General features: G+C 38.7%; 1 protein-coding gene across 1 annotated transcript; it reads right to left on the reverse strand.

Moving 5' to 3' along the window:
* Positions 1-301: 301 nt before the first annotated feature.
* Positions 302-32,331, reverse strand: LOC134534537 (homeobox protein engrailed-1a-like). Its single transcript, XM_063373020.1, has 7 exons — positions 32,280-32,331; positions 31,110-31,212; positions 30,714-30,810; positions 26,463-26,664; positions 22,492-22,617; positions 3,434-3,537; positions 302-2,120 (listed from the first exon to the last, which is right to left on the reverse strand). The coding sequence occupies exons 1-7, from the start codon at positions 32,329-32,331 to the stop codon at positions 1,854-1,856; spliced, it is 951 nt and encodes a 316-aa protein (XP_063229090.1). The 3' UTR covers positions 302-1,853.
* Positions 32,332-72,089: the final 39,758 nt, after the last annotated feature.

Consider the following 72,089-nt stretch of genomic DNA (forward strand, 5'->3'; position numbering starts at 1 on the left):
AATTATAGTAAGTTATGGAATTTACATCATTCCCAGAAACGTCCCTTACGAAAAATGCGAAGTTTATTTTCAAATTTATATTTGCTTTGTGACAAAAATTGCTTTATATAATATAGTTTTAGGTAAAGTATTATTATAAATTAGAACATTAATTAAAAATTTGCATATTTTACTGTTTAATCATAAATGATCTATGTCCAACATAATTCATGTTATTGTGGACTACTAAGAACAGCTAGTCGGCGCCCACTGTAATAGATGCTACGATACGTATACACAGGATAAAAAAGAAGACGTTCAGTTTGGTTTTCAGAAACCTTAAATTAAACGCACATTGTTGAGTACATTGACATTATTTACATACATTAGTCTACGCACGTATTTTCTTTACCACCATAAACTCAAGCGCAAGAACAATTCACTTCGCCAGAGTCTCACAAGGCCACTTCACTCTCGTAGGATGAGATCGTTTTCCCTGCAGTAGTTTTGCAGTCTTTCGCTGTCCAGTAACGCAAATCGAGATTAGGAACGGAGAAAGGGCGTACAAAAAAAGTTTTGCCAACATAGACCTCACAAAATTTTATTTGACGAAGTAACAACATCTGCTGATGTCGACAGCACGATTTTTTTCCAATGTTTGCAAACAATTTTTTTTCCGTAAATAAAAACACTGCAATACAAAAATGTGCCTAAATTATGTATGAACGTAGTAAGAAATTACTAATGGTGATGATATTTTTTTATGAATATGTGGTATCTAATCTTGTAGGTACTTGTTTAAAAAAAATATTATGTGTAAATTTGCGAGTTTATATAAAACATTTCCCAAAGAATGTTTAGGTTTATAACGTCTGATGTGAAATAATTTCATGGCAATATCCCATTCGTGGTTTACATTGGTTGTCACAGAAAACCTTTAGAAGGGAAAACAAAGATGAATATATGAACACACGAAGAACAAAACAATGTCAGCTTAGGTCAAATGTCACATGCCTAGACAGCTCAGATACCTCCGTGGAAGGAGTTTAGTAATAATAAATTTCAGTTCAGACGAACACTCTGGGCTGAAAACGACAATAAGACAGTTGCAAGAAGAGCAAAATAAAGAAAAAAAATCAGTCAATTGTGCCTGATGACGTGAGTTCTCGAATCATCATAATTGTTTTGTCGAATGAAGCCTGCTGTGTTCATCCGTGCTTTCATCGTTGTGTCTAGGCACGTACAATTTAATACAGGTGATATTTATTGGCTTTTTCTCCGTATGTTAATGTGTGTCCATTCATATCTAGTGCCCATTCTTGAGTTATATTCTATGACAACCAGCGTAAACCAACAACATCGTATGTACGCGAAATTATTTTTAGTCAATCTTCACAATTGTGCAGGAATAATTCAAAGGACTTATTAAATAACTACTAAAACTGTTTTAAAACGAGGTTGGGGACATATGTCATTGCTAGATTACACTGTATGTCATAAATAATCCTCAAGTAAGGTCAAAAATATTAACACACACACAAAGAAGATAAGCCAAAATCAGCTGATGTCAAAAGCTATATGCATAGACAGCACAGATAATTTAGTGGACGGAATTCTCCGTGCTGTCTATGTATTTAGCTTTCGACATCAGCTGATTTTGGCTTGCTCTCCGTTTGTTTGTGTAGTAATCTCTTTGTCCGTTCTCGAGATTTCTCCATGACCTACAGTGCGAACAAGCAAAGAACTGCCACTGTCTAGGAACATTACCGAGAGTGTCTTTAGAGAGCACAGTTATGCAGTCAGCAGTCAGTCCAGCGCGTCACTGCGGGAACGCGAAGCGAGGTCTAGGTTGGCACCGGAGAGCGCAGGTCGCTCTAGTTGTGGGCGGGCGACTCGGGGTGCGGGTAGGCGCAGGGCGAGTAGTACGGCGCGAACAGCGACGAGTACTGCTGCACCGAGGCGGCGGACAGGTAGTGCGGCGGCGCGAACAGGCCCTGGCGCTGCGCCATCTTGAGCCGCGACGCGAGCTGCTTCTTCCACTTGGTGCGGCGGTTCTGGAACCACGTCTTGATCTGCACCTCGGTGAGGCCGAGCGCCTTGGACAGCTCCATGCGCTTGCTCACGCTCAGGTACTTGTCCACCTGCGGCAAGGGTCAGCGAGCATGAGGTCGTACTCCTGACCAGTGGCGTAGCCAGGATTTGTGTATGGGGGGTGTTAATAAGCATGCCACCCCCTCCCCCCCCCCCGTATTAAAGCGGGTGTCCGGAGGTCCTCCCCGAGGAAAATTTTGGATTTTAAGGTGTAAAATAGTGCTATTTTAGCAGTTTTCGGTACTTAAATTTAAATATTCTAATGGTAAAAATTTTATTAATTTTAATATGAAATTTGTTTGAGTGATGAATAAGAAATTAATTAAAGATTTGGTGCTAAGGGGGGGGGGGGGTTGAACCCCTGGCTACGCCCCTGCTCCTGACGAAGTCAGTAGCGTCCTACACTTATCAATATGGCGGCCGTTTGTTTACAAATGTATCAGCTGCACCTGCATTGGAGGTTAAATTATAGAAAAATGTCAACTCGTACATTCTATGTTTTAACTCTGGCAAATAATTAGGTAGCGGCGGAACGTAGACACGATATTTCATAGAAAGGAAAAAAAAAATCACATGGGGTTATGTCAGGTGAACGTGGAGGCCAGCGAAAATGAGATATGTCGTCTCGACCAATTTCGACCAATCCAACGGTCAGGGACTGTCGCCGAATAAACTTTACAGGTTAAACCTCCACTAATTGGGGAAAGAGCTATATTCTTTCCCGCTGCAAGCGAGAAAACCACAAAGCCGTTTTTCGCGCACGCGCTTATGTAAAAACTGTTCGAGTTACTCTTAAATTGTGACCTTGAACCAAATCTACAACGCTTACAATTGATGCTATTAAATATTTAGACCGGGACATTCTTTTATGGAAATTCTGTACAATGTACGTAAGAAGTCGCGCAAATGTACGTTATTATTATCAATTGCTCGTCCATTATATTATATAGTTAGTATCTAATGAAAGTATTTGTGCCAGAACAATAGATGCAAGGGAGGTTTCATGTTAAAATTTCAGAAATAGACCTTTGGTAAAAATAATGACAAGAAAAAAAATCAAGATTACGCGAGGGACTGAGCTTTAAGCCTGTCAGAATAAGACTGCAAGACTCTTGATAGCCACTCGCTAACAAGTCAATGCGGATTCGATTTGCGGCGTCGTCAAAATCATATTTTTTTTTCCTCGCAAGTCGGAAGCGTGTCTGACTTTTCCACGAGCGGTTGGATTTTCTCGGTGTGGTTCCGTTTCCCTTGTCGTTTCAAACCGCCCGATACCCCACTCGCGTCGCGAGACGCATGAGCGCGAGCACGATCAACTGATTCGTCCCGAGGGTATGTCTGAACGTAAAGACGCAGGTACTACCTTGAACTCCGCTTCCAGACGCTCCAGCTGTTTGGCGCTGTAGGCTTGCCGCGGTTTCCTGTCGAGGCCGGGTTTCCGGGATCTCCGACCCACTGGTTTCGGAGCTGCAATCACGAGCGTTGTGGCGTTAGTTCAGGACGAACAGCAACCATGCAATGTCACTCCTGGAATGTACCAAGGAAACAGCTTAATCTATAAAAAAAAATCGGTTGTCTGTAAAGTCGGTTTACGGACGATAGTTTAACGTGACAACGTCATAACAAAACATTGATGAAATGATTGCATACTTATGAATAAAATTGAATCATTTTTATTCAGTTGTCACTATTTTGTATGGATACAAAGAAGGAGTGAAATTAAATCTACAATTTAATTGATAAATTTACTTTTATTTGCACTCATTAACTCAAATATGTTTATTACTTTAACGAAGAGATTATTTTAACTATAACTTTTATACATGTTTGCTATTTAACTTCTTCCAATCTGTGTTATTCTGTTAAGGATAGGACGATGATAGGAAAAGTAGGAAAAGTCAAATCGATGGTTGTTCCAATCGAGTGGACGAGAGAGATAGATGAGGCGCAAGCGTACAATAAACGTAACGGTACACATCGTAACGGGACATTGTGCGTAACGGGACACTTTTTCGTGCGTGCAGCCGGCGTTCATCGATTTATTAGACGTTGTCACGTCAAAAACATGTCAGCGAATCTTCCAGTGCCCGCCAGAGATGTGTAACATATAGCCTCGGTAACCAACAAATTCGTGTGCTCTCATGTTGCAAAAACACTTATAATGCAAAACTCCACCTCTTCCCCCCTCAGGTCTATTTATTCAGTAAATATTTTGGAAACTTATATAAACTCCTGGAACATTTTAAGGACTTAATATAGCCTACAAAAAACCCTATATGTTCGCCAATATTATTAAAAAAATATCGATTTAAAATTTTCTCATATTCTATGCAGCGAAAATATTTTGAAAGTTCTTAACTTAATGCATCCAGCATTGAAAGTCTTAACGAATTTCATATTATGCCTACTGAGGTAGTTTTACGAAATTATTTTTGACCTCAAAACACTATTATTCATCCCTTGCACTAATACATGGTCATATACATTTTTTGGATAAAGGTTTAAGATAATATTAAGATTGTTATTAATAAATTCCGAAAAATTTGATACTAATTTTTATTTATTTATTTTTCAGTTTCAACCTCTGTTTGAATGGTATAATTCTTTTCATTAAAAATTATTTCAGCCAAAGGTTTTAAATAAAGTTTAGGAGTTTTACAATAAATTATAATAAATTTGATAGTATCTTAAAAATAGTAATGACATGTCTTTCTAGACTTGTTATTTTCCCCCATTGCAGTAATGATGTGTGATGTATAATTAACTTTAGATAAAAGTTTTCAACAATATTAAAAAAGTTAAACAAAAATAAAAATAAATTCGATAGTACATTGCTTGGAATTTTTGTTTTTCTTATTTCAGCCCCAGGTTTTTTCAACCCCTTGCAGTAATGGTTTGTATTATCAAAAATGGTTTCAGACAAAAGTTTTAGGTAAACTATTTTAAGATTTACAAACAATTTGAATGGTTTAGAGATGGTGGCTATTAAGGAAGCTATGAAATTTGTTTTAATTCCACCCCTCATTTTTCAACCCCACGGATCAATGGTTCGTCTAATCAAAATTGTTTAAAACAAAAGTTTTAGATAAAATTTTTAATATTTACAAACAATTCGAACGAATTCGATGGTGTGCCTACGAAGGGAGTTATGATAGCTTTGTCCTTGTTTATACCACCCCTTGCAGTAATGGTTAGTCGTATAAATAATTATTTAAGACGAAAGTTGTAGATAGTTGATAATAATTTGAGGTTTTACAATAAAACAGAACGGATTTCCATAGTGTTCATGGTATGTAAATTATTACATTTTTGAAATTCAATCCTTTTATTTTTTCGACCCCCTGCAACAGTGGTTCGTCTTTTTAAAAATTGTTTCCGACTACAGTTTTGGAAAAATTTATAAGATTTACAAAAAAAATTCTAACGGATTTGATAGTGTACCTACATAGGGAGTTATGATAAATATTTTTTTTTAATTTCTACCCCTATTTATTCAATCCCATTGAAGCAATACTTCGTCTAATCAGAAATTGTTTCAGACAAAAGTTTAAGATAAAAATTATAAAATTAACTATTACTTTGTACGAATTCGATATTGTGCCTACGAAGTGAGTATTGATTTTTTTTCCCACCAACCCTGGTTATTTCAACTCCTTGCAGTCATGGTTGGTCGTATCAAAAACTTATTCACACAAAATATTTTGGTATTACTCAAACGATTTATAATACTTTCAAATGAATGTAATATTTTCCATATTATGGTAGGTACAGCTCTTCGGTTTTTTAAAAAATCTTCCCCATTTCTACATCTTTGGTCGGATACTGCCCATCAAAGAACTGTACCGAAATTTTCCACTACTAGATTTTATGTATCAGAGTGGAAGTGATATGTGAAAAATTGCAACAGTTATCGTGTCCACAAAATTGTGTGCACAAAAGTTTTCCGGAAGTCGTACCATGGTAACGGCTACAAAAGGTAGTATTTCTTTGAAATCTACCTAAAACGAAATGCGGAAACAGCACTACCATTCAGACCTTTACATATATTTAAATGTTTTTTTCATCAACGGTCACAATTCGCATAACTTGAGCAGTTTTTAAATTCCGTGAGTTCTTCTGAATCTTTGCACGCTCCAGTGTGCTCGGGTTGGCGAGTCCCTTCAGGCCGGGTCTCACATGTCATAGTGATTTTTTTAAATGTTCTCATCGTTACTTTTATTAAGGACTATTTCTAAAATTATAACTAGATACTGCCCTAGCATTTTCTTTTCTGTCACAAATATTTTGGACAGATATTTACTTAGTGCAATATCATGGGTGTAAAAGATCGCGCAAGTGATGATAATTACGAAAATTCACGCCTTTTTCCATACATGTTATCACACTAAGTGAATATCTGTTGAAAATATTTGTGGCAGAAAAGAAAATTCAAGGTCAGTAGCAAGAAAAATTTAAAAATAGCTCTTATGTCATAGTAATGTGAGCGAGTCTTTCAGTACTCGCCAGTGATGTGTAGTATCTAACCGAGGTAAGGAGCAAATTAATGTGTACTCAGGTTGCATACACACTTGTAACACGAAAATTGGACAGAAATTTAACGTAGAATTTTTTTAAAATAATACCGGGCGTGATAAATATACGCAAACTGTGGTTTCAACTACATTTCTGGACGCGAATCACACGTAGTTTTTGCTACCGCCGCTAGAATTCGCTGTCTAATCATTCCATTTACAGACCTAAATTTTAAACTATATAGGAGCGAAAAAGACTGAAGAAATAAAATACTTTTGAACCTGATTTTCGACAATGAATTTTATTAAAATACCGACCATCTTGTTAAAATTCATCAAACAGTTGATACTACAACGTTGGCATCATTTCCGTTCCCCTACTTCCGTCGCATTCGCAAAATGACTCGCGCCGAGAGCTGGCGTGTCGCGCATGTAAACGGGAAGCAAGTGAACTCGGTGGAGTCGTGAGCGTTCGGCAGGTTGGCCAGCCCTGCCCCGGCGCGACTGTCAGGGCCGGTGCAAGGTAAATTGGCGCCCTAGGCGAAAACCTTAATGCCCCCCCCCTCCCGGCCGGACACCCTAATTTTTTTTTTCCTTGCCTCAAAATACATCACGTAAGCCTAATATTTTGTCAACAATCAAATGTTAGCAGGCTTGTGTTTTTTTTTTACTTTTTTACTTATTACAAATCATAAACAGGTCACCGTTGACTTTAAATAATTACTTATATCAATATAAACATTCCGAACTGTTACAAAAATCAATTTTCATCTAGTTTCAATAATCGTTAAACATATTATATGAGCTGTTATGTGTCGTGCTGCGCACGCCCCCAGCTACTTGGTGCCCCAGGCGGTTGCCTAGCTCGCCTGTACGGACGCGCCGGCCCCGGCGACTGTCGCGCGCACGTGTCAGCCCGTGGCTGACGGTCAAGGCGGAAGAGGGCTGTTGGCGGGAGCGGTTAGCGCCCCGACACCCTCCGGCAGCGCGCATGCGTGGGCTCTTGGGCCCGCGGCCCGGAGTGTCCACAACGGCCCGGCCATAGCAGTGAGCTGCCGGCCCGCCCCGCACCCCCATGTTCCCACAACAACACGACCCAAGGGCGAAAACCTGTAGAATTACCGAGGGGTGCCCCCACGCTGTCACAAATTTTTATCCAAAATCACCAAGAGCGCTGGTTACAAATTATCCAGTGATATTGGTAAATTTGCGGCTACTTTCGTGAATTTACGGACACCGATCTCTTTAACTTAAAAAACTACAAAATAGTGTTCGCAGTGACACTGGGTTCGTATTCCAACCCGGACATTCATACTTTGTGTTGTCCCAGTACCTCCAATAGTTAAAGTTTTTCCTGAATAGCTTTCTATTATTAACTACGCACATTAATAAGCATAATAAAACAAAACAAATGGTTAAATGGCTGAACATTCGATTATATTTTACATGGTTTTAAAAAAATTATACTTGATGAAACATCAATTAAATTTATAAAATTATACGCCAATTTGCGTAAGAAATACACAGTATTGTCTGGAAAAAATGGTTTCACTATATATGGGAAAATAACCAAAGTTACATATATATTTCTTGTAGTATTACAAACTATTTCTTGGCGACTGTTTTCCCAGAGGAATCTTTAGTAAGAGTACATAACTATTATTTACTGCGCGCGAGCCACGTGACTGCGGGTGCGTGTTGACGCCGTGTACCCGCAGACAGCTCGGCAGTTGGCGGACAGCGGCCGCACAATGGGCCGAGAACACGAAAGCGACACACGGACAACAATACAAATTTTTTTTATGGACTGAAAAGCGGGCTGTTCGCATTGGCAGCAGTTCGCGACGCCCGTGTTTGTCGAGCGTGTGTGAGCGTGTGAGAGCGTGTGAGAGCGTGTGTGAGCGGGGCAAACACGGCCGGCCGAGTTAGCGGCGGCCGGTCGTGTCGGGGACCAGATTGACGTCAATCGCACCTGCACACAGCGCGGAGAAGAGGAGACCCTCTCGGCGAATGGGAAAGTAACGCGCGTTTAGCGTCTCGGCGACACTCGCGATAAACCCGCCGGCCTTTGTCCCGGCCTAAGTACCGGACAAAGATCCGCGGCCGTTACGAGTGTTAGGGAGCCTCTCGGAAGCGGAACAGCTCGCACTCTCGCCGCTGTCGCCAGTAGGTTATTGGGGCGGTGGCTAGCAATCTAGGTTGAGCTGCGTCCACTTAACAACGGCGTGGGTTAGTTATGGACCAGAGTGTGTTAAAGGCGGCGAAAAATCCAATTCGGAACGAAGAGCATCCAGGCACAAAAAATAATTACATAACTTCACTAACACTACATCTTACAAGGGGACCACCAAGTATGGTACAAACGGATTTTAATATACATTATATATATGTTGTGGAGGAAAGCCCCCAGAGTACTAAGCTAAAAGGGTTTTGTCCAATGCGCCTTAGTTTTCGCGAAAATGGCGGTTAAAGTTTTATACGAACGTTTTACACCGGTACATTTTCCATCGCGCCAGGCGAGCCAGGCTAGCCTAGTTGGTAAGCTCTTGCCTAGCAACCAGTCGGTCAGGGTTCGCTTCCTGCTCATAGAGATTTATTTTTTGATTATTTTATAATTTTTTAATAATTATTATTTTAACGCTGAAATAAATAGTCAAAAAATATTTTATTTTTGCGTGATGTATTTTTTTCAATCATATTTGGGCAGCGATTGCTACCTGATTTTGCCGTTCCCAACCTTTCTTTTGATAATCGCTCTTATGCTGTAGTTACGGTAGGCGAGTCCTAATGGGATTCTTGTCTTTTAAAGGGGAAATAAATGGTCAGGAAGTAATGAACTATAACACATCATTCACTCATTGTTACATTTAATGCTATTCAATGTGATTTTAATACACTTCTAGTACGAATTAAATACATCGTCGCTAGCGTTAAAATAAGAATTATTATAAAATTATAAAATAATCAAAAAATAAAACTTCTATGAGCAGGAAGCGAACCCTGGCCGGCCGTCTGTTAGGCAAGATTTTGTTTTAGATTTATATTGATTTTATTCAACACATAAATACACATTACAAACGAACATAACAGCAAGAGCCTTACCAACTAGGCTAGGCTGGCTCGCTTGGCGCGACGGAAAATGTACCGGTGTAATACGTTCGTATAAAACTTTACCCACCATTTTCGCGAAAACAACTTGCCTACAAGGTACATCGTTTACATTTCTACCAGTTATTGGTTTGTGCCACTTGGTAGGTATTTTTACGCACACTGTTAAGATATGTTTGGAAACGCCTCTAAAAATGCAATGAAAGTAATCAAAATATACAATTGTGTGGGAACTTTGACATCCAATACTAGAAATCACTGTGAATTTACGTACTTTTTATATAATAATACACCTCGGATAAAAATGGTTCTTCATAATTATTGTAGGTAGGTAGATCTTCGTGCAAAATACTTCGGATTCCAAATTCTCGGTTCTGTATTATTTTGTAAACAAGGATAGCATGCAAGAGAAAGAAAATAATTTTTTTCTTCATAGATCTAACACATTTCTAAATACTTTGTTTATATTCCGAGACATGGGCGACTCATTAACCAGTTTATAATGACTAATGTATAGCTCAGATTATGGCCACTGAATAGGAAACAATAGACTGGTTCTCTTTTAACTCATATTAGGACATAACCATAATCAGTGGTATTGTCAGTATCTACTTCTCTTAAGTTACACAATTTACTTAAGAATTTCAGAATTGTAAAAACGCTCTTAAGTGTCCTCAGAAAAAAAATACAACTCTTAAACCATGTACGAGTCTTCCTCGCAAGCCAAGTTCGACGAGCTGGACTTAAAATAGCCCATACACGCACGAATCTGACTTTACAAGAAGAAAATAGTTAAGAAAGGTTCAATTCGGTTCAGCGCTGTAGATTTTACGTAATAACGTCCGATAAAAATCATAACAAGTGTTTCGTATGAATATCTAATTTAATCATCAATCGTAACTATCACGTATGCACCTACACTGGTACGACGACACCACGGGAAAAACAAGTATTGCGTGACAAACACGTAAAAACATGATTTATCCGTTGTGTGTTCAACCATTGTTAAAGCATTTTGAGTCCTGTAGTTATTAGTGATTCAAATCTGGCGATATTTTGTCACACAATAAGGTCTGACCGACAATCACTCTAACGCGCAAATAGAAGTTTTCATGTCAAAATATTTCTGTTTCAAGCAATACAGTACCGGTCAAAATTTAAGACCACGGTGTAAAATAATAAAATAGCACATAGAACCTAAAGTTTGGCCGAGAAATATATTAAATGTTTTTGAAATATTATTTTACATATAAGTAAATAATACTTACAGCTGCGACGATAGGCTATGTTTAGTTTAGGTGTTATTAATTTTTAAATATTTTCTTGTAACTACAAAATTACCCCATTTTGCGACATACAAATATTTTTGTGTCCTATACTGTTTAAGTTATATCTACGTGGAATTTTTTGTTTTCATAGAAAAGTGTGGTTGTCAGTTTGGTTAAATAAAAAAAATCCGAAAAAATATCCAAAGAAAAGCCGGGCACATTTATTGAAAAAAAAAATTAAAAAAAGAGCACTCTTTTACATGATTTTTAAAAATTCATAACTTAACTATCGAGTAAGCTACAGAAGCCTGCTTTCTTCCTGCTCGTAGTTCATCTTCTGCTCAATATTTGAACCTAAATAAATTCACGTAAAATTACACATATTTTGTAAATATGTACATTTACATTAAGACAAATGCACCACTGCCAAGTAGTGCTCGCAGTAATACTGGGTTTGGGTTCTTACTCGTTCATTTATGCTTCGTGTCGTCCCAGTTCCTCCAATAGTTCAAATTTATTTGTAAAACCGTTCCCTGAATAGCTTCCCAGAATCAACTGCGTACAAAAGTAAAGTCCAAGTCGTGGTTTGAAATATTATGCTTGAATGATACATCGATTAAAATATAAAATAACGCGGCAATTTTCGTAAGTAATACTCGGAATTATCTCAAAAACATACTTCATATATGCAAAAAATAACCATAGCCAAGTGTTGTACAAAGCTACAATATCTTTCTTGTGGTATTAGAAACGGTTTGTTGGCAACTGGTTTGCGAAGGAATCTTCTGTGAAATAGCAGGGGAGCTCAGTAGGGGATTTTGGGTTTTACTCGAGCGCGGCAGATGAACATAAGGGAGGACACCTTGCTTTTTGTTGAGTACCTCCATCATATATAAGCCCTTTTATACAGGAACGTGCGGCTAGGGCAGCCGATCAGAATAGTAAAAAAAAATCGATCGTCAGAAATACTCAAGCTAGTCAGATTAAGGTAAGGTGGGTTAATTACTAGCTGAAAAGTATGCATTTAAAAAAATCGGACGATTTGAGCGTAACGTAAGGAAGTGGTAGGGTCATAAACTTGCACAAAAAAAAGTCGTCTTGACATTCTCGAGCGTGGTTGATTTTTTTTTTATTTTGAAGGAAATAATGCAAAAATAAACGGGAAAAATATAATCTGTCGATTTCCACAAGCCGAAGTAACAAAAATCGTCCAAATATTTTAGTACGTGCAGCTGGGGTAAAGCTTGTATTCCCCACTCCAATTTTCTACCCTTCTGGATGGCCGCCCCCACCACGCAAGCCGGCAGATTAGTATATTTTTTGATATCATTGATACGTTGGGGCACCTAAACTATCAATATCTGACACGCTCAAGTATTTCTATGTGATGGTTTATTTTGACATTTACGAAAAACCTGTAGACGCTTCCCCCACCGCTGAAAGAGTAAACATTATATAACCTTGTATTCTTCTTATCATCTAATGTTCAAGATCCAAGAGGTCCCCACGCCGGTCGAGCCTCGTGGGCTCCCCTGCTGAAAGCGCAGGACATGTTTCCCTCGCCGGAGCGGGGGACGCACCACAACGCCGAACGTACAATAACGCCGAACGTACAATAACGCCGAAAACCATAACGCCGAATGCCAAATTGACTACAACGCCGACAGCTAGAAAACTGCTGTGTACCACAACGCCGAATTACCACTACGCCGAAATATGTACATTAACGCCGAAAAATGTCATTGCATGACTGCTTAAGATACATTTAAGAAACACACACAAATTCATTCAGTTGTTTTTTTAATTTTGCTCCTGTGCTTCCCCCCCCCCCCTTCCCCGCTTCCCCACCCCTCCCCGCAGCAACATTTTTCGGCGTTACTGTATTTCGGCGTTGTGGTACACAGCAGTTTTGTAGCTGTCGGCGTTGCGGTCAAATTGTCATTCGGCGTTATTGTACTTTCGGCGTTGTGGTAACGACTCCCGGAGCGCCGCAGAGTTCGCGAGCGCCGGAGAGCCGACGCGACGGCCCGCGATGCAGGTAGGCGCAGGGGAGTGGTCCCCCGGATTCATCAGGTTTGCCCCGTCAATTACCGCCGTGTTTGAGGTGCCAAGCTAACGTGTCCCTCGCTCCAAGAGGCTTGGTTCGTTCCAGAGAGGGGGGGGGGGAGGGTGGAGGTTTGTTCCGAGAAGAAGCCGGGAGGAGACAATTTATAGCTTGACACTACGCTAAACACTTCCTTAAGCCAACCTATTTACGATCGTCGGCCCTGCCTGCCGAGCAAACAACTCCTCTTCGTAGCCGTCGTCGTCGTCGTCGTCTCCACCGCGAGAGAGAGAGAGAGAGAGAGAGAGAGAGAGAGTCGCTGACAGCGTCGCAGTGGGAACACACACGGCGCATTCCAGCTGGCTCTGGCCCTTCCCTTGGGCTCTGGCCCTTCCCCTGGGCTCACCGGCCGACCCCCATCCCCCCTTCTGCTAGCGGGCTTCCCAGCTTAGGGGGCCGCATGACCGAGCTGTTTCGGATGGTAGTACTCAGTACCTCCCACTCAAACGGGTAGGCCTAATAGCCTTTAATAGCTAATCAAACGTATTTCTGATGACTTTGAAAAAAAAAACATAAGGCCTATCAGAATTATAGTTTTATTTGATTATCATACACACACAATAAAAAAATAAATAATTTTCTAAAAAAATAAATAAATAATTGTGAGCGAGACTTTCAGTACCCGCTAGTGATGTGCAGACATCTAACCTACGGTAACAAGCAAATTCATGCACAAAATTACGATTGTCAACTTTTTTTAGTTCCCAGGTGGTGAACTTCCATGCAGAGGGTGTTAAAAAACTGGTTTAGCGTTGCGAAAAGTGCTTGGAACTTAATGGCGACTATGTCAAAATGTGATATATATATGTAGTAAACTAAAACTGTCAATAAAATGTTTTTGACGTGACAACGTCTAATAAATCGATGAACGCCGGCTGCACGCAAGAAAAAGTGTCCCGTTACGCACATTGTTCCGTTACGCTGTGTTCCGTTACGCTCATTGTACGCTTGCGCCGCATCTATCTCTCTTCCACTCGACTGTTTATAAAGTGAAGTGAAAAGTTAATGTGGTTTTCATTGCTTATTACAACAACAATTTCGGCAATAAAGGTTAATTATTCTTGCATTTTAAATTCTGATTACTAGTATAATTTCAAGTATTTATTATTTTGTTATTAAAATAAAAATGATTCAATTTTATTCATCAAGTATGCAATCATTTCATCAATGTTTTGTTGTGACGTCACATTAAACTATCGTCCGTAAACCGACTTTACAGACAACCAATTATTTTTTGAGTATTTTTTCAATGACCAAACGGTACTTAACTTTCCGGACACGCTTCGTACAATACCAAATTCTTACAAATTATGATAGACATGGTTTTACAGCACACATTTTGTAAGTCTTACAGAAATAATTTAGAAAACATATTAAGTTTTTGTCTGTTGCACATTTGAAACGTACAAAATGTGTTTACAGTGCAATTGGTATTAGTCTTGCTAGCAGCCTACTTGGTCCCCGCATAGAAAAACATTTTCTGTAATTTTACAGAAGACTCCTTTAGAAACCATATGCCAAGAAATAGTTTGTAATACTACAAGAAAGATATTGTAACTTTGTACAACACATTGCTATGGGTGTACCTTTTTCGATATAATACTGAGTATTTCTTACGAAAATTGTCGCCTAGTTTTATATTTTAATTTATGCTTCAATCAAGCATATTTTGTTTGAGTAAAGGAAAAGATAATCGAATATTCAATAATCGGGCATTATTTAGTTTTTATTATGATTATTATGTGCGCAGTTAAAACTGGAAAGCTATTCAGGGAACGGTTTAAAAATAGCTTAAACTATTGGAGGTACTGGGACAACATGGAGCATATATAGCCGGGTAAGAATCCGAACTCAGTATTACTGCAAACACTATTTTTTAAAGTAAAAGTACAAATTTACAAATGTTTGTAATTTTACATTAACTATTTCTGTTTTATTTACAAAAAAAAATACAGTACGAACGTATAATCTTTATACTGTAAGCTATCAATTGAGATCTAACTGTACTCTTAAATTTTTACGAACTGGGTGCCAAAGTGTGGAAAGAGATAGTTTTGTCCCGTTTATAAGTTGTACTGGAGTGTGGATTACTGAGAAAATTTGTCTGCCAAATGTTGTCATGAATTTAAAAAAAAATTGTTACCTTTTTTATTATGTGCTATTCATAATCGTGAAGAACGTGCCTTCGAAGCAAATGGAACAGAGACACATTTGGTCAGGCAAGAATTCTCTCGTCGTGTGTTTTTTTCATAAGCACATATTACTGAAGAACCCGAGGGCCGTTGGTTGCAGTTCAAACAACCTTCAATAGGTTTCTCCACGCTATTCTCACTTTGTGTTTGCATTGCTTGTTTAAACCTCCAACGACATGTTACCGCTCTGTGTTGACTCTATTCCGAGTTCTCGAAAGTGCGGAATTTTTCTTTAAACTATTAATAATTCCCCAGCTCCTAAAGTGGTATCGCCATAGAAAACCGCGCGATGTAGAAGACCTAACTTTGAAGCCTTTTTTCTATGCCTATGCTGATTTTATCTAGGCACACCTTAACTCTCATAAAACTAGAGCAAAGGTTGCCGCTTTGGCTGCCTAATTACACCCTTTTAAAAAAAAGACAAAAAACACAACTGCATGCGCCTTCCTGCATAGTTGAAACCCAGCCTGATTAGGCGTATTGCTTTCGGCCTAAAACTCGCGTAAGTTCTTCCACAACCCTAATGTTTTCTAAAGATATAACACTTTGATTAAGTTAGGCTATGGTAAAAAAAAATGTGAACTAATATTTCAATACTCTCCAGTGATGTGTAAACTTCTAACCTCAGTAACGAGTAAACCATTTTAATATAATTTTAAACCTTGGTACAAAGACAAATTTTATACGGCCATGTATTAGTGCAAGGGATGAAAAATAGTTTTTGGAGGTCAAAACATTTGCGTAACTACCTTATTGCTTAAAGTTATTCTAAGTTATTCAGTGCTGGATGCATTGAGTTAAAATCATTCGAAATATTTTCGCTACATGGGATGTGAGAAAATGTTTAATCGGTCATTTCGTGTTATTGAACATATATGATGTAATGTACATACATTAAGTTCTTAAAATGTTTCAGAATTTTTTTAGTGGTTTTCAGAACATTGCCGGAAGAAATAGTCAACTCGGAATCTACCTACGCCCGTAGGCTGTACCGTAAGGAATTTTTTCCCAACATCTGTTACACGATAAAAATAATTTTGAATATTAGGCTAACAGTTTTTAATACAATTGGAGATATGATTACGCTTCACTAGCTTGGCGTCGCAAAGCGAAAGTCGTGCACCGGTGCTGGGGACACACACATAAGACGCCCTTCACTCCTCGTTGTTCTGGCTACGATTACTTGGCAGATTCTTTTAGACAGGGTAGAGTCAAGATACCTATACAATGCCACTAGTACAGAATGATCATTGGCCGCTGCGATGGTCAAAGAACTCTAATTGCAGAGACTGAGATCTAGGTTTTTGAAGTAGTTCTGGGCCCACACGCCAGATATTAGTTTTCATAAAATGTTACTAACATAACTACATCGATTGTGCGAAGTAATGCTTCATCTATTATAACGCAAACGGACAAGTGAAAAATAATTAACTTTATTTTGATAGTCACATATTTTGTGGTGTGGCAATTCAGATACACTGCATCTCCTATTAATTTATATAGAACATGGCCTTTTATTACAAAACAGTACAGTGATAAAATTTTCACCATCAATTTACGATGAACGATGGTTACAAATCATCCATGGATCTTCGCAAATTGACGGCAATCTTCGTAAATTTAAGGACACTTTGAATCCAAAAGAATATTTTTGGTATATTAACAAAACATTTAAGAACATGTTCAGTACAACGCCCTTCTTTTGTCCATTCGTGTGTTTAACTTTATTTAAAACTAAATATACAATAGGGAAGTCAAAATACGGAGATTCAGTTATTTGAAGTTACGAAGAACACTTCGTTTATTTGAGTTGAATTCTTTGTTGGAAAGTCCGTAAATTTACTGTAATTTATAACAGCGTATAAAGTTTTTTTTACAGTTTACTAAGCAATAAGTAGGGGCATGCAGATTTCGCGAAAAGATTTCAAAACTAGATAAAAGTTAAAATACTGTAGCACCGTCTGTGTTTCATGATTGGGTGAGTTTCTCTCAGGTACATATCGATTGTAACAACACCAATCACAGTGATTCAGTGCGGAAGAAAACGCGTCCTGAGTGGCTCGGTCAAATAAGGCAACGATTTCTCTCGCAGAAGTCCGCCAATCACAAGGAAGAAACCACAGGTGCGGGTATACCTTTTTGCAGTCTAATAAGTGTTCAGATATTTTCGCGAAAAATGCCTGCCCCTAGCAATAAGTCATGGAGTACGAGTTAAATTATCATTATAAAGTTAACTTTGAACCTTCGGTCCGAGTTTTCTTTTGCTAGTAGTCATGGGTTCACCCAACAGATAGCATCACATGTCGCGTAAAACATGGTCTCAGTTTCCTCTGTAAGAGTCGCACTTTCTATATCTCCCTCCTTGTTCTATGATCATAAGCCTCCCGCCATTTAAACGGGGTTGTACATGATCGAATCACTCAACTATCTGTCTGTTACTGGATAGGGGTATAGTCTAGGATGTGTCGGAATAGCTGCGGGGCAATCATAAAATATGCATATTATATGCCTCGAGTCTACTTCTCTGCCCAATGAAAAAGCAATACACTCTGAAGTTGTATAGTGATAGTTTTGTGTCCATTGCATAATATTTTATAAATATTGGCATCGCCTGATATCTTGTGGTATCAACAAAATAACTTTGTGAGAAAATAATTCTTCTGTCACTAACAAGCCACTTCATTGACACTAAAAATGTATTAAATTGTCACTGCAAAATATTTGGTGTGGTCTAAATATAAATAGTTGGATTTGCAATGACTCAGTGAATTTCGACTGAGAATTTGTTGCATATTCTCCATTTTAATACATAAGGTGATTCCTATAGCTAATTTATGAAAGTAAAGCACACTGATTTGTCAGCAGATTTCACTAATTAATAAGTGAATATTACTTCCTTCACCAAAATTTGGGGCGTTATCATTCCATTGATACAAATTACTTAAGACCACTTGGATCTAGAGTGTAGTGTACTAACTGTACTGAATTAGTACCACCCACTAGCAGCCATTTTTCTAGTAACCACATGGGACTACCATAGTGTGTGTTCCTAAGTCATCCGTAGATTTTTTAGTCGCCTAAGTTACAATAAATTTGAAACTTCATATGAGCCACATAAGGTACGGGTATAGTCTGTTCCATGAACGAGTGCGTATTGTTTCAACAGATTCATGTGAGAAATTTTGTGTTATTTAACACAAATTATTCTATTAAATAAAATAAAGTACTTTGATTTCCAAGGAAACTGGGATTTTTTTTTTAATTTTGAAATTATGGAAGGCTATTCAGCATTTGAACTTAAAGCCCTAATGAACAAACACTGGCAAAAAAGCACGTCAGACGGACAGCAGGGATCAAAACCCACACTCCTGCTACCGAATATTTACAGTAATACATTTAGAACACAAATAGTGCGCGTTTAAGCCCCCGAGTGCTATCCCACTAAAAAAAAAAAAAAAACTAAAATGAACATTTCATAAACTGTTCGTTTTACAGCAACACGTCATTAGTAGAGGTAGTGAATATTCTGTCACCTGGGACTCTTCTCATTCCCGCTGTCCGATTCTCGGCAAGATAAGCAGATAACGTGAACCGCTAACCGTCCTGATGACGACACAGTTTGCGGCACACCCTGCTGCGGTGTTGTCTAAATGAGAGACTGATCCGAGGACTAAAAACCTTGATGTAGTTACCAGTCAGAAAAGTGAACTCTTTCGTGGAATATAGGTACTGTACCTAGGAATTGTAATTTACTGAATGTCATGCTTCAATGTCTGCAAGAAAGTATTACCTCACTGGCTATGTCCGGCGGAAGGAGCTTGCGTGGCTCTTGGATGAGCCAATGAGAACGCAGCTGTTTGCATCGAGCCTTGTTCCCGCTGCGCGTGGCTTCGCGGATCTGTGCACTGGTCGTACTGAGGCTTCAAGTCCGTCGAACCACAAGTTTTCTAGTATTTACAGGCATTTCAAGGGAAAAGTCGAACCACCTCAAACAGTAAGAAGCATGAATTTTGATATTATGGTGTTCGGTTGAAAATAAACAGTTTAGGGTCTGAGCGTTATTGAAAAAGGAAAATAATATACTATTTTTTTAATATAATTCTTACACCTACATTTTGTTCACATTCTGCTAATATGTAGTTTAGAACCTAATTATCTCTGGAAGGTCGAGTGAGAAAGGATATTAAACTTTTCACGGAATGAATATATTCTTTTTGGAATGCAAGCGCGAAAAAAAAAAAAACTTTTACCGCCGTCTTTTGTTTTCGCTTGTCATTGGTGTTATATACGGTGACTTAAGGCAAACGCTTCCATTTATACATCGCTCAACACCAGTTGATGAATTGAATGCCTGTTTGAAATATTAAAATTTTTGAAGCACAGTCAGAAAAATGCATTTAACATCAAATATGAGAGTTTAGCTTCAAACGGATCCAACAGCTGACATATTTTCAAGGCAATTTTACTCAAGGTCGGTAACGGCACTGTACCTACAAATCCAGAAACAGGAAAGATCACGTTCCCATCTAATTTTTCAATATTGAAAACTCAAAAGAAGAATTAGTAGACAAGGTTTTCCTAAGCATCGAAACAAATGATCTAAATCACGCATGGTTAAGGGGAAGAGCCACTCTAGCGGCTAAAAATGTCGATGTATACGATGTAAACAACATCAATCCAAACAGAATCGCAGGCGAAACAGTGACATAAACAAAAGTGAATAGCGAATTTTCCAACGGAATTTCTTAATCCACTCGATGTAACCCGCTTACCATCACACATTCAGAATTTGAAAACTGAAGTGCCAATTATTTTACTCCGAAACTTCAGTAGTTAAAAAAGCCCTTTCGGCACAGCCTACAGTCGTAGGTAGATTTAGAAGTATCTATTTCTTCTGGAAATATTTTTGAAACTTCTATAAACTCCTGGGACATTTAAAAAACTTAATGTAGCCTAAATACCACCCTATATGTTCTCCAATATTTAAAAAAAATTAACATATTCTCATATTTCATGTAGCGAAATAGTTTGAATGTTTTTAACTTAATGCATCCAGCATTGAATGTCTTGACGAATTTCGTATTGTGTCTACTAAGGTAGTTATGTAATTATTTTTTATCTTCAAACACTATTTATCATCCCTTGCACTAATATGTGGTCGTATAAAGTTTTTTTGGACATAGGTTTAAGGTAACATTAATATGGTTATCTATGGATTATATACTATATCTATTTAAAATTAATGACTTTTTTCTTTATTACCCTTATTATTTTCACCCCTTGCAATTATTGTTTGTAATATAAAAAAATGGTCAGACAAAATATTTAGGTAAAAATGATAAAGATTTACAAACAATCTAATCGGATTTGATAGTGTTCGTTCTAAGGGAGTTATGATTATTTTTTTTTAATTTTACCTCTCAACTATTCAACCCCTTGCAGTAATGGTTCATCTAATCAAAAATTGTTTCAACAAAAGTTTTGGATAAATATTATAAGATTAATAAAAAATTCGTACAACATCGATGTTGTGCCTACGAAGGAAGTTTAGAATTTTTTGTCCTCCAAACCTTGTTTATACTACCCCTTGCAGTAATGGTTGGTCGTATTAAAAATTATTTCCGACGAAAGTTGTAGATGATAATTAAAGATTTTACAATAAAACCGAACGGATTTAACAGTGTACATAGTAGGTATATTTATATATATATTTTTTTTCAATTCTACCCCATAACTTTTTCAACCCCTTGCAGCAGTGGTTCGTCCAATAAAAAATTGTTTCAGACACAAGTTTTACATGAAAATTATAATATTAATAAATAATTTGTACGAATTCGATGTTGTACCTACGAAAGGAGTTATGATTTTTTTTCTTCCAACCCTTGTGGTTTTTTTCCCTTTGCATTTTGTTTGGTCGTATAAAAAACTAAATCAGACAAAAGATTTTGGTATGACTCCTAAAAGTGATAATACGTTCAAACGGATGTGATATTTTTCATATTATGGAAGTTTCAGTGATTTTTCTGTTTTCAATAAACCTTCCCCATTTCTAACCCTTTTGTCGGATATTGTTCATTAACAAACTCGACCCAGAGTTTCAAAATTATGATAAACACACACATATATATGTGTGTGTATTATATATATGTATATATACACACACTTTTGAGTTGATGATGGTTTTGGGGTCTATGGACCATGAAACGAAAACTATGTAAAATTTTCCTAAAGTCGCACCATGGTAACAGGTACAATAGGTAGAATTTATTTTAAATTTACCTAAAAAAGATGAAGAACCTAACTGAAGCAACAATAATTATGATTGGACTTCATAAAGTTGAAGACGTACTACTTTCACGAATACCACTCATTACGACCGACACAGCGTTCGAGTTCAAACGGCTTCAATTTCCAATACGCCTTGCGTTCGCTATGACCTTCAACAAAGCGCAAGGGCAATCTTTGCAAGTGTGCGGTTTGAATTTAAAAAAACGAACGCTTCTCTCGCGGGCAATTAATTAAACGTCGCATGCTCAAGAGTCGGTGAACCATAAGATATTTATGTTTGTGCAGAAAACGAACAAACAAGCTTTAAAATAAAAAATAAATTTAAAAAAACTATTTTATGTTAATTTTTTTTTTTTCATTTTTGTTCACTCCACAGCAAAGAAAATAAGGGTATAAACTGATGTTTTTCCTCTGTGAATCTATGTTCTCTAGAATACTTTGATTTACTTTCCTATTAATTTCGTATATTAGACTGAGCCACAGCGAAGCGTGGCCGGGTTTAGCTAGTATATTGTATATATATTGTCTGTCTGTTTGTTTGTCATGCATAGAGACCCGACAAATTAGCGGGTTCAATGACCTCCAGGATATATTCCAATATCCTCTACACACTCGGGCAAACGCCAACTGTTCATTGGCTCCTGACTTGTGAGTCGTCTCGACTGGGTGGCCTGTGATTCAACACTTCTATGAGTGAGGGTCTCTAATTGGCCCTCGGCCCTCCAGATTAACAGTGAACCAATGGCAGAAGCAGCACTAAGGTATAATTATTTGAATTGTAGCATAACACGAAATGAAACCGCGAATTTTACGGGTCTCTAGCTCATGCAGTTGTGAGCTGCGCTCTGGGCTATGGAAGTTAGTCTAGAAATTGGGCCGGACAGTTAAACAGACGGACAGACAACGTGGCAAGAAAGGGCCGCGGCGCGTGCAGCCGGGAGGGAGGCTACCTTGCAGGCCGAAGAGCTGCGTGTGGTGCTTGCCGGAGGCGGCGGCGAGCCAGCCGCCGTACAGCAGCGCGGAGGCGGGGCCGTAGGCAGGCGGGGGCGGCGCCGTCAGCAGGTTCAGCATCGCGCCTGCGGGCAACAGCGACGCTCGTCAAATAACACTTTCTTTTCCGTACTTACGAACGGAAATCCTTTGGAAACTCAAGTTGCCAACGACGTCACTTCAACACTATACAGGCAGAGCTTTTTGTGCCAGATTACAAATGATAACTCTTGTATTTCGATGTTGTTTCTCTGGCGAGTGTCGGCGGCCATCTTGAATTTGCTTCGTCTTCCGTCTCGACTGCCATATTTTAAAAATATGTCAAAAATTATTGGTAAAAAAAAAATCGTGACAATGTGTTGGATTCAAGCCGGGGGGGGGGGGGGGGTGGGTTGAAATATAGAGACCTTGACCATTTTTTTTTTTTTTTCTTCCAATGAGATAGTCTTGCTGGCAAGTTTGACAGTCGCCAGTGAGCCAGCCAACCCTTCTCAAGTTGTATAATTTATAGTAGTACCCCGAGTAACTGTGTAATTGTGGTTGTTGGTGTATTGGTAAGCATGCAGGAGACCATTAGGACAACACAAATGACATTCATTTATTAGCCGGGATCCGAACTCATAGCTCCCGCGCCCAAAAAGTGTTGCATTGCCGACTACGCTACGGAGGCTGGCTTGCGCCACTTTAAAAAAAAAAAAAGATGGGTGGCACACTGGTAAGTTTGACAGTCACCAGTGAGCCATCCCCCCCTCCCCCAACGTGTTGTATTTATTATGTAACCCCGAGTCGTTTTGAAATTGTTGTTATAGTTGTTGGTGTATGGGTAAGCGTCAAGTAGACGATTTGGACAACACAAATTACATCCATGTCTTGCCCGGGATTCGAACCAAGAGCCCCCACACCGTAGCCGGTGAGATAAATATAATTTAAAAAAAAAATGTATTTTTTTTTTCGTGTAATCTCTGGTAGAATTGAATGCAACTAGGCTAAACGATTAGATAACGACGAAGGATAAAAATAAGAAATACATAGTTTCAAAGCATGCCATAAGCCTCTGGGGACGCTATAGTTACATTTTTCGTGATTCAGTGATTGGGCCATAGTTTATCTGAAGAACTCTGGGCCAGTGAAAAACCTTCCACAAAAGAAGTATCGAATCACGAGCATCCCAGTTAACAGGTGTCACGAGTCAGTAAGTAGCCAATGAGCAGATGTAATTTGCCGAGTGCGTAGAACATCATGGGGTAGGGGAAAGTCGCGTAAATTGGACCGGCGCCTAAATTAGACCACAGGTCTATCTAGCACGTTTGTGGAATGAGGTGGCATCTACCGGCGTCAACATCAACTACTTTCCCAAGCGAGCCCTTCGTTCCTTTGTGAGCGCTGAAATGGACGCGGGTTCTAGTGTGTGACGTTAAACGTGTTTTCTGTGCAACGAAAGTAAAATTTTATGAGTGTTCCTAAGAGAAAACTACCAACTAAGGTAAGAAATTAATATGATTTTTATACATATTCGTAATGGTCACATATTTTCAATTCAATTCGATGCCTAGTATATAAAAATATTATGCATTCATTTAATTCAGTGATAAAACTTGTAAAAATGGCCGAGTTTCCTAATTTGGACTGCTTCAAGTTTCCTAATTTGGACCGGTTCAATTAAAGAAACTTTTAAAACAAAATCATTCTTATTTTGAAACAACCTTGCTGACATTCATAGAACAGTTTTTTTAATTACTCTGGGAAAATATATACTTATTAGTCTAAATGAGTTCCTTTCATAGCAAGAATTTAGAAGCCTTACTACTCGCTCGAAGCAATGGTGTTATACTTTTACAGCTTCCTGCTCATACTACACATCGACTACAACCACTTGACGTAGCCTTCTTCAAGTCCCTACAAACCTACTATGATCAAGCTGTGCAGAAATGGTTGAGAACCCATCCTGGGCTCACTGTCACCATGCCCCATTTTGCTGGGCTGTTGGGAGAAGCGTACGAACGAGCTGCGGTTATTTCAACAGCTTCAAATGGTTTCAGAAAATCAGGAGTATGGCCAGTAGACCGCACAGTATTTAGTGACCAACATTTTACGGCATCAGGTATTTTAAACCAAAGCAATGGACCAGATTCAGTTCCCTCTACTTCGTCTACAGATAGGCCTATCATTGCTCCAGTAGAAAATACGGCTGCACTTAGTGACAAGCACCTGACCCCAGAGAGAACAGCTGTTTTAAAAGTTACGCTGAGTGACATATCGCCTGACCCAGTGGTTGAATGAAAGAAGGGGAGGGCGAGAAGTGCAGGAATAGCAGGTGAGCTAACAGCAAGCCCGTACAAAAACAGCCTCATCAGTACCAATGAGAAGCGAGTGCGCCCATCAAAAAGGTTGCGCTCTTCTACCCAGTTACAGGAAGTAAAACAGAAAAGAAAAAGCCAGGGTGAAAGTACATGGTTCTGCAATTTTTATGAAGAGGTAAGCATTGAAGACATGATCCAGTGTATGATATGTAAATCATAGGTACATTCAAAATGTGCTGGTGCCAAGAAAGAAGTGAAGAAGTATTTTTGTGGTCAGTGTAAGGACATAATATAATTTAATACATTCTAGTGTCTTTAACAGAAATTGAGAAATAACTTTAAGGGTGTTTTGAAGATAACGTGAAAATAAACAATTTGAGTATTTTAATATCTATCTAACATGAAGAGTATCACTTGAAAAAGTATTTTGTGAACATTTTCAGAATTGAAAACAATTTAGTTCAATTTAATATCTCTTACAGACATAAATAATATGATTGTATGTGTGGTCCAATTAGAGATACCAGTGGTCCAATTTAAGAAACCGGTTGCCTTAATTGAACCAATTGCAGGGTCTTGGAAAAATACTTTTTCCCACAAAATGTATAAATGTTTTTTAACTCTATCTTTATATCATGTTGTAGAAATGTATACTAAATAATAACCAAGTATTATTTTCTTGAAAACATATGTCTGATTCAACAAAATTACAACATTATGGAAACTGGTCCAATATAGGAGACTTTCCCCTATATCCTATGGGTTACTGATATGCGAATTTTCCCGGTCTTCAGTGATTGGCTAGGAAATGAATTTATCCACGATGCACCCGTCACAATATTGTGATTCCAGCATCAGGGAGTGTTTTAATAAAAAAAAATTATGGACACTCGCTATTACTAGTTTTCACTCTATTTCATAGAGAAACCTCAAAAAACGGACAAAAAAGATGAATTCACAAACACAGAGGAAAACAAGCCAAAATCAGCTGATGTAAATTATTAAATTAATAGACAGCACAGATAATACCCTGGAAGGAATTAGTCAGGAAAAAATATATATATCACGGCACACACAAACACGATGGGCTGACGACGAGACAGTCGTAACAGGAACAGGAAATAAATAACAACCTTGGACAACTCGGTGACAAACAGATGGAGGGGCGCAAATCTGTAGGATTGGCAAGGGAGGCCCGCGGAAATTCCTCTGTTGGGGAGGGGGGGGGGGGAAGGGCAGATTTGTGCGCTTAGCGTTAACTGACACAAGTAATCTCTGAACGGAGTGTTGGCGTGTCGTACACTACCCATATTTTTTTGCCTATACACGTTCAATAAACAGAAAACCTTTATAAGATACAAGAAAGTTTCCCCGTGAAACAATCTATTTTTGACGTTTTCAAGCGCAAGCGGGACACCTCAGTGCGGGGCTTCTTGATTCCTTGAGGAGGGGAGGGGAGGGGTGTAACGAACTCCCTGCCTCTTCCCCCTCCGGGATCCATGCCCGTGAACAGACGAGCCGAACGACTGATACACAACAGACTGACGTACTTGGACTCCCTAGTCCGAAACAGTTGCGACGTTTCCGGGGCCCCATGAGGCACGTGCAGTGGAAGACCCGCCACGACGTACCTGCGGTCTGCGAGGCGGCGGCGGCGGCGGCGGCGGGGTAGAGGGCGGCGGCCGGCACGGGGGTGGGCCGCACGAAGCAGCCGTCGGGCGAGCGCGGCCTGGCGCCCAGGATGCTGTCTATGGAGAAGGCGGTGGACCCGCGCGGCTCCTCGTCCTCCTCGTCGTCGCTGCCGCAGTCCGCGCGGCGCGCGTCGCCCATGCCCTGCCGGGACCACGCGCTCCACACTCACCCCCGGCGCTCTCTTCCAGTGATTCGTTCAGTTACATTTTTTTTCCTAACCTAACTAATTACTAAGTGTGTTTTGGAGGGGTCTGGGTTAGGGAGAGACTCTAAGTGCGTCTCAGGCCGAAGCCTATACGCTCTAAGCATGCAGGTTATGAACCATGCAGGAGAGGGAGCATGCATCATGTGCTAGCCATGACTAACTCCCCTCACTGAGTATTCTAAATTAAAACTAGATAAGTTGGGCCCAGGTAAAACCTGCATAGACACAGGGAAAAAAACCCTGGGCACTTACATGCGGGATGCAAAAGTTCATGCATTATTGGCAAGCAGGTTGATTACGGGAAACAGAAGGATGGTTCCGGAAGAAGAGTTGGACAGAGTAACTTGTTATTTTTTTTTTCCTAACCTAACTAATTACTAAGTGTATTTGGGAGGGGTATGGCTAAAAGGACAGAGAATAGGTTGCGGACGGTGCAGAGAACTTGTTAGGCCGCGGGCTCCACGTGGCGGCTTGCTGATTGGGTTGAACCCCGCCATGCTGCAGGGATAGGCGGGTGGCGGCGGTAGGGACCCGCCTGCGCCTGACGCCACCCCGACTTGGGCAGAGGGCAAAACAACGGGGTTTGAGCTTATTTTGAAGTTAGTATTTTTTTATATTTATGTTTATTTTCTTCTCTCTCTCTCTCTCTCTCTCTCTCTCTCTCTCTCTCTCTCTCTCTCTGACTTTTTACCCCTTACGATATACTTACGAGTCGAGATTGGATTTGCCGAAGTTTCATTTCTATCACTTATACCGAGTTACACGCGCTCTTTATTTATTTATTTTTTTTTTTGGATACGCCATTGCAGTTTTGACCCCTCAAGCCGGTAATCGCACCCTAATCACCTTGGAGGGAGGCGAGGGATCCGACCATTCGACCACAGAGGTCCGTTCCCGCGTGCAGTGCCGCGGAATCACAATAAAACGCGAGATAACAGCAAAATATCGCATTATTTTGCAAATGCTGTTTTTTTCCCCCTCCGCAAACAAGTGAGCGAGTCGTTCAGTACTCGCCAGTGATGTGTAACATTTGACCTCGGTAACCTGTGGTCTCATGTAGCAAATACAATTAGGCCTATAATACGGAATTCGGGCACAGAATTCAACTTAAATTTATTAAAAATAATGCAGAAGATGAAAAATATAAGAAAATAGTGTTTGAAACTACGTTCCTGGACGCAAATCACACAGCGATGGCGTATGTCCTAAAAAATTCTATTAAATAAAACTCACTTCACAGCAGGGGGTGGACACTCTATACTGTACACTTTTTTATGTGAATGGAAAATTACAGATATTTATAAAATTTTACATTGACATGAAAATAACTGTATCACTAACAAATAGTTGTTCGCAGTAATACCAGGTTAGGAATCTTAACCGGGCATTTATGCTTTGTGTTGTCCCATTACCGCCAATAGTTAAAGTTGTAAATAGTTCCGTGATTAGTTTTCCAGTATTAACTGCGCACATAATAAGCATGATGAAGCAAAATAAAGGCAAATTGTTGAGTATTCGATTATTTTTTTCCTGGTAAAAAAGATTATGCTTGAATGAAACATCAATTAAAATGTAAAATTTTACACCAACTTACGTAAGAAATTCTCAGGATTATCTCGAAAAATGTGTTTCATATAGGTATGCAAAAACAACCATAGTAAAAATGTACAATATCTTTCTCGTGGTATTAAAAAGAAATATTTTGCAAAATATAGAATTTTTTTTCTGTGAAGGGAACAGCAAGCCAGTATTTATAACACCTCGAAGCTAAATCTAACATTAAAAACATAAATTTAAGATATCAAGTAATTTGTTTTGAAATGTATGAAACCCTAAAATTTTAATGCTTTTAATACATAATTTTTTTTCTCACTAGTTTCACGTGTTGAATCTTGCCAAACCGAAGACGACAACATGACGTGGTGACAGTGACTATGTGCTTACTGCAAGGAATCTATTATAAATCTATTATCTATTATAAATTACAGTCAACTTACGGACTTTTCAACGAAGAATTTAACTCAAGTAAACTTAGAGATAGTTATTTTAAATAACTGAATCTTCGTAGAAAATACGCAGTATTTTGACTTCCTAGCTTTATGTTTCGTTATAAACAAAGATAAACACACACAGACCAAATAAGAGCGTTATTGTTGTAGATTTAACAAGTGTTTGAATATATATTTAGTACACCAAAAATATTCTTTTGGATTCATGTCCAAAGTAAGAGATATCAAGAGTCCGTAAATTCACGTAGATGAAGGTAAATTTACGAAGATCTCCGTGTAATTTGTAACCAGCGTTTTTCGTAAATTGAAGGTGAAAATTTTTGAACAGTGTAATATGTGTGCTATACTATAACGGCAGGTAGCATTTACGGATAGTTACAAAAAATATATCCAAGATGCGCCTTCAATTAAAGTTTCGGTAACTCTGCTGCACTGTTAGAAAATAAAGTAAATTTACGGACTTTTTAACGAAGCATTTACCTGAAATAAATTATGAGTTCTCCATAACTTTAGATAACTGAATCTTTTTAACATCTACGCCGTATTCCGACTTCCTAGTTCCTTGCTCCGCCGTAGACAGGGAAAACAGACAGGTGTTAGGAAGAAGTTTACTTTACAAGTTTTAAAATGTTTTTGTGTTGTGCCAAGATTACTCTGGTGGGTTCGTGATTAAAGTGAGTGAAATCATTACTCGTTAAATTACGAAGATAATCGTAAATTAACACATATCCCTGGATAATTTATAACCAGCGTTCTTCGTAAAATTAGGGTGAAATTTTTTAACAGCGTAAAAGTCTACACTCAACTCATTGCGCAGACTTCCGTTGCAAGTGAAAATTATCACCACCGGGGCCCTAGATTTTTGTGTGTGAGCTTGTGTTATTTATTCACTTGAAGCTGTAGAAAATTTTCAGATACCATAATTAAAAGCTCTGCAATTTATCTTATTTTAATTTTCATGAAGCAATAGGTAGCTATGTCAATAAGGCGTTCACAAGAAAATAATTTGCCTAAATAACAATAAAAACAATTGGTGTAGATTAAGTGTAATTTAAATTGATGTATTCTCATTATCGGACAATTATTTTCAAAGCGTTTATTTCGATTTTTTTAATAATAAAAAAACAATTGAGCCTTGTTAGTATTAGATTTTTTTTAAATTCAAAAATGGTTGGAGGCCAATACATAAAACTACGCACTGCTCCAGATTATAGGCTAAGATGTATTTTCTTAATAAAAATAAAATACACACACACACACACACACACATATATATATATATATATATATATATATATATATATATATATATATATATATATATATAGGAAAGCAAAAGTAAACTGATTTTGCGCCCAAAAGATTAAGGCCCTGCGTTGTAGAAACTTTCTGGCTTGAACAGCTTTTCTTCTGCACAGTCTTTTGTTTTGTATTTTCCAAATGATGCATGTCTTACTGCATCCCGCACGTCTGTGCCCAGGGTTATCGCTGTGTCAAAGTAGGTTTAGTCTGAGCACAACTTAACTAGTTTTAGTCTAGGTCTATGATAGCGGAGTTAGTCATGGCTATAGTTGATGCCATGGCTGGCCAGTCCCTCCCCCAACCCCCCCCCCCCCCCCGCCCCGCATGACTAATCCCTGGGGACTGGAAATATTCGTGGTTTAGATTACCTTTAGGATATACTACACGCAGTCCTCTGTACATTCGGGCAAATAGCGCCACTGGTTTGTCAGTGATTCGATAATGTTTTGGTTGAGGATTTCTTATTGGCCCAGAGTCGTCCAGATTAACAGTGAGCCAATAGCAAAAGCAGCCTAAACTAAACCGCGAATTTTTTTTCCCCCGGCTCTACAGTAATCCTCGGCATGACTAGGCGTAATAGAGTGTAGCCTGAAACGCATTTAATGGTCCCCTAAGTGGTATCTCTTCAACAATTACACTTAGTTTAAGATGGGTTATAACAAATTGTAACGTACGCGTGTTCGTTGAGCCGCTGAAGACTTGGGCCGGCCAGTTGGGGGCGAGCGACGCAGAAGACCTCGTGCCGACACCCGGGTGCTGCACGCGAGCTGCCTGCACCACGCGGCTCCCAGGTGGCCGTCGACGAACTGTCCACCCCGCCGCACGTAGCCCCGTGGGGGGGGGGGGGGGGGGTTAGCGACCACGAGCCTCGTCACTTTTAACACCTCGCCCCCCATCCCACGGAGCTCTCTTCTCTTCCTCCTCCTGAACCTCCGCTTTACCGCCCATCCTCCAGATCGGTATTTCGCGTGACGCGGCCGCCTCCAACATCCATCTTCACACCTGTTCGGTTCCCCTACTCTCCCGCGATCCCTTCCCTCCCCGCCACACACACGCGCGCAGCCTCTTACGGCGCTTCGGATCTCTTCAGGGCGGCCGTCGGCGGCAGAACCGCCCAAGAGCCCGCGACCGCCGCGGGAACACTGTCTCCCAAGACGAGGTTCCTTCGCTCTTCTGCGACACAAGGCGGTACTCGCCAGTCATGTGTAAACATATCTGTGCTTGTTGCGTAAAATGGGTTAAGTCAAAAATCATAGTTTTGAGAAAATCGCGATTGAAAATTATCAGGTTTCCTTGAAGTCAATTTTTTTAGCTTTATTAACTGCTTTAGAACTTCGGAAACTCATTAATTGTTAAAAAATAATGTCTCTAATCTCCCTTCTCATGGTGCAAATACACTTATAGTACGTAATTCGGACACGAAATATAACGTAGAATTCTTTAAAATAATACCAAGTGTGATAAATATATCAAAAATGGGTTTTAAACTACATTTATTCACGCAAGTCACGCGTAGTTACCGCACCCGCCGCTAGAATTCGCTGACGGAGCAGCTACGTCAACAATCGAATCATTCCATTTTCAGAGCGAAAGGTTAAATTATAAAATGAAACGTGAAAAAGGCTTGAAAAAATGTTGAACACTGGTTTTTGACCTAATTTTCGATAAGGAATTTTATTAAAATACTTCCCATCTTCTTAAAATTCATTACACAGTTAATACTACAAAGTTGTGGTTTTGATTTTGAAATTTGGTTCGCACCATCCGCCACAGATGGCAGCACTGTGGTTACACATTTCCGTTCCATGCGACTTACATTCCATTCACGAAAGTACTTCTACCAAATGCCGTATACCGAGAGCTAAGATGTTTACACATCAAAAAACATCTACACAGAAATAATCATAAAATTAAAACACCACATTTTGGCTTTCACAACATTATTACTTGTTTGTTTACCATGGCTTTGCTTCGCACGGTTATACGCAGAGGTTTAAGGCGATAGGACCTCTACCATGTTTTAAGTTCTTTGAATAATTCTTGAAATGGGCAAGATTAACTAATCAAATTAATATATTCTTGGAAATATGCATTTGGTGGTTTACACTATATATAGTATAGAAACCTCAATAACACCCTTTTTACAATGACACGTAAACGGAGAAGGATCACGTAAACGGAGACGTATCTAACGGAATATATTTTCTACAATAGCACGCATGCTGATCTCTCCCGTTTACGTTGCTCCGTGTGACAAATAGAAGACGAGTGCTTGGCTGCGGTGGTAGCCATGTTTGTTTATGTTCTAAATACGTTAACAATTGTTTCAAGAAGTACAAAAACATCTAGTGTTCTATTACATCTTTGTCGTCTATTTTTATTACATACGTTAATTCTGCCTGTGCTCTGATCACGAAGCATAATATATCATATAATTAAAGTGATGTTTCGTAACCTTGAAATGCAATCTCATTGGTTGACATTTGTTACTTTTCCGTGCCTTGTGGGAGCAGCAGACGCGATAGTAAAATGTCACGGGATATATGTCTCCGTTTCTGTGCCGTTGTAAAACGGGGCTTACTGACAAAAAGCACACACAGAAAACCAGCCAAAAATAGGTACTGTACTTCCACTGAATTATCTGTGCCGTCTATGCAGTCTAACCTTTTTGGCTCTATTTATGTGCGCTATTGAATTCATCTTTTTTTCTGTCAGTTACTGAGGTTTCTTTGTGACATACAGTGCAAACCTGCAATTGATTTTATATCTCTATGACTAGTGGCAGTGACGTAGCCAGGCGGAGGTCCGAGCGGACCCGACCCCTCCCTACCCAGATTTAAAAAAAAAACATTCGAAGATATAATACAATTACAGTCACTTACATACATAAGATTGCAGATATATAATTGTGGAAGGATTGTTGTAATCCTCAGCGGGCTACAATAATGTATTTCCTCCCCATTGCAGCCCGACATGCCTCATACGCAGAAGCGGCAGGAATAGTTTTTTCAAGTAGTCTATACTTAACGACGGTTTACACACGTGATGCCATTGTAAAGTATTTAAACAATTAAATAAAAGCCACAGTATCAAATATTCAATATTCTTTTCTCAAGCAAAAATTTTTCTTAAATTTCTACGAGCACGCCTTGGAGTTCAAAAGTCTACTACTATTCGGGGAGATATTTTAGTGCGACAATCAGGTTTCTTTTAAAATTCAGTTATAAATAATGGAATAATCTTATCAAATTAGTGTACTGTCATCGGTCCTCGATAAATCTACAAAGTTTGAATGAAATCTGGCCGTTTAAAGTGGGTCAAAATCACACCCAAAGGAGTCGGTTACAAACAAACAAACAAACAAACAGGTGAAGCTAATATAAAGCGTGTAAAAAAAACTTGCTCCTAAAAACTGAGGTAATGGTCATCTGGCCCCCTCCTTCACAGTCTGGCTGCGGCGCTGGCAGCGGGCGCCGAACCACGTGGCCGTCGACTCGGTGCTCTTGCACCTGAGCCACGCCAGGCCGCTGAGACCCACGTGGGCTGGCACATTCTGAAAAGGCGCTGTGCCACGTAGATTATCGGAGAGAAACAATACAAGTTGCTTAAGAAAGTTTTTCGATGGGTTACGTCTCAGCTCTCGGTATACGGCATTTGGTGGGAGTAATTTCGTGACTACGACGGAAGTCGCATGGAACGGAAATGTGCAACCACGGATACTTAATAGTATTAACTGTCTAATGAATTTTAACAATATAGTCAGTATTTTAATCAATCAGACCCAAAGCCGGGGTTTAGTATTTTTTGAAGTCTTTTTTTCGCATTCATCGGAGCCGTTTCATTACATCGTATATTTAGGTCTGCTAATCAAATGATTCAAGAGTAGAAGTAGTTACTCCAGCAGCGAATTCTAGCAGTGGGCGCGGAAACTATGAGTGATTCGCGTTCAGAAATGTAGTTGAAAACACAATTTGCGTATATTTATCACGCTCGGGCATTATTTTAAAGAATTCTACATACAATTTTGTGTCCGATGTTCGTATTGTTAAGTTTATTTGCAACACGAGAACACATGATTTGATCGTTACCGAGATTAGATGTTAACACATCACTGGCGAGTACTGAAAGGCTCGCTCACATTTTTTTTCTTTGATAGTTTCTGGAAGTTTGGATGCAACGTGCAAAAGTTGAGTTCGGAAACGATTTTAAAATCAAACTGTTTATTTCCCCACTCGCTGAGATGTAGGTATCTGAAGTGATTCGACGTAGGCTAAGACTGCTTACATCGGACCACAGCTTTTACACGGGCGTAAGTACAGTGGTGTGCGTTTAATTTGTAGGCCAAGTATAGAAGCCAATCAGGGAAGCAAATGTGCACCGAGCAAGCGACGCAATACTAGTGTGTTTCTTGCAGCAGAATACGTCTCTTTGTTTACTAAGCAATCTGTTTTTAGCTTATTAAACACTGGATTTTAAAAATTTGGCACTGCTTAAACGGTGAGTTATACCAAATATGTTAAATGTTTACTTCTTTTTGAATAATTTAGTACAGGTCACACTGGATTTTTATAAAAGTGTTTCGTATTAAAAATTTTAACATTTGAGCTATTGTACATTGTTTTGATTTATACCAGTAGTGTTTTTTTTTTTTTAATGTTGTAACATTGGTCTTTTACAAGCAAGCTAAATTAATGCTGGTGAAACGGTACTATAACTTTCTCGCTTCACACATAGATAGCTTACATCTATGCTTCAGATTGAAGATACATCATTGGCGATAGTGAGAGCATTTTCTAGGGAACCAGTGCACTGTTAGAAATCACAGTAAATTTATGGACTTTTCAACGAAGAATTTAACTCAAACAAAGAGTTATTCGTAATTCCAAATAACTTAATCTTCGTAGAAACTACGCCGTTTTTCGACTTACGGGTTGTATGATTCGTTCTAAACAAAGAAGAATGTTCTCATTGTCGACTTAATCGTTTTTTTTAATGTTTTGTTAATATAACAAGAATATTCTTTTGAAATCATGTTCAAAGAATTTACGAGGATAGCCGTAAATATTCCAAGATCCCTGGATAATTTGTAACAAGCGTTATTCGTAAATTGAAGGTGAAAAAATTTAGCAGTGTGAACATTTTGTGGTACTACAATATTCAGTATCACTGAAAATTATGTATAAACAACTAATAAATCACATAAAAGCTATCTTAGTGTCAAAAAGAATAAGAAATAAAAAGCATTACTAAATGGGTGGAATTTGTTGCATGAGTATTGCTGTTACTTTTTAAAATGATTTAAAAATCAACTGATTCGTGTTTCTTATTGCCGGGTGTAAGTTTAAATGCATGAAAAATGGATGGGTAACTACAGACACTTTATTATATGACTTAAGCCCTTTATTGTAACACGTCCTACGCCAAAATTAAAATTTTTTCTCTGTCTTGAAAGATATTTGAACACAACACATGGATATGGTTATTTTTGCATATATGAAATACGTTTTTCGAGATAATACTGAGTGTTTATTACGACAACTGGCTATTAATTTAATATTTTAATTGATGTTTTATTCAAGTATAATTTTATTTTAAACCACGGAAAATAAAATTTAAAATTCAACAAATTGACTTTATTTCAAATAGCTTCAACTTACGGAGGTAGGTACTGGGACAACACAAAATATTTCCCGGGTAAGAATCCGAACCCAATATTATTGCGAACACTATGTATTTTGTAGTGATATAGTTTATTTTCATACAAATTTGAATATTTACAAATATCTGTAATTTTACATAAATATTTCTGTACCATTTACGAAAAACAATTACAGTGTAGCTATTAGTCTCTTTTAACCACTTTCTGTCTGTGTGTTAGCAATCAAGTATCTAACAAATGATTCAAATATCATCCGAGGAAAATCAAGTCCGTGAAATATTTTGAGTCCTTATCAAAAAATACCAACATATTATCTGATATTTAAACTCAGTCAGTTTAATGTAATATCTTCCAAGATGGTGATTTCGTGAATGATTTTAAACACTTAAAAGCGATGGTTTGGATAATATTCAGCCTGGGCTAAGCCTATCTTTTATCACTGGTAAGCGATAAACATTTCCTTTCGATGTCATTGAAGTTCAGAAAGCTGCCGAATTACCATATCTCCCACCGCAATGCAAGTCTATAAATATCTACGAGTAGAAGCTTTCGGTTGAGGCGGAATTCACAAGTTTACCTTAAACGGAAACGATTCACGTACGGAAACAGGTGGGCCTTAATGTTCCAGAGACAAAGTAATTTTTAAAACCATCGTCAGAAGGGTTTTTTTCTGTAAAGTTTTTGATTCAGTCATCATATAAGAAAAGATTCGGTGAGAGTGGTAGAGGAAATGAGTTCATAATGAATGCACTTAACTCATCAGAGAACTACATGTAGGTATATTTAGTTTTTTGTTCTCTCCATTATTTCTATTTTTGATACATGATTAAATACAAGTGGCCCAATGTAAGCGATCTTACTCAAATCGTTGAACAAAACATCGACTTAAGAGTACCAAAACTACTAACACAGATTTTTTAGCCACGAGAGGAAAGCTTAAACTAACGATGTACTCTGGTTAAATAATATCCAGGGATATATTTTTTTAGCATCTTCATAAATTTACAGATGCTGATTATACTTGCTTCAAAGATAAACTCACTAGAATAAAATTGAAGCATGTTTTTTTTTTATCAAAACCTTGTTAAGCTCTCAGTAAAGAACCTCTTATTCCCCTCACGAGCAGGATCACCCTGCTTCCAAAGGAAGACAGAACTAAGGAAGACTTAACAATGTCCTAGTGTCTAGATCCAGTTTCATGGAACTTGGAAGAATTTTCGTTAGTTTGAAAGATTGAAAAGTCCTTAATGTTACTGTGATTTCCAACAGTTTACGATTACATTTCTTTAAGGTAACGATAAAAAATAATTAGAGACCAGGAAATTTCTTGAATTTGTTGGCATCAGGCTAAAAATCAAAAGCATTATGTTTACTCTGCCAACGTTTGCTTTTCCATTGGCTGATTTCTAAGTGTGAACCCCTCTCCTAGCTAGGCGTCGTTGGCTCACGGTCGCAGAGGGGCGTGTCCAAATAACTGCGTTCTAATCATGAATGCAGTGCGGAGAGTACGAAAATTTGCATTCTAGCTTGCAACAAAATTAATCCGCGAAATATCCTTATCTTTAGAAATAATTTATATCTACTGAATTCTGTAGTTGGGAAAAAAAAAATTATATTTCTCCTCAAATCACAGACATGTTATTAATGTTGTGAAGTCCAACAAGACACTGTCGGGTTAGGTAGCTGGTAGTTTACAAACCAATGTATTGCACTGAAGGGTGCACCTGTATTGCCGACCGAGGTGCGACATGGCCGGTTTTTGCCCGCGGCGACGGAACGAGGTGCTGATGGACTTAAATATAACACTTCTCCGCGGCGCCAGAGGATAAACCGCCTCTCCCCCCCTCCTTCCGACCGGCGCTCCTAAGTGCCATAACCGGCCATTTATTACGGCACAATGGCGAATAAGGAGCGCGGGCGCCGGCGCGCATGTTCCCGCCCGCCGCCCAATGAGACGTCACGACTCTCGGCGAGCCGCGGGGAAGGGGCGGAGGAGAGGCACTTGTGGGAAGGGAGGGGGTAGTGGCTCTCCACCGAGCACCGACGCTTTGGCGCGCTGGCGGGACAGGGGGGGTGGGGGGGCGCAGAAGACTGCCATATCGGAAATATACCATAATTACAGTATTCCGCCTGGCCTCTTCGAAAAAGGCGGAAAAGTACCATAACGGAAATCTGCCATAAGTTCAAAGGACGAGGCGGGATTCTACCATATTTCCTTATACACTCCATGGAATGAGTACAACTGCTTTGCTCTCGAAGTAGTGTATAGAATACGTGGCTAGGTAACACTGTTAACCCCCTAGCTGTTTCTTAAGTTAACTTAAAAGGCTACAGATAGCGCTTCTGACGGTTACTTTCTGTAGTTACAGTCATACATTATCCCAACAGATCGCGCACTAATAGAAACAAATGTTACCAAAAATGGGTTATAGGAAGCAGCACTGTATATTTATAGACGCAATCTGTAATATATATATATATATATATATATATATATATATATATATATATATATATATATGGTACTTTTCCTCCTGTTTTTATGGGGGAGGTGGGGCGACGGAAGACTGCCATACTGGAAGACTGCCATACTGGAAGACTGCCATAATCTAAGAATTCCGTCTGGGTGTGACGGAAAACTACCATAAGTTAAAAATCGACCATACAGTCCTAATACTCCAACGACATGAGTTAATTATATCTATTATCTTAAAAAGAATTTGAATAAATAAGCAGCATACAAAGTCTTGTGATTATAGTTAATGTTTTAACTCCAGGTCACTAGTAGAAATTAAATGCAATCTAGGCCGACAATTACAATTCCCGGACAACCGATGGTTAAGTAAGCATAATATTGCATTTTATATATATATATATATATATATATATATATATATAAGAGATCCACCTATGTACTGACTCATCACGATATCTTTGGAACCATAAGCCTAGAGACTTGAAATTTCGTAGGGATATTCCTTTCGCCGAGTAGAGGTCAGCTAAGAACGGATTTTACGAAATTCCACCCGCAAGGGGGGTTGCGGGGGCGTTAATTAAAAAAAATCCACATTTTCAAACTTTAGCTCTTATAGGTATAAAACTTGGCCAGTTTATTCTTTTTGGCATGTTAAAATTTACCAAGAACGACTTTTATGAAATTACACCCACAAAGGGCCGTGCGGGGGCGTTAAAAAATTAATTTTTAATCTATAGCTCCTACAGATTTTAAATTTGGCGAAATTATTATTTTTGTCATCTTGAGTTCAACTGAAAACGAATTTTACGAAATTCCATTCAAAGAAGGGGTTTGCGGGGGCGTTATAATGAAAGTAAAAAAATATTAAATAAAGTTCGGGCTATAATGAATAATAAGATTAATATGTAGAATTCTCTACGGGTTCAATTTAGATTGCTGATGTCGACAGAAATATTCTTTTGTTATAGAAATTGAATAAGCGTTGTAAAAAAACATAACTACAATTCTTTGTTTGTCAATAAACTCATCAGCATTTGTTTTCAATCAGCGTCTTAAGTATTTGAAAAAATGAAGATTTTAGCTAACCAAGTATTAATTTTTATTATTGTCACGACATTATAAATGAAAAGTTATATCTTATCTAATATTTATTTTCCTTATTCATAGCTTTTCATGCTGAGAATACAACAATTGAACTGCGCGTAGATGATGATGACATTTATTTTCTCTCCTTTTCAATTCTAGATTTTCGATTTATTACGTTCTTTGACTATTATTTAACCTCTGAAATTGCAAATCTCCAGTTCGAAAGATTAAAATCAGAAGAAAAAGAATAAATTGTCCTAATTAATTAGAATTAATTTAATAAATTGTATTTCATTTAATTTATAGAGGTCATTATGTTTTGTCTCCATTTATTATTAATTGTTTAAAATCAATTATTTATAAAATATTGGCCAAATTTTTTTCAATTATTTGGTTTACATATATTTGGTTATTTTATTTAACATGAAATGTATTTTTTTAATTAGTTAATTTTGTAATTTGTAAATATATTTATTTTAATTTCAGTTATTAAAGTGAAATAGGTTATTTATTTGTAAATAATTTAAATAAGATTTTATTGTAATTTGTATTATATATCTTGATTATGTTCATAGAATTGAAGCTATCTTAAATACAAATGACATTCATTATAATACTTTTTTTAGTTGTGTCAAAATAAAAATAAAACCAGACAGCTGTCAGGATAAATATTTTCAAAAAACTGATCATATTGATTTAATTAAATCAAGTAGACCTGATTTAAGTGAGCTTAATTAAGTGAGATTAATTATTAATCTATAATTGTTCTTATAATTCTCTTTGTTTTGGTGATTTTTTTTATCTGAGTAGAATGTTAGTTAATGTGTAGTTGATAATAATTTAGTTAATTTTTACTCAATTCAGAAGTGATTTTATTGATATTTAAAGTGAGTGAAATCCAACTTAGTGAACTCAACCAATAAGAAGTTATTCTTCATATTCTTGAAGTTTTGGTGAGTTTTTATGTAATTGGTTTTTCCGTAACGTATATAATTATAATATACTCTACTATATTCCCCATGTAATTTATCACCATAGTTTTAAATAATTAAACTTATGAAGTAATAACTGAAATATTAATTACATCTCCATTTAATAGTAATTACAAGATTCTAAATTAAATTTAAAAAATCTGTTCATTATTTTATAAAGTTTATTAAACATAATTTTTTAAAATTTGATTTGTTAAGTTATTGATAATCAATACATTTAATGACATCTTATTTATGATTATAATGATATTTTAATTTTTTTAACAATTTTTTAAATTAAATTTTATTACAATACTTACCCACTTTAATTTCCTATCAATTTCATTTAATACTGATCCACGGCGAAGCGTGTACGGGTTTATCTAATTTATATCATACGTGTAAAATGCCACGACAGCTATCACCATCAGGTGTATAGTCATCTATACTACTGAGGTGGTAATTCAATTGAGTTTATTTAATGTAATTTCTATCAAAAAAACAATAAAATTAACTTAAGCGTTAATTATGTCCCAAAAAAATATTTTTTACGTTACTACATTGTTAATAATACCCACATTATGTTTCTGATGGGCTGTTGGGGTTCACTTTTCGTAGGCTGACTTCACTACTACCTTACTTCTTAATGGCTGTGATGGTGTTTTTGTCATGTTGGAGATGTTACAGGGTATTGTGATTCCAGCAATATGTTTTTAGCCTGTGCTGTGAAAACCATTGGAAGAGTATTTTAACATATAAATGTACAGGGAAAAAAAAACTATTGCCATTACGAATAGATAAAAACAATCACAGCATTTCCAACCTGTGAACTGCGAATACGGAATATTTGTTATACTTTACTTGAGAACGATTTACGTTTGCTGTTTAAGTTGTGAAATTAGACCTATATATTATAACTGACTCAATGACTAAGAAATAATTTAGAAATACTGTAATGAGCTGGTTAAGTGAAAACATTTCAGAATATTAATTTATGAAAGCCTAGAAATCATTTTTATGTACGTTTACCTATTTACGATATCATTTTTCTTCTTGTTCTGAAATAATTGCCTGTCCATAAAAAGATTAATAGAAGGCAAAACACAACGCCACAGTAGAACGACAATGCCAAATGAATTAGCCAGTAAGGAACCATCCTACCAATTTTATATTTAAAAAAATCGGTGGGGCTGTATCGAGACTCACGGCCGTTGGTTTAACGTGAAACTTCTATGTTAGCGAGTCGCTTTTAGTGTAATGGTTTAAAATAAAAACAATAAAAACAAGATATTGACTACGTACTAAAAATTTTAATTCAAAATAGACACTAAATGGTAGCTTACGATGAAAATTCTGTTTAACATTGTCCTGTTATATGATAAATGAGATACCGAAGGCATAATATCAAAATTAATGTTTTTTGGTGAACGTACAATCTGAATTGCTTAGTGTTGTCAGTTCTCTATACACAATCACACGAATCACAGCGCTATCACATCTGAGTCGTGAGCTTCACTGAACACAAATTTTTTCCGAACCTAAATTAAAACTAAGTGTATTTGGGAGGTCTAGATAAGGAAGACTTAAAGTGCGTCTCAGGTCGAAGCCTATATAGTTAGAAAAATGTTAAAGCAAGACGATACACACCTTTTCGTCAGACTTTTTCTGGTACCCATATGTTTCGCTGTGATTTTTTAGACGTTTCATGTCAAAATGATATGACAATTACCAGTCGAGATTTTAACCTATGATCTCTGGAATACGAATATAGTGTCTTACGACTCGGTCCATAAACTTCGATAGTGTATCTTTTCTCATCATCATATTGCCTTGTAGTGATTCCTTATGCTACAGGCGTGAGTGTACAATTATTGCATAACAGTACAAATACATAGTTTCAGACTATAGTAGTCCATGTCTTAAAAAATTATTGACATCTAATATTACAACTATAAAATATTACGGTCTCCTAAATTTTAATTCACGTCTTTTGAGTATATCCTGTACTAGTGCGTGTAACTACGTGTGATTTTTTTTACACATTTACCATGGTTGTAGAGAGTATTTGTGGAAGGGGAGGACGGAAGCCAGTTACTCCTCCGGAAACTCTTTTACAAGCATAATGCTTGAAAATACATTTTTAGGCTTTTTGAAGATCCCTTAAGTGCTTTTGAAACTACTGACATTGTAATTTTTGTAAAATAAAATTCTTTGTATAAATAAATCTGGCAACCTTACTTCCCCCTCCCCCCTTCCTTGACACTTATTGTTACAGAAACAGGTTACTCTTTTGAATAAGCTTCTCTGCACTAATAACTGTGCCTGATTAACAGAGGTGTAAACAAATATACACATAAAACAAACAAAACACAAATCTGTTTAAAGAAAGTCAGTATATATGTGAATATCAACAAATTCAGTATAGTTCATTAAATAAAATTTCCACTGACTAACAACATTTTAAATAATAGGTAAATTAATTCAATATGTAGTTTCGGACAAACGCTATTACTAATTAAACTGTATGTCATGTCAAACATCAGTCTATTTGTGCCTTAAGATCTCTTTCCCGAAACGTCGCAACTGTTCTCTTAGGAATCATATACTGTGTTAGTATGCGCTATCATCGTTGTAGTTTTCAAAATATCTGTTTTTTCGCTCAACTATTGCTTACGGTGTTTGTCTGTGCTGTCGTCACTGTTTCTTAACATAGCTGGGTTCACCTGTGCATCTCTGTATAGCCATTGTTTTTTTTTTTTTTTTTTAATTTTTGTCTGTTAAGTTTTATCGTTGTTTAATTCTGTTTACCGTTGTGCACCGTAAATTTTCTTTGTAAATGGAACAGAAATATTCATGTACCTTAACTACTTGTTAATTTGTTCATTTAAATGAAAATAACTGTATCACTACAAAATAGTGTTACCATTTATGCTTCGTGTTGCCCCAGTACCTCCAATATTTAGTTATTTGCAAACAGTTGTTTGAATAGCTTTCCAGAGATTAGCTGTGCATGTTAAGCACGGTAAAACAAAAGAAAGCCAAAAGTGATATAAAAAGTTAACTTTTCTGTGGATTTAAAACCAAATAAATAAAATTTTATACAATAACTTCATGCTTGTAAGCACACCAATATTTTAACTAAACACACTCTTTTAATATCTAACAATTGTTTAAAAATAACTTTACCGTCGACAGTGAAAGCTATTTACATATTTTTTACTAGTCTATAGTTTTATATAATTATTGTACCGCGGGATAGTAAGTTTGTGTGCAGAAAATCAACTAAAAAAATTTCCAGACTATTTATACTGTTAAGAAATTACATAATTCATGCTGAACGAACAACATAAGAACACATAAATTTGTTCGTTACCGAGGTTAGATGTTAATGACTGCACATGTTAACGACACACGAAACTACAGTAAACTCGTGGAATAACATCATGTCAGTGTTTAGAAGACTGCAAGTATCCGCTCTACCACTCTGGTTCTGGGGTAGAGCGCCTGCCTTGTGACTTGTAGGACCCGGGTTCGCGCCCCAGCTCCTCCAAGGCGGATTACCCAGACAAAATGATGGCATTTTCTCTGGTAGGAATACAATCCCTTGTAACAAGTCAGGCTACCAAAGAAACGGTGGGTGGAACAGAAAAAAAAAACCTTCCAGGTGGCTTCCAAATGGGGAGCCCGTTTCTTTTCTTGGGCTCCCCATGCGGTGGCCATTCCGGGGGTTTCTCCGGGGGAACGGAGTTTTGCAATATATATATATATATATATATATATATATATATATATATATATATATATACCTATATATATACCTATATATATACCTATATATACCTATATATATATACCTATATATATATTTAGTTTTGTAGCGTTTAAGTTTTTAGTAACTGTAGCATTATCATTCCAACATGTTATAAATAAACGTCAAACAAACATTTAAAACATTAAAAAAAATTGCTTTTGTACAAAAATATTTTAATTAAATGTGTGAGTGTGAGTTATTATTGACGGTTAAATTCTAGTCACAAACCTTTGTTTTTTGTATTTTTGTATTGACGAAAAAATATTTATAGGCACATGAATTTTATCCCTAAAAATATAATTTCTGTAAAACCACATAGTTTTCAATCAGGAATATCGTCTTTAACACACGCTTATATATATATGTGTGTGTGTGTGTGTGTGTGTGAACCAGTATAAATCCAGATGTAAATAAAATATTCTATTTATTTCAACATGAGCAAAGCCTTTGAAACTTTCCGCAAAGTAGTAGTTTATCTCAACTACCTACTCTTTAAAATTTAATAAATGATATTCCAACTGTAATCAGAATTGATCAAGAAAAGATGCTCATGGAAAAAAATATAAGTGGGAAATACGTTTGTGAAACTATTCAGCAAGATATTTCAGCTGTCCGGATCTGATTTTCAAGTTAACAAACGTTTCTGAATTCCGATAGCATTTATTGTATAACCTTTAGTCAAAAAACCTAATATAATTAATCAGAATTATCACGTAGTAAGTAATGACATTAAACTTGGTGTCCTCATTTAAGACCTTCGAGTTATATCGGATGCAAAGCTTTTTTTCACCAACATGTAGATAATATTATTAGCAACACATGATGATATTTAGGTCTTATTAAATTTAAAACTTTCTCTGCATCTAAAAATTTTAATTAGAAAAGAATTGGAAGTATGCAGAAAAAGTTCCTAAATTAATATTTAAAAATTTCAGTTATTTAAATTATTTTGAATATGCAACATTCCTATATAACCTTTTTGCATTTTCTATTTATTAGACGTTTGATCAGTGATGCACTTTTTATTATAAACATTTTATTACCATTTTTGTTTGGTTCAGACATAATGACTCGGTTTGGATTAAGAATTCCAACTTTCAATTACAGAATTAGTGACACTTTTAAAACCATTAGTAACTATAAAATGTGTAAAAAATTATAACGCCTTTTGAATAATCTACAAATATTCATTGGTAAAACTTTTGTAATCTACATATTTATTTTGTATACACCATTTTAGTTTCGGTTTAAGATTTTTGTGTAAACCAAAGTAACCAATCTTTATCTATCTGTGTGTTGTGTTGTTTCGTGTTTTGTCGCATTGATGTGTATCAGTGTATGTTGTTATTTTATGTCATAATTCGTTTATAGGTGCTGTAAGGCACAAAAACTCAATTCCAATTAGATCTAACAGTTTTAATGAAGCAGGATAATATACTACGCATAGTCATATTTTTTATTTTCTTATATAAAAAATACTTAAATTCCAGCTTTTATATATATATATATATATATATATATATCATACACGGTGGGGAAAATGAGAAACTGAGAACAACTTTCAAAATGGATTTATGTACGAAGTATTTGCAACAAAATTTTGTGATAACCGTCAAATTTTCGAGTCGAACGTAGTGTTAAGAAGAACGTATAACAAGCAACGTCGAGGCAAGTCGCTTAAAGTTTGAACGAAGTTCGTGACCTGCCGCAGTTATGGCTGCTACAAGCCGAGAAATATATGATAAATGGTCCTAGGAGCTGTACCCATAACTCATCAAGACTGTGAAGACTCTATCTCACACACGTAATAGTTATCTCTTTTTATTGTAATTCCTATTACTTAATGGATATTCCTAGATTTATCACGGTAGCTCTTTTGTGTTTGTTGTTTGGTTGCAAATTCGACGACAAGGAATTTACCAAACGTTATTTGTGTTTTTAAAACTTCACGCAAGTGACAATCTACAATAATGTCAAGCGTAGATTGTCACTTGCGTGACATTATCAATATATATAAAAAATGTAAATGTTCGTTCAATCAAATTCTTTATTCTCTGAACTTCGCCGGTTGCTTTGGAATTTTGACGAAATTTTGCATTCGGATACGCGCTTTTTTTTTAATATACATATGTCACACCTGTAACAGATAAAAAAATCGATAGTAAAAAATATATATTTTTAATATTTTCATTGCTATAGAGTTACACACACATATATATCTATATAGGTATATATAATCTCATAATTAATACTTGGTCTTACGCGCCATGTTTTTTTTATTTCGTCGTAATTTCTGTTATTCAAGCGCTATTCTTGTAAACGTATCTCTTACATTTTTCTTATAGTCAGAAACAGAAATCTCTTATAGTATGCCCGGCATGCGTTGCAATGCCCCAATGAATATATTTTTTTCGTATTTTTTTTAAGTAGGCACACATATACCAACAAAGCATATCTCTACCTCTCTGTCTCTCTGTGAATATCTCTATGCCTCTTTATATCTCTCTATCTACACATACATCTACCTCTCTATCTCTCTATATATCTCCCTCTATATCGCTCTATCCCTCTCCTATATATATGTGTGTGTGTGTGTGTGTAACTCTATAGTGTGTGTGTAACATCTTACTTCGGTACCAAGCAAATTAATTCATGTGTTCTCATGTTGAAAATACACTTATAAAACGAAACGTGGACACGGAATTTAACTTAAGATTCTTTAAAACAATGTCGACCGTGATAAATATACGCAAGTTGTGTTTTCAACTACATACATCGCCAATCACAAGCAGTTTCCGCACCCGCCGCTAGAATTCGCTGCCGGAGCAGATTCGTTGACGATCGAACCATTTGACTTGCAGACCGAGATTTTAAATTAGGACATAATGAAACGGCTCCGATAAAAGCGAAAAATACTTTTAAAAAATTACTGAACCCCGCTTTTGGGCCTGATTTTCGACAAGGAACTTCATTAAAATACTGTCCATCTTGTTGAAATTCAATAAACAGTTTGTATTATAAAGTTTCCCTTTGTATTTTTGTTCACGTCCTCCGGTACAAGGTGGCAGCAGGGTAGTTACACGTTTCCGTTTCCATGCGACTTCCGTTTCATTCACGAAGTTACTCCTACCAAATGCCGCGTGGTGCCGGGAGCTAAGATGTTACACATGAAAAAACAAATAAATAACGCGTCGGCGACTACGGTGACCGAGGATCCCTGCTTGCGGTCGGAAGACCCTCGCGCGACACTAGCGCCCTGCGGAGGGCCGGACGCGGCGCAAGTCAGCAGGATTGATCACCGCCGCCGGTGACGCTGGTCGCGACGGCTCTCAGCGGCGCGCGAAGTGGTCTCATCGCGAGCCCCCGTCATTAATAACGAGGCTGTCCCGGCGCCGCATTGTGTGGCGGCACCTTACCCCCTCCTCCCCTCTACCACCGCTATGCTCGCCCCGTTACTCTGCGCTCTGCAGGCAGAGGCCTCTGCCTCGCCGTCAAGTTGAAACAGTAGACCTCCTGCGAAATGCGCCTCAACAGGCTCTTCCGCCGATCAGAGTTGTGAGCGGCTATGAACCTCATACACTAGAGAAGGTCTGTGCCCAGAGACCTGGAGATTTCACGGAGTCTTTTGGTCACCGGTTAGACTGCAAATGACTGTACCTTAGCATTCATTTGGCGATAGGTTCAAAATTGTACGGACACTCCCCTCTACAACTGTGGGATAGTCAACTACCAGCTAACTATAGAGAGATTAAATCACAAAATAAGGGGAGGTTCTACATAAAACAAATAGCCAATACGGAAGCATATCAGAGTTTTATATATATATATGCCTGTGAATTACAGCCTGGCACCAAATTAATGCGGAAAATTTTTGAGACTCTACCTATGAAATGTACTTAAATCGATGACGCTATTAAAAAAATATATTTTTTATATTAATTTTAGTTCATTTGAAATGAATAGAAATGCATCACAGTGCAGGAAGGAAAAGTTTTAAAATATGATTTTATGCGGTTCGTTGCCAATTTATTTGGATTAATATGTACGTACGACCTTCGAAATCATAACTCTGGCGATGAAAAGTTTTGGCAGATCCAAGATGGCCGTAATAAATTTTTCCTTGGCTCGTAAAGTAAGTGCGTTGGTCGTGCGTGAAGCGAAGCGGAACTGCATTAGTCATCGAGCCCGGGGACCTGGGGAGTGTGCGCCGGGTCGCGAGGCCAGCCCGGCGCATGCGCAGTCCGTCTGCGCCCGGACCTCGCCGGCCACGCGGTGGGAGGGGGGGGGGGAGGGTGTGCAGGATGATGTGGGGGGGGGGGGAGGAGGCTGCGGAAAGGACTGCAGAGGCGCCGGTGAGCGGTAATGAAAGTCTGTCAGGAATCACGGGCCGGCCCATTAGCAACCCACCCCGCCGCTATATGAAAACTAATACGGAATGGAGGAAATATGAAAGGCTGGGAACTTGAACACCTGCTTAAAACGTTATAGGGCTTCCAGGGCGGGAGTGCGCCCCGTGGCCACAGCCGCCCAACTTTGACGGCTGGCGTCGGGGAAACCCGGCAACTGTCCGAATGTTTGGAGTAGCTGATCTCAGCAGCGCAGGCGGGTGCACGTTATCTTGAATCTGCGGATCACGATTTCGTATCTCGTACATATTTATCCAAATTATTGGCAACGAACCGCATAAAACCAGATTTTAAATTTTCCGTCCTGCACTGTGAAGATTATTAATAGAATTCAAATGAGCTTCGATGAATATTAAAAAAAAAATCCTTCTTAAACAGTGATATCGATTTAAGTTAGGTGCATTGCATAGATAGAAAAACTTGTGTTTTTAATAATTATTTTAAATTTAAGTCCATATTTTTGAGCTCATTTTACTACTTTTTATTTAACTATATTTGGTTTTAATATTTAAATTTGTTTAAACGTAAATATTGATTCATTATGTTGAAATGTTGAAATTGTTTCATATGGCTAAATTTATATTATTATTTCCTTCCTTGGCAGCTCGGAGTTTATTGAGTATATTTTTGGAACGTCAGCTGCGTTGCGTGCAAAACTGGCATCGCGTGTTTGTGGTTCTCGGAATCGACGCCGCGGCGCGAGCGGCGTGTGACGTCACGAAGACCAACTGCTGTGGAGGGTTCGCCAACTGCCTTCATCGTTCGCAGCCTAAGTTTATTGGGCTATTGGGTCATGACTTCATGAGCAACGTATTCGCAAGTAAGTGAGCGCGATCCAAAAACTGTGACGAAGTAGGCCCCTCCGGAGAAAATTTTTAACAAACAGTAGGAAATTGAAACTACGCCCGTTTTCTTTTGAAGCCCAAAAGTGTTGCTTCTTGTTGAGCTGATTGATAGAAAATATTTCAGCTGTGTCGTCAGTTGCTGAAAATGCTAAACGTAATATTTTCCATACAGGTTTTGATGAAGCAATGATATACTTTTAGGTACTTAGAAAAGCTTAGGTGGCAACCGAACTTTTGATTTTGGCTTTGGAAATAATTTTTTATAAGTTTATAGAAATTTAGCTGCGCGGAACCCACTAATGTGTCAAACGGAAATTATTAATTATTTATTATCATTTTCCTAACATCTGTTGTGTCCTTCCAGGATGAACGAATTGAATAGTGTAAATTAACCCTAATAGAATACAAACTGAAAATATTTCTTAGTGTAACTATTTTATCTGTGGTAAATAAAAGTATGTGATATCTGTATCAAATGGTAGTGTATTATCAAAGTGTTGTTGTATCGTTGACATAACAATCATACAACATATTTGATTCACAGAATTAATAAGTCACACTATAGTATAGGTAAAATTATTTGCTAATCTAAGATAATTGGAATTCTTTCAGGGGTTTTAGTTACTCATAAATCCAAGTGCAAAGTAGTAATCAAGTTCCTAAAATTAATATTTAGGCAAAGATGTAAATCAGTTACTTCAGATCAAAAAAACTAAAAATTATCTCTCCTTTTAAGTTTAGTTCATGTTGAAAGTTATAATAAGCTAAAATCAATTGTATATGAGTGTGTGCCGTTTAGTAATCAGACGGTGAGCAAACCTCTGGGTTTCAGTGAAAACATACTACACCAGAATAAACATCCTACTCAATAGTTACTAACTCCAAAATGAATTCCAATCATGTACTACGTCTAAAACTAATACTGGGATCCCGGTATAATATACGATAAATTAAATTAGCCAAGTTAGTATGTATGCAGAATAGGAGTTACAATTTTAGTTTAAACTTTCAATTCTTTAAGTCTCTTTGAATGAATAATTGTTTATTAACGTGGATATAAATCTTGAACGTAACGACGAAAGTTTATACAGCGACGGGACGGGACTGGGACAAACCAACCTCAGTTTCAGCAAACCACACCAGGGAAAATAGGCAATACTCGGTGACCACTGCACGGCGCGATCAGCGGACAGCGACCTCCATCGCTCTCGTTACTGGTAGAAACAGTCCTTCGGGTACTCCTCTCGAACGGTCTCCTGGGGCTGGTCGTCGGACTGGCTCACGGACCGTCCTCCTCTGGATACTCCATCGTCGAGTTGAATCGTTCTTCCACAACTTCCTTCAGTCAGTCGTTGTTGGACAGGACAGAAGTAGACTCGGACATCAAACCTTCATTGGATTTGCCGGTTATTCTTTCGCAGGTCAATTTTAGATTATCCTCAAAATTATATATTCCTGGTAAGTTCTTTTCTACACGTCGATATCCGCAGCTGATGGTTCAGGACTCGTTGATAATAACTGGTAATTCTTCGTAACTAATTTTATATAAATCCACTTAATTTCTTACAAATATCAATAAATCTTCTCTAATTTTCAGCAATCCAGCTCGAAATATTTAATATCGTCATATTTCTTTTAGTAGATATTTGGAGAATCCAACTTAAAAACGTGCTTACTGACGAACATTCTAAAAGAACATTCTTCTCTATCTTGTTAAGAACAACGCGATTCTATAAATTTTGACAAAACATGAACTGTTTGTTCAGAAATTAAGTAATAAAGACTCCTATTCTTTACAAATGCCGAGAAAAAAATGAATTAAAATAAAATTTAAGGTTTATGACCAAAGATAAAAATCATAATCATAGACAAAGTAAAATACTTTTCAAATCACACACAATTGCATAGAATAAGCAAACTATAATTTAAACTGATGAAAATGTTAAGCGTGAATAAAATAAATAAACCGATTTCTATAAAGTGTAAAAATTACCTTTATATAGCAGTGAATGGATTTTGAGTACTGTCGAACATTAAAAAAAACCGGCTAAGAAACATTTTGTATTGACGTTCCACGTGTTTAGCAAATACACAGTTTTGCGAATAATTATTTTCAAATGATTAGCTCAAAAAATCCTGTAGTAATTTTTTGGTAAAGTCACTTAAGTAGCTTGTTTGGAGTCCAGATATTTTCATGCAACTTTTTCGGTACTATAGGTCATGTACAGTGTTTATATACTTCGTTTTTTAATCTTATATTATGTATTTTATTCAATATTTTAAGATATATTTAGTGTTAAGTTTTTATTTTTTGGTTCGGCGATGCTATTTGAAAAGTTTCAGCCCACTGAATTTTACTAGTTTTGTGAAAGGCATTTCTGATATTATGAAAATACAATCATGTTGGTTTTAGCACAATTTTCTTCCCTCGTATTTGTGTAGTTTTGCATTTTTAATCAGTGTTATTACCATCGTGTCTCGGAGGGATTTTATGATTTTTATATTCGGTTAATTTTAATACTTAAAAACATTTTAGGTTGACAAAACAATCAACCGGGTGTTAAGCTTTCAGTTACACTTCTTCAATTTCCTAGATATTACTAATTTGAATTTCTTACTGTAGGTTTATTATTATTTTATTTTTGTGCAGCAATAATCTTACGCTATAATTTTAATAATAAAGTATAATTATTTTATAAAAATTAATAAAAGTAAAATAAAAATTATTTATTTCATAGCCACATAGTATCTGTCGACTAGAATGAAGGTACTCCATGGCCCACACATTAAAGGTTTGTTAAACTCCGTGCATCACTGAGATATAAAGTGTCCACTTCAGTGGACGAGTGGACTGAAAAGGTTAAGCTGGACTCACAATGATCCGTCTCATCCGTCCGTCAATCACGTGACCTGCAGCCAATCGGATGGCCTAGAAAATTCCGTCCGTCCGTCCGTAAAAACCTTGCCAAGCTTCAACTTTCGACGGACGGACAGATGCAATAACCTCCTAAATGTTAGCAAGATACCTATTGCCGGCAACCTTTACTATCTTAAAAAAAAGGTTTTTTAAGCATATTTATATGTTTAGCTGCTTCCATTAAATGTTTTTAACTAACGTGTTTGAACATAATTTTTAACAACTGAAAATATTTTCATATAATTATATCAGAGCAAAAATTTAATGATTTACTAAGTGCTTAACTGTCATGATCGTCGGTATAATATATCTATTTGCATAAATATTTACCAGTACTTAAGAATTATAGTCTGTTGGCAGCATTAAAATGGAAAAGTATTTGACGGCCGTGCGGATGATTGCGAATCGCTCGGCTCGTTGACGGACGGATAGGTGACGGACGAGACGGACGAGACGGACGGCTGACGGACGAGACGGACGTCTGACGGACGAGACGGACGGATGGGTGACGGACGAGACGGGCGGATGGGTGACGGACGAGACGCACGGGTGACGGACGAGACGGACGGCTGACGGACGAGACGGGCGGATGGGTGACGGACGAGACGGACGGCTGACGGACGAGACGCACGGGTGACGGACGAGACAGACGGCTGACGGACGAGACGGGCGGATGGGTGACGGACGAGACGGACGGCTGACGGACGAGACGCACGGGTGACGGACGAGACGGACGGCTGACGGACGAGACGGACTGCTGACGGACGAGACGGACGGCTGACGGACGAGACGCACGGGTGACGGACGAGACGGACTGCTGACGGACGAGACGGACTGCTGACGGACGAGACGGACGGCTGACGGACGAGACGCACGGGTGACGGACGAGACGGACGGCTGACGGACGAGACGGACGGCTGACGGACGAGACGGACGGCTGACGGACGAGACGGACTGCTGACGGACGAGACGGACGGCTGACGGACGAGACGGACGGCTGACAGACGAGACGGACGCTGGTCACAGTTGCGGCGCTGTGTCTCCGGGCGGCGAGCCCGTCCCACGCGGCAAACACGCGAGTTTGCGGACGTGCTGGAGAGAACAGCGGCCCACGAGCACAATGGGTTTCCTTTCAGGATTTATATCGCCTCGCACCAGCGCTCTGTAAGCCTGCATTTAATCGCGACCAATTACCTCGCCTCATCGCAAAATAGTTATTGGCACGGAAGTAGCTGCCTGAAAACCGGAGTAAACATCTGTTAAATTTCATGTAGCAGTGCTGATACTTTTGAAAAACTTATGATGGTTCGTTATGGGCAAGTAAAACATTTTCCTATAAAATCTTTTGGCTGCATAGTTTAAATCAGAAGCAGATATTCTTTCCTTTGAAAATATCAACCAATAAAAGCAGAGAAAATTTTATTGAAATTTTTACTGAAATTTCCGTTCGTGAACCATTGCGATGACTAGGATTCAGTGTAGGCCTAAATCAGTTGTACGTTGTATGCATATTACCGTTAGAGTCATGGTCATCTTAGGCCATGCAGGTACCCTTGGGCACACAGAGTTTGAAGCCCTTTTAGAAAGTAAAAAAAAAAAAGAATGAAAACATTAGTATGTACTTTTATTTAGTGACTTTATTGGTTATTATGGTTAACTTTATACAAATCAAATATGAGTGAAGTGATAACTGTTTTGAGAATTTAACGTTAATTATATTTTTTTTTCTTCGGGATTATTGTGCAAAATCTTGTTATGAACCTCAAAGCATAATTATTGAAAGATATCACTTTCTATGTACATGATTGAAAATTAGCGTGACAATTAAGCAAAGGAATATCCTTGTTGAAATTTCCATTTTGAGAAAATTTCATTCTAATTTAGGCCTATCTCTCATGCTATTTTTTACGTGGCTTAGAACTTATCTTTGGCTACTTGAAGTCGACACTTGCGAACTGGTGTAATTACAATGACAGTTATAGACACCCGCGTGAAATAATAAGTTATTTACTCGCAGAACATACAAATTAGAGCCTGTTGGTAAATATTTGGTTGCTACAACGTACTAGAAGGTCTGGAAGGTCGATTTATGCCTTGAAATGTAAAAATTTGCGAAAAATAGTTCATAATTAGAATTATAGCAAAAATATGGAAAAATCCAAGATGGCGGGGTCTAATCTCTCTTAAATGGACAATCTGAGGTACTGTTATGCAGCGCGCTCCCGCAGCGATCGGTGGTGACGTAGTTGTTTAATTACTTTTTTTGCTATATATAACTATCATTGTAATTCTAAGTATGACGGGTCATAAATTTAATAGACCCGGCATGGCAGAGCAAACAAGATGCTAACGTGTCTTTAAATTACTCGTTTTAACGTAAATTTCGCACATTAAAAGCTTTTTTATTGTGTAAGAAGCTCGAGCGTCACAGTCTGGTTGGCTGTGCGAGGCAGGTTTCCTCGACTGCCGACCAACCAGCATAACCGTATCATTAACGGCACTCGTCTCTGCTCTTATCGGCCAGCAAGCGCCTCCACGTGTTGCGAATGTCGACGAACCATAACCGTGCTGAAACCGGATACAGAAAAAAGTAAATTGTCTCAGCCAGCATTTTTAATAAACTCTTCATGAAGATTTTCTCTCTTAGTTGTGTATGTTGAAGATATATTAAAAAAGGAGCTCACTATTGTGTGGATACTTATTTAATTGGTGATTACTTTATTAGATCGTGATACTTGATGATATGCATTCAATTTACTAGCAAGGTTTTTGACACTTGCGAGAAATTTTGTGAATTATTTCAATAGGAAATTATTTGTAAACAATTGGAGCGTTTTATGCATGTAATCACAACATTATCCGTTATAGCCTGCTCTGTGGATTGTATTTCTGTTTGTGAATCTAAATCGTGGGCTTAGTTTTTCTTCTTGACTTAAAAATTTTAAATATTAAATACAATTTTTTTATCAATTACATGGATTGATTATATTATTAATGTACCCAATTTTGAGTATACGTACATAGAACTATAATTATAGCAGACTATTTTTTTTGCCGTGCCACCTTCGATACCAAAATAAGAATAACGGAGGGAGTTAAAAATAAAGCGATCTTTACTGTTTACTAATAATAGGCTGTGTAAATGCTTAAAGCAATTGTAAGATTGTAGATGGATTTAATCACATGAAGTTAAACTGTTATGGATAATACAGTGTTGTGTTCGTGAAAACCTTATGTTGATTGTGTCCGAGCCTTTTCCTTTGAACACTAACGATAATCATCTTGTTGTTTTGACAAAACATTGTAAAAACTTGATAAAGCTAGAGCAGAAACAGAATTCTTCAGGCGAGAATGCTGCATAAGTTTAACGTGCTGGATTTACTGGCATATACTCAAATTAAGGACAGAGTCCAACACCACGAACTCCCAAGAGCCATAGGGAAATGGATACGCCATTTCATCGCAACTTGTAGGTGTTTTGGGAGGGGAAACAATGATAGGCTGAGGCAACCCATCCCAGCATCACTGCCGCCCCCCCCCCCCCTCCCTTGAACATTCGGTTAACCTGTGGTTGACTCAAAAGGAATCCCCATCCTAAAAGAATCGCAAGTCGCTTAACCATGTCTGTCACATCTCTGGGACGCAGAAGGCCTGTGGTCTGGCCGAAGAGTAGGCACATCCATACTTCACTAGTGCTCCAGGCTAGCACCGGAGTTGATAGCCGCTCGCCGCGTCCACACTTCAGCGGGGAGGGACACCCTCCCCCGTCCCAGACGTTTTCCCTACAACAGAAACACTTTTCTTCCTCCCACGGGCTTGCATTCCCTGCTTGCTTCGGAACACAGAACTCTGAAGCCAGAATCCAGTGCCATTTCTAAACACCCGACCACAATCAACACAAGCTTGCCACGAGTACAACACAGTTTTATACATAACAGTTAAACTCTATTTTGTTCAATCTGACTAGCCACAATCGTACCTTGAGATAAGCATTTTTACAAAAGCCCGGTATTGGTATTAAGTAAAATTCGCTCTAGGTTAAACTCTTGATTAATACTATGCTATTGCTAAAATCGTATTTCGACTAATAAGAAGCTCAGAACGCTCTACTACGTCATCATTTGAGAACTCTATTTTAAAATAAAATCCGTGTGTTGACTAGATTGTGCCGAATATTATTTTATTTGGTTTATTTTGTTCGCACAATGTTGTTAAGCTACAAACATCGTGGTCCGATTTTCGAAGAAGAAAAAAATATAATTCTGCATCTAATTGTGCAATTCCTGTGTTGTTAATAGAATTTATGTTGTTAAGATTAATTTTTTTCCTTATAATTACACCCTGCCAACTACAACAGCATTAAGTTTTCGAAAGCTAAAATCACCAAATTAAACATATAAATAGAGTTAAGTTTATGTTATTGTAGCCAGGCCGCTGTGCTATTTTGTATTGTGAGAGTGCTTATCGCTATAACTATCGATGTGTTAATATTATGTTGATTGTAGATGGGCATTCAGTAGATTTAAATATCTCGATGTACCAATAATCATTTGCTTATTTTCTGTGTATCCTTCGAAAAAGAAATTCCCATTTTGAAATATTTTATAACTTAGCGGAAATTGTTGCGTGTCGGGACATTCCAAAAAATGGCTTACTTATGATTTGCCTAGTCATAGATTAATTTTGTTATAAAAATAAAGCAATAATTTAAAAAAATTCAGTTGTTATTATTTTATAATTGTCATCAATGACGTGAAGGCAAATTACAATGGAAAATTGCAGGCCTAATTTTACGTGTTGTGACAAGATATTCTACTTTAATTTTTAAATATTATTTATTTAACCATAATTAATCCATCCATAAAAATATTTGTGTTAAAAATGGAATGTGGGGCATATAACATGTAACGAGTCCTTTAATATTTTTTTTATGTTATGCGTCAGCTTTTTTTTCGAAGGCATAATGTATAAATAACATTTCAGAATTTAGTTCAAAGCTGCGTGTACATATAATTTTTGACGTGAAAACTTCTTAAGCCGCGTTGGATGGGTAAAATCTTGTGAGTTCGCATCACCGACCATGCTGTAATAGCAGTAAGTGAAGTTAATTTGACCACGTGAATACATGACGTAGGTCTGACATCACTGGGGTAGGTCATAGCTAAGTAATGAATTTTTACGTAATTTTGACATACCACTGACATCTGTTGTGACTAAAAAATGATGTAAGGATAAATGATATCATGCTGACATCGTACTGATTTAATACCAAAATCATTTTCTTACGTACATTTGACGTAGAAATGATGTCATATTACACATTTAAAAACAAAGCTTTAAGTTTTCACTTCTGTTGACAATCCCAATGATTTTTTTTAATTTAGAGACCAAACCAGTTAGGTTTGTAATCGCTAAGTTGCACGAATCTAATCTCGGCAGTCTTACCCGAAAATACCCGACCGTGATGTATGAACAGCCGTCGTCCTGCTGTTTGAGCTCCGTGGTTAACGAGACCATAATCACAGAACCTTTTTCGAGTAGCGCCTTCCGCAGGTTATCATTTTCACATCGCCAGCTCTTCGCGCTTGTTAATTGTTTCCGCGCCGCCGACCGCCGTGACCGCGTCAAGTTCGCCCGGGTCTCGCGAGATGGCGCGTCGAGCGGCGAAGAGACGCGGCCCGGCAGTTGCGCGCGACCGAGACCCGTTGGCGTCTGCTGCGGCGCGGAGACTTCAATGGTTGCGTAAGCGCGTAAACTCGGAGCTGCTGTCTCGAGTAGTGTAATCTCGGAGCTGCAGTCTCGAGTATTATGTTCGGCATACGGTATGTCGGCATTATTTCTGAACAGGCTGCCCGTTTACAATATCTCCAAAGTCATGACTAACAAAAATTATTTAGATAAAATTATTTATTTACTTTCCGATGAAAGCAGTTTATGTGTGCGACGTTTTTTTTGACACGTGGGTGCTTCAGTTTCATAAATAATGTAGAAGATGATTTGTGACCAAAACAATGTGAACCTATAAGTTCTTTGAATGGATGAACCAAGGTGAAAGGATGTAAAAATAAAATCCGCGAGTGACGTGTGACATTTGAGCAATGTCCATCCTGGTATTTCTTTGATCATGCTAGCTGGAGTGATGCGTGTTATGACGAGTCTTGCTGCACTTACCATGGCGATACCTGAAGATGAGATTCGTGTGAAGGATCTACTTAACCCAGAACTTCTTTCGAAAAATTTGATTGTTGGCAACACGTTTGACGGAATTGCTAATAACACTAGACACTCTGCACTCAAAAAATTCGACGGGAATTTCGACGAAGCTCTTGCAGTCATGGATTTCCACAGGTAATTTATTTGTCTTTGAACAAAAAAGCAATTATTCATTTTGATCGTTGAAAACAAGATTATTTACTCTGATAAAGGATACATCATAAAGGATGTTAAAATTTCATTTAGTAGCAACTAGATTATACATAAGTTTATTTAATATACTATTTTTAGTCATGTAACTATTATAGCTGAAACTTGTAAGTTGAAACGGTGCATCCTAGGTATTTGCCACGATAAGCGTGTGGTGTGTTAATTTGGCGATAACTATCGATCTAAAAGCATAAAATATCCATATCATCGGAAGGAACAAATAGTGTATGCATTAAGAGGGCGCCATTCCACGTTTATTTTGATGAAGGGAAAATGAAGGGAGGATAGTTTCTTAAGTTTGTCGATAGAGCGACTAACACCGCTTAGTAAAACTCTTTTCTCGGAATCATAGTTTAGCAAAATACAAATACTTTTCGATATTTTTCAAAGACGCCATATATAAAATCGATTTTCAAATGCAGATATTGCCATTCGGGTGAGTTTCCGAACAAACTGTATATAAAATGTATTCCAGGTGATCAGCATCTTTTTTGATCAACTTCTGACTGCTATCCCTGTCAACAACTACATTAAAATAAACTAACAACACAATAGAACAATTAGTTTCATTTATTGATCATTCTTGACTGAAAGTAAGTACATAGCATTAAATAAATGTTCTGTTTAGCTGGAATGAAGTTGTACCATATTAAAACATATATGTTTCTTTATTACATGTTGCTATTTCATTACATAGCCTGTCTATACGCAATAAGAGTTAAAACATAATTGGTCGTGTGTTGAAGGCCTTGGTATATAAGTTCTTGCTATTTTGGAGTTTCAATTGTTTTGCTACAGCTGGAGATCAGATTACTTATTACTTTTTTTTTGTCTCGGCAGCATAGGTTATGTGTTGGACACTTGAGGGCATAGATCTTAGCTTTGGACACTTGATAGCATATATCTTAGTCTTGGACTTTTGAGAGCATAGAGATTAGCATTGGACTTTTGAGGGCATATTTCTTAGCTTTGAACACTTGAGAACATAGATCTTAGCTTTGAATACTTGAGAAAATATATCTTAGCTTTGAACACCTAAGAGCATACATATATATCGTAGCTCTGAACACTTGTTGAAGTCAAAATTTGAGGACTGATGTAATCATTAAAGCAGTAATTGTTGATTCAATACAATTATTTTAACAATTTCCATTGCAGTTTTGCACTGTTTGTCACACAAAAACTTCAAGAATGCAAAACAAAAATGCAAACTAAACCCACAGAGAACAAGCCTAAATCAGCCTAAGAAAGCACAGAATATTCCGTGGAAGGATAATTTTTTTCAAGAAAAAATAACAGTGGAGACGAACACAGTGAGCTAACATTGAAGAGACAATTTCAACAAAAACAGCAAAAGTAGACAGACAAAAATATTGGACAACACAGATAACAGTTGAACCCAATTATTATACTAAACAGGTATTGTGTACAACACAACGACGACAGCACAGACGAACACAGTTGGCTACGTGTAACAAAACAGTTGTGACGTTCGTTTGTGTTGTCCAAGGTTGTTGTCTATCTGCATTTACGTGTTTATGTTAAGACTTTTTCGTCGATGTAAGCCCACTGTGTTCCTCTGTGCTATTAATTGTTTTTGTTTTTTTATTTATTTTTTGGCTGAATTCCTTACACGGAATATTCTGTGTTGTTTGATATTTAAAGTTTGACATCAGATGATTTAAGCTTGTTCTCTGTGGGTTTATGATTTCATGTTGCATTATTGAAAATTTTCCATGAAATCAGTGTAAAACAGCAATGGCATGTGTCCAAATAATTATATTGTTACGAACGCAGACAGGACCGTGACACACGCCAGGTTTGGAGCTGGCTGGCAGCCCTGCACAATTACTGGCGTCACGTGCCGTGTCAAATGCCGTCCACTGACGTAAGGCATGCCAGGCGCGCCTGGCCGGATTACAAGGGTCGTTGCTACCCCCCCCCCCCCTTCGCTCCCCACGCATCGTCTTTCCTCGGCGCTGTTATCAATCGCGGAGCGGCCTTGCGAATTCCGCGGGCCACCGTGCGGAGAGTGGCCTGAACGAGCGCCGCCTTTCTCGATGTTTCGGGCGTCCGGGTTGGCCCAGAATAACGCGATTCGTCACAGCCGCTCTCGTCGGTTCGAGAAGTGCGCCCCGGGTACTTGAGCAGTGACGCTGGCCTCCGCGGGAGTTTCGAGCGAGTTCCGCCACAGTTCCGGAGTTCCGAGTGTTCCGCAAGCGAAGGTGCGACATCGGCGAAGAGGGTGTGAGAATTACCGCCCCCCCCCCCCCCCCCGAGTGTAGCGCAACGCGGAGTTCGACTGGATCGTGAAAGTGCGGCTACTGAGTGGCGCGATAATGTGTGTTTTAGGACAGGCGCGAGGTAAGGTGCGAAACACTGTTAAAGCCTATCTCCATTGAGAAGTGCGAACTGCGGAACTTGACAGACATTGAGTGACTTGATAATAAATATTTTTAAGTGTCAGTGATTTTTGATCGGACATTTTTAAATACAATTTTTTTATTATTAATGCAAATATTAGAAATTAATAAATAAAACTGTAATTATACTGAATTGGGCTATCCCTTACGAACCCTACATATGTATTAACAGAATTAAATCAAAATTCCCTATTGCAAGGATCACTGAAAGAAAGTAATCATTGTCCTCTGGTAATAATCACTTCCTTCCCGTGGTTATACACCGAAATCTATTAACTAATCCTGGACAGTAACGAATTATTTCAACTTGTAAAATTAATATTTATGCATCGTCATGCCAAAATGTATTTACAACTTAAAATTTAAATTATAGAAACAATTTAAAAAAATTAAAATATCTTGGAAAATTGTGTACCCTATGAAGAAACCTTGAAAGTATTAGGGAACCTCTGATCATACACAAACTAATAATCAAGTAATCGCTTCAGAGACTTTACTCAATCTTTTGGCCACAATTATGCCTCTTATGGTGAGTGTATCAACCCGATATTTGATACTAATGTAACGAGATTTGGTCTCTAGCATAGGTAGGACTGAACACTGCTTCACAGTACCATCCAAATATGATTTTTTATAGTTGTACTCCCACTTTTAACTTCAGTCACACGAATCGGACCTTAAATATTATAGTGACAATGGCACAAATGCACTTGAAAATTTTTATTTTTTTTCATTTTGTTTGAATTTGAACCTCATATAATTATTAACCTTCAGTGTAATGTGTTGTTTATTACGGCCAAATAACTTTCCGACCGGCTTTAAACAACAAAAATGTGATTGGAACCATTTTCAAGCATGAATAGTTTACATTAATTATGTTACGTTATGTTATAATATATTGATAAAAAAATAATGATTGGTATTTTTTGACAATTAACCATATTATTAAGCGTTTTTTTGGAACTGAAAATATCTTCAGATAAGCACAAGACTTACAGTATGTATCAATTATATAAATATGGAAGAAAAAATATTCATACGGATTTTTTTCATCATCATTTCGATGCCACTTTCTTTAACGTTACTTTCATGTGCACGTACGTACACACTTTGTAGGTTAGATTCACGGCGACAGGGCTCCCGATAAGCTGTGGGGAAATGGTCAGTACGCCATTTCATCGTGATTTGAATGTGGCGAGGGATTAGGCTACGCCCATCCTGGGCGTCAGTCCAACCACCGAGTGGCGCCTATCCCGATCCATCACTCTCATCAGTCACCCAGACCATACCCGTGATCTGTCCGGCTGTCCAGGCCGGTACCGGAGCTGCTAGGCCGCTCGCTGGAAAGGACTTGTGGGCAGTGGCGTAGCCAGGATTTGTGTAGGGGGGGGGGTGTTAAGAATAATTCCCCCCCCCCCCGTATTGAAGCGGGGTGGTCCGGGGGTCCTCCCCCGGGAAAATTTGGATTTTAAGGTGTAAAATAGTGCTATTTTAGCAGTTATCGGTACTTAAATTTAAATATTGTAATGGTTAAGATTTTATTAATTTTAATATGAAATTTGTTTGAGTGAAGCATAAGAAATTAATTAAAGATTTGGTGCTAAGGGGGGGGGGGTTGAACCCCTAAACCCTCCTCCCCCTCTGGCTACGCCCTTGCTTGTGGGAAATCTCCAGCACCGTGTGTCTGTTGAGGCTGGGTGGTTGAGCCGCTGGACCGACGAGCCGCCATGCCGGTTGAGGATCGCCGCGCCTTGTCCGCAGGAGGATGATGAACGAGTACCTGTGCCGCAGCTACGTGGCGGGGCAGATCCTCAGCGACGTCATGGCCTCGGCGGCGCCCCGGGCGGAGAGGAGGGTCGGCTCAGCGGCCTCCGAGGACGGCGACGAAGAGCTGGACGAGCCGGCGGAGGGCCTCAGCGGCCTGCTAGCCGACCCGGGCTCCGCCGGCTACAACGACTGGCTCTCCAGGTCTCGTTCAACAACCATCTCTCTCTTTTTTTTTTTTGTAAATGAAACAGAATAATCCATGTAAATATGTACCGTTACGTTAAAACAATGTATCACTGCAAAACAGTGTTCGCAGTCATATTGTGCTCGAATTCTTACGCGAAAATTTATGCTTTGTGTTGTCCCAGTGCCTCCAATATTTAAACTTACTTATAAACTGTACCTTGAATAGCTTTCCAGTATTAACTGCACACGTAATAAGAATAGTCTACTAAAACAAAATAAAATCCAATTATTGAATATACGCTTTTATTTTCCAGTTTTTTTTAAATATGCTTGAATGAAACATCAATTAAAATATCAAATTATGCGCCAATGTTCGTGAGAAATTCTCAGTATTATTTTGAAAAACGTATTTCATATATGTAAAGATAACCATAGCCATGTGTTGTATAAAGTTACAATGTCATTCTTATAGTATTACAAATTATTTATTTACAAATTAATATATTGTATAAGTAAAAAAAATTATGTGTAGGATATGCACGCGAATAATAGAATTGAACGGCTTATTTGGCATTAATCGTGGTACATTCAGATGGTGCTCTGCTGAGGTTATAACATCTCGTTGCCTTTTGCTGTGTGTTTTACTCCAGCCGCTATCGCTCATAACACTTCCTTGTTTCTGTCAAAAAATAAATAAATAAAAACTTTATGTTACAAGCTCCTAAATTACCAGCATATTTCATGTTCACTGAAAGGTTATGTCACTTTTGGACAGAGTGCTTCCCGGTGGTCATAATAGATCATCAGTGGGCTACATTTGGCCAGCTGGAAGTCTCAGTCCACTTGGATATCCCGCACAAGGCACCTGCATCTTTCTGAAGTCGATTCTATTGCTTCCTTATTCGTTGGATCTTCATTTTGTTTCACGTCTTAGTCATCACAATGTGATCACCTTTAAAAATACCTACCAAAAACATGTTCGGTGACTGTAAGAGTACATATAATCTTAGAAAGTACTTTATTTTTTTATTTTGATAATTCCTGTTAAGTTGTCCAATTAAATACAAAACTAATAAATTTTTAACTCTTATGCTTTCAAGTATTGTTTGGGTTTGCCAATTCGCCACTAGTGCATTATAGCATATAGGGTGTTGAGTGTTCCCTCTATATTTTTTCTTAAAACTATATACATTAACAATACAGAAAACATTACTTCTCTCTCTCCATACAGCAATTTTTTCTATCAATCCTGAAATATTAAGAAATATAGCTTAATATAGTAAATGTAAAAGAGCCATTTTATTCGCAGGGCAACTACGCTCGAAGACATGTACAACAGTCACGCCGAGATGGACGACTATTACGACGAAGACACAGACCTGAACTTCTACACGAACTACGACGAAGTAGAATACGAAGAACCCGAGCTAGATCTGGAAACTTTTCTACCGCCAGTGCCAGAAACACGCCGGCCGTACATGGAGATGTTGGAGGACTCCAAGTTCGCGGCTTCTGACTACGTGGGTAAGTAACGAGTCTAAAGTGTTGTCAATTGTCCATTAGAGTATGTGGAGGTGAGCCGGGAGTTAGGTACTTGAGTTATATGCGAGGCCGTGGTCATCCAGTGGTCAGATAACTCGTCTCACACTGAGGTGACCAGGGTTCGATTCCCACCAGGGTCAAAACCGGTTTTGCATAAGTATGAAACGCGACCCTGAAATTTTCTCGATGAACCCCCGTTGATTTTGTCAGAGCTCCATTATCTTACATCACTCCTTCTACCCTCCAATGACCCCGATATATCTAGCCGTAATTCATTCATCCATACAAATCCACACGCGAGATTCGTAAAAATTGTACGCGAGCAGAGGTTGTCATATGTAAACGAACTATTCATCAGTTCTGCGTGTTTATCTCGCTTAGGTACATATCTAGCATATAGTTTTCATTTCTGTCGGATTTTTGGGGGGGGGGGGAAGAGAAAAATAAAAACAATTAACTGGAACTTAAATCTCGACGATGGTTATGCTAATTTATCTTAGGATATTTTGAAATTATTTCCTAATTAAATATCCTTAGGATTATGCTTAATATAAAATTTTCCTGTATAATCACTTCGTTATACGTGGCAATAAAATAAGTATTTGTAAGTTTTTTTTCTAATACGAAATCATGAATGAAAATAGTTATTGACCAACACATTACATTACAAGATAATAAAAATGTAATTTTTGCCCGTCTTGCCCTGCCCTGGAACTGTCCATGTTGAGAACTGTCACACATGAGAAAAGCTACATGACTAAGACGTTACCAACAGAGCTACTTGTTGTTTCTGGTGAGGCAGCAGGACAGGAAGTGGAGCCGAGCCACAGGGGCCACTACGGCGGCGAGGTGCACAGGGCACCAGACGCTCACCCGGGCATGTCGAAGGAGGACATGTTCGAGCTGGTGTGCACCGCCATGGCCCTGATGGCGTTCGCCATGTTCAAGATGAACATCATCATGTGCATCACGCAAGGTGTGAGTATCTTCCGGGTGCCCTTCACACTGCCATCCAGGGAGTGACCGAGGGGTCCCAGGGTGTGATAGGTTTGGGTCCCTCAGTGGGGGCTTGCACTGAGGGTAACCTGGGGTTATACGGCGTGTTGATGGTTGGTTCTGTGGCGCCGATGTTGGTATTGGTTTTCTGAACCTCTCGACGTAGCTGTTCGGCTGTCAATAACCATACCGCGTTTGAAAACGGCGTATCCGTCTCTCGGATCTCGGGGCCCATGTGCTTGATTGAAATTTATTACAATCAAGGACATGCAAAAGAACCATCCTTCACTCATTTCTGGTTTGCCCTCTGGGAATAGTTACCGGGGGAGCGGATGTGCACGGCCTTGTCTACCGCGAGAGACTTGGCCATCCAGGGAGCTGAGGTTTTCCTCTACCAGTCCAGGTCACACGGCGAGGACTCACACTGGCATTTGGTGGCTCTGATCTCTTAGAGCACATCCGGAGGGTCCCCTCCCCGCTGAAGGGCGGACGTGGTGAGCGGCCTACAGCCCCGGTGCTAGCCTGGACAGCTAGTAGACATTGGATGCACTTCGGCCAGATCACAGGCTCTCTGGTTTGTCTGAGGAGTCTCAGAGTTGTGATGAATTTAGTTAAGCATCTTGTGGTAATCATATAACGATTCCCTTGAGTTAAACACAGGGTTAACCAAATTAAAATTTGTGGGGGGGGGGGGAAGAGGTAATGATGCTCGGATAGGTTGCTTCAGCCTCTCGTTGTAGCGCCTCCTCGAACACCTCCAAGTTGCGATGAAATGGTGTACTCATTTCCATGTGGCTCTTTGGAGCTATTGTTAGTGTATGTAGCCTTCATGGGAGTACATGCCGTTAAATACAGCACGTTAAACTATTGCAGCTCTGCCGAATGACTTCCATTCGGGGGTGACATAAGGATACCAGAGATCCAGACAGTTTAAAGATACCTAACTCCTTGTATGTTCTAACAGGAATTATATCTAGGTGATGTTTAAGGTAGTGCCACTAATTTGTAATAATCTTTCATCCGGGTCATTCAGCATGGCGGATACCTGGAACCGAGGCTTCTACAACTCACACTTTGCGTGTTTTTCAAGATGCAATCCACTCTTTTGTGGTCTCACTTGGATCGATGGCTGGGGTGCGTGTTCTGTGGGATAATTGTGCACACGGACCAAATGTATGGCCTGGAGAATAGTACGTTCTTTAAATGATTCTCGCAATTGGGGAAATTTACTTAAACCATTATTTTGGACATGTTCCATTGCTGGTTTACACTGTATGTCATAGCGAAAATCTGAGAAATGGACAAAGAATAATTAATACAAAAACACAGAAAACAAGCCAAAATCAGCCGATATCAAATGATGGATGTTGCGACGTTTCAGGAACTGAGATCTGTTACCGAAAAGTCGCAACTGTTTCTGTCTTAAGAAGCCTGCTGTGTTGTCTGTGCTGTCATCGTTGCTTTGCCAGAATATATGTTTAGTTACATCCCTGGATTCAACTGTGCATCACTGTATTGTCGTTGTGTTGACAGTATTTATTGTTAAGTATTATCATTGGGTTCTTCGGTTTGTCACTGTGTAGTCCAAGGTTGTTGTTGTTTTGTGTTTGCTGATCTTGTTGTAATGGTATCGTCATTTTTAGCCCACTGTGTTAGTCTGTGTTGTGATACTCTTCTGACAAATTCCTTTCATGGAATTCTCTATGCTGTCTTTACAGTTAACACTGGACATATGCTGATTTTATTTATTTTTCCTGTGTTTGTGTATTCAACTTTATTTGCCCGTATTTCGGTGTATTTATACAAACCCATTTTTGTAAGCTACGGCGCGGGAGTGAAGCTCCCCGCCAGTTATATTGGCTAACCGGAGTGATAAAGTGTCGTGTTGGTGAACAACAGAGGCTTGACAGGTGGCTATTCGAACTCGGGTATGGCGTGCAGTGTGGAGCTATGCGAACCGCTCCTACGAAACAGAGTAGTTACATATGTACATGTGTGGTTAACCTATATGTGCACACCACTGGCGCGTCACGTCTGTAACTCTCGTAGGTAAATTATCGTCTGGTCGTATTCGCGAACTGAAAATAATTAATACAGTGTTAGCACACTAATGAACGCCTTATGGAACGTAATGTTGCCGGATTATTGCCATGTAATCGTGCAGACGTGGCCGGAGCCGGTCTCATAATGATCCGTCTCGCCCGTCCGTCACCCGTCCGTCCGTCAATCACATGACGTGCAGCCAATCAGATATCATTGGAAAGTCCATTCGTCCATCCGCCGAAACCTTACCAAGCTTTAACTTTCGATGGAAGAACATATGAAATAACCTCTCAAATGTTAGTAAGGGAATACTGGCAAACTTTACTATCTTAAAAGATTTTTAATTATTTTTTTTTTGTTTATCTGGTGCCATTAAATGTTTTCAACATACGTTTGAACACATTTTTAACAACGGGAAATATTAAAAAAAAATATCAGAGTGAAAATATTTAGTGTAATGCTATACTAAGTTTTTAACTTTCATGATCGTCAATTCAGTATACCCGTACAAGAGAAAGTCTAGTCAGTTGACAGCACCATTGGCGTAGCTGTGTTCATAATGCTGGGGGGGACAAATAATGATTTTTATGTCATGTAAACCCATTCCCCTCTTACTAAGACGGGGGGTCCAGGGGTCCTCCACCGGAAAATTTTGATTTTAAAAGTGCAAAATAGCGCTTTTTAAGCAGTTTTTGTATCTAACCATTGGATACATCGATGTTAAAATTATTATTGTTTCCTTAAGATAAAATTTGATGAGTGAAGAAATTACAAATACAGTTGGGCAGAATAATATTATAAAATAAAAATATCACGGTCTAGAAAGTTGGTCTGCCTGTTGGGGCAAGGACACACGAGCGGGCAGGAGTGTGCGGGCTCTAGGTGCAGATGTCCTCGGGGAACGGCGGCGGCGCGGTGCCTGCGGCAGTCCCTGCCGGAGGGCTCATGATGGTGGTGAGGATGCCCCCGGCGCTGCCGCCGCTCAGGCCGCCGGCGATGGGCGGGGGGCGGCCCGCCCCCACCACTGCGGCGCCGCCGCCGGCGACCACGGCCGCCGGGGACGGAGGCGACGGCAGCCTGGAGGAAGGCGGCGACTTCAACATCACGCTGCCCATGCGTCTGAGGTGGGGACCCCTTCCTTCTAGCGTTCAGGGACCCCCTCACACGATCAGTCCCAACTGTCACAATAATTCAGTACGGAAGTAAACGCGTCCTGATTGGTCTGGTCAAATTTGGCAAATGCTTCTCTTGCAGACGACCGCCAATAACAAGGAAGGAACAGCTGGTGTGGGTATATTTATCAGCTGAAACTGCCACGTGTGAGCAAGGACGGTGGAATGACCGGCCGAGAACTGATGGACTGACGAACTGGTGGCTTCCCATCAAATCGGACTGTCGAGAGTTCTCAGTCCGAACTGCCGCGTGTGGGAACAGCGTCTCGCCGGTCAAAACTGTCGGTCCAAACAAATAGGCCATCAGTCTGAGTGTCGTGGCAGACATGTTGGTTTACACCTTTTTTGTTGCGCTTTTTTTTAAATTTTTCTAACTGAAAATTCAACTGCAATTGCAACATCCAAAGTTTCTTCCATATTCTACGATGAAACGTTACATCCAACGGCAACAGCAACCACGAGACTGATCGTGTGAGGGTAAGGCTTCAGTTCAGTCCAAACTGTCAGTTCGGACTGAGTACTCCGAACTGAGCACATGGACTGATCGTGTGTGCGGGTCTTAAAACAAACCCAGACAAGACAATAACAGCAACCTAGCTACACAATTAGGAGCGTAGGAAGAATTTCGAATTTCATTTCGGGAAAGGAGGGAGAGATACACTGTTAAAATTTTTCAACTTAAAAATACGAAGAACTCTGGTTACAAGTACCCAGGGCTCTTCTTAATTTCACGGCTATCTTCATATTCAAAAGTTTACGGAAACTGTGTTCACTTTCTTTCAACATGAATCCAAAAGAATATATTTTGGTATATTAAACAAAACATTCAAAAACTGGTTAAGTTTACAATAATAACAGTATTATTTCGTCCACGTGTGTGTTTACCATTTTTTAGAACAAAACATACGTAAGGTTACAGACATATTATTTTGGAATTATTACTGTAATCTTTAGTGGGCTACAATAAAATATAGCCTACCCAAAATAACCTGGTAGGTAATACATTTTTAGGGGCATTTTTTTTTCGCGGAAAGATTTTGATACTAGCTGGGATTGAAAACACCGCCTGTGTTTCGTGATTGGTCAAAAGTCTTTCAGGTACATGTCTACTGTCAGGACACCAACCTCAATAATTCAGTACGGAGGTAAACGCGTCCTGATTGGCCTGGTCAAATTAGGCAAATGTTTCTCTTGCAGACGACCGCCAATTACAAGGAAGGAACAGCTGGTGTGGGTATACCTTACTGCAGTGTAAGCTTCTCCCGGAAGGTTTCGTGTAGGCTCCATTAAAAGCTTCCAGCAAAACTGCTAGCCAAGCCTCCATAGCAGCGGCATGGATGTTTCTATGGGAGAAACTATCACACGTAGAATTGTTATTGGTGTAAGCAAGGGGTGGCCACGTCCGCATGATAACATGGTAAGTGTGTGAAGCTGTTCTTTTTTTTCAGCTATTCGTTGCGTCAATTAGACGCCCAAAACATTGGCTGAAGTGTAGTATTTGCATTTTAGAGACAGTTTTAAGTGCCTTTTTTTAAATGAAATTAACTGTTTTTAACGATGTTCTAATTAATACCTATGTACCATCATCAGACGTGATCAGGCACCATCTCCACAATGTTTTTTTGCGGGACAATATGGCGATGGAGAGGTTATAAAGTGACTTCAACCACGTCACAACATGCCGTCTCCCGACAATTCCCAACTCCGTGGGGTATATGCCTAGCTTGTATCATGACCATTAATTCGCTTTGTTTTCTATAAGCATGGATGTTTGTCATAATTATCCCGTAATGCTGTAACTGCTTCAACAGACCACATGTTCACCGAGTTCGAAATCAACAATTAAGATAACTTCAATCTCTCGAAACAATAAATTACAATTTTAAACACTTGAGGCCCACTATCACTTCATTCTGATTGGATAAAACTTCCACCTTCTACGAAGCATTCCGCAGAAATGTGAGCACCACCGCTTGCATAAACTTCCGTGAAGACGGCCAGCGCTCTGCTAATTCTTCCACAGAACCGTCCATGGTGTGATAGAGGGTTTATTGTGTAAGGATACAGACGTGGGCACCACGGGGGATAACTGCCGAGACGGAGAACTAGTTATTTGAAGTAGTTCTGGTTCCACCCGCTAGAGTGTAGCTTTCTTAATATATAACTAACATAGCTTCACTGATTTTGAAAAGTAATGCATGAGGTATTATCAGGCAAAAAAAAAACAGTGAAGCTTAATTCACTATATCGTGGGCTTAGTGGAAAAATTTGGTAAGTCCACTTTTTTTGTGAAAATGGGTTACTTCACAGATGAAGTTGTAAGGGCAATATCTTGGCCAAGAAAACGTTTGGAAGTCCAAATAATGAATGATTGTGGACGTTTTCTTCTGGCTTTATTTCGGCAAGTTCATTATAGCGCTATTCTAGGCAAGCAAAACTTGGTAAGTGAACTAACAGTCTTTTTTCCAGAAATTGGACTTACCGACTTTTTCCACTATGCCCACGATATGTTTTTAACCACATATTTTGTGGTGTAGCAAACCAGCAAATTTTAATCTCGTACTAATGTATATAGAACATGTTTTTTTTTATTATTAAAAAAACAGCATTAAGTATTTCTCACACAGTTTAAATCTTAGTGGTCAAGTAGTTAAATTATGTAATATTGTAAACCAAATACGTTGGGTTGAACCCGTCCGTCCATATATATATATATATATATATTGCGAGTAGTTATGGGCCCACCAAACCAGGGGTGCAACAACTAATATTCCTAAAGGGGGGGGGGGCAATATACCTTTTTACAAAGAATCATCGATCGCCCCCTATTGAAGCGGGGGGTCCGGGGGTCCTCCCCCGGGAAAATTTGTATTTCAAGGTGGAAAATGGTTCTATTTAAGCAGTTTTATCATCTAAAAATTGATTACACAGCACTTTCTTTGACCCCGTTTGCCCCCACTTCAATGCTTCAGAGGGGGGGGGGGGGCAAAAGGGCAAAATACCCTTGCCCCCCCCCCCTGTTGTTGCGCCCCTGCACCCAACAGATGTCGCGCCAAACATGATCTCAGTTTCCACTGTGGAGGGCGCTGACGGCCGTGTCCCCAGGCTGAGGCGGGCGGCGCGCGAGGGAGCCGAAGACGCGGTCGTGGCCGAGGAGATGGCGCGGCGCGCGCTGCTGTCGCTGGAGGCCTTCCACTCGGCGGGTCGCGACGGCGCGCGCTGCCTGCGGCGCTGGCTGTGCGACAACAACCGCTTCTCGCGGCGGCTGCAGCCGCGCCACGCCGCCTGGCTGCCGCTCTGGAGGTGCGCCCTCTCTTCTCCCGCGCG

This window comes from Bacillus rossius, chromosome 7, assembly GCF_032445375.1.
Source record: "Bacillus rossius redtenbacheri isolate Brsri chromosome 7, Brsri_v3, whole genome shotgun sequence".
Lineage (NCBI taxonomy): Eukaryota > Metazoa > Arthropoda > Insecta > Phasmatodea > Bacillidae > Bacillus > Bacillus rossius.

Excerpts from the sequence above, each read along its gene's own strand:
- LOC134534537 (XM_063373020.1), bottom strand. The coding sequence starts at position 32,331 with ATGGCTACCACCGCAGCCAAGCACTCGTCTTCTATTTGTCACACGGAG. Across the intron at positions 31,213-32,279 it reads TATTTGTCACACGGAGCAAC|AAGAGCGAAGGAACCTCGTC; the intron begins GTAAACGGGAGA and ends CTTGTGTCGCAG. Across the intron at positions 22,618-26,462 it reads CGCCGCCTCGCAGACCGCAG|GCGCGATGCTGAACCTGCTG; the intron begins GTACGTCGTGGC and ends TGTTGCCCGCAG.